Source organism: Chelonoidis abingdonii, chromosome 7, assembly GCF_003597395.2.
Source record: "Chelonoidis abingdonii isolate Lonesome George chromosome 7, CheloAbing_2.0, whole genome shotgun sequence".
In the NCBI taxonomy this organism is placed as follows: Eukaryota; Metazoa; Chordata; order Testudines; family Testudinidae; genus Chelonoidis; species Chelonoidis abingdonii.
This window is the reverse complement of record NC_133775.1, coordinates 72057963-72128149: the sequence shown is the minus strand read 5'-3', so window position 1 is coordinate 72128149 and position 70187 is coordinate 72057963. Positions and strand designations below refer to the sequence as shown.

The window sequence follows — 70187 nt, the reverse complement described above, 5'->3', positions numbered from 1 at the left end:
CATCCTGTGGTGCTCAGCATGGCCTCCTGGTGGTGACGTGGAAACATCAGCCAGTCCAGTCTTGGTCTCCCGCCCTAGTTCCTTGCAAATGACTGAAGTATTTTGGCTGCAGCTCCCGCCCCTCCCCCCCTCCCCGCCCAAAAAAAAGTTCAACCTGAGGCAGGCACCCTGCATGGACAATTTCAGCCCAAGTGGATAAGTTTGGTAAAGCTGTAGAGAACTGAAAACAGGACCCCGTAACAGGAAGCGCTGGGCAACCTTAATAACAAGTGGTGCTACCAGCCCGGTCCACCCTGTGAAAAGTCCACTGCTATTTTCCTGTGTACATTTCCCCTTAACTTCACCCCATTGCTCCTAGTCGGCCCCCCTTCTGCCTGCTCTGCCCTTGGTGTGCTCCCACTCAGATCCCTGGGGCTGGGGAGTGTGGCCTTGCTTAGCCATTGCTTCTTAGCCAAGCTAGGCTTTCTTCTTTCCTTACCAGGTAAGGCTGAGCTGCATTGCACATATCCTGGGGTAGGGGCAGAGGGCGTGCTGCTGTAACACGTCAAACTCTGACAGTGGGCTCTGTGGGCACAGGATTCTTGCTCAGTCCTGCTAGAACGAACACCTGCAATCAGAGCAGCAAGAGATTCAGGGTCTATCTGGAGCAGGGCTCAGATGGAATTGTCTCAAACACAGTTTAATGTGACGACTCAGTAACCTACTACCACGAGCCCCGTGGTTAAAGTGCTCTGTTCCCAGCGGTCAAGGCCTGGCCTATCACACAGAATACCAACAAACTGCTGTTAATTTTCTGTAACAGCGTCTGTCTGGTACTTTGAAGTGAACCACGCTTTGGTTAAACATTAGCTGCTCTCGAACGCTTTAAAGCATAAACTCCACACAGCCACCTGTAACGCACAGCAGAGTGCCAGGCTCCTCCTCAGAACAGGGCCCAGACTAACTGCCCCTGGACCACAGCAACCCCAGCCTCCCAGGTACGGTGCATCCCGACATCACAACGTCTGGGGAGCACAGGCTGTATGTGTCTGGCTGCGTGTTCTGGGAGGGTGGGGGGCCAGCAAGTTGAGACACTGTGAAAACCATAGTGAGTAGTGGAAGCTCACAGCACACCCGTGGTGCATCTGCCACTTTGCAGCGTGTCCGGGCTGCTGCTGCTGGCAGCATCCTTTGAGCTAAGAGATTTTCGACTGAGTCCTTGGGCTTCTCCCCACAGCTCTGGCAGCTCTCAGCAGGCTGGGCCCAGGGGAAGGGGCTGTCGGGGGCTTGGGTCCTTCCTTCTTTTTGAATATGATTTCTGACACCTAACCTGGAGCCTGGCCAGTCCAGCCCTGGGGATGGAGGCCATGCTGGGCCAGTCCATCTGACCCTGACCTGATGCCAGGAGTCCTTGGAGGAAGCCATGGTCCCACTGTTCTCTGCCTGTAACCGGCTCCTTGCTCCAGCAATGACAGGGGCTAGGTGATGGATTCTTTGGGCCCCAGTGTGCAGGGATCAGCTCACCAGGGTAGGAGGGCTCGGGAGGAGGGAGGGCATCAGGAGCTATCAGTGCCCCCTCCTGGTCACTGCTTGCACATTCACTCCAGAGCTTCAGTGACAGCCTCTGGGAGCCTGGGATTCAAAGGCAGGGCCATGTGCCTGCAGTGCCTGTACAGCAGGGCTCATGGCTGGGCCTGGAGAGCACTCAATGCCACTCATTCCTCCCCCGCCTGGGCCATGAGCAGGGGTGGGATGCTCTATGGTTCTGCCATGGCTGCCCTGCACAGTACCCCCTGCAGGAGGAAGTTATAACACAGACAGGGGAGACTGTGTCCTCCGGGGAGTGCTCCCAAGATGGAGCATTGCCTGGGTCTGCCCTCTGCACACCCCAGCCTGCTCGCAAATGGGGTCCCCCTCGCTCAGTCCACAGGATCCCTGCAGCGGCTCCCTTCTTCCTCTGCGCTTCCAGCACTCTGTGTGCTCCTGGCCTCACCAGCATGGCCAAGACTGGGGAGACCCCGCTGCGAGCTGCCGAGAGCAGGGGTTGAGCCCTGCCAGCATCTCCTCCCTCCTGGTCCCATGCCTTGGGGTTCTGTGCCATCCCTGCCCCCCATACACCATCTTCCCCTGCCTCCCTCCTCTAATACCCCAATCTTTCTCTGCCATCTCCTTGGGGGGTGCTGCTGTCCCATTTCATGCTGACCCCATCTCCCCCCACCTCTCTTTCGCCATGTGCTGTGCATGTTCTGGTGCTGCGTCCTCTTTCCTGGCCTCCATGCCTGCTCTTCTTGCTCCCCCGCAGCTGACTGCACCAGCTTCTGCGCCATGCAGGTCACACAGACACGGCCCTCTTTGCCACCTGCTTGGCTTCCTCAGCTCCCCCTGGCTGCCTGTCCCTGCTCCTATTCCAAGTCCACCTCAGTGCCTCCCTCTGGTTCCCCCACACCGAGTGCCCCTCCCCCAAATGCTTGTCCTGTCTTTGGAACGGTAGCGTAACACTGGCAGCGTCTCAGGGCAGGTGCCTAGCCTGGTAATGCAACCCTGCTCCTCAGCTGGAGCAAGAGCCATCCCCTACCCCCAACAAACATCTGCCCCCCCAAGAAGTTGCCCCTGCCCTCCCCATGGAGCTGCTGAGGGGGGAGCGGTGTGATTAGTATGGTGTATTACCGGTACTTGGTGTCTCTTTGGCCAGGGCTGGGTGATGGGTCTAGGGCGGCTCCCGCTGAGCTGCAGTGGGGTAATCCCAGGGGTGAAAGGGCTCCAGGCAGAGCCCAGCCTGGTATTCCAGTGCCAGGGAGCTCAGACCTGTCAGTGGGAGAGCCGAGCTCAGAGGCTAGACAGAGCTCTTCCTCAGCTGGCAAAGGACCTCAGGCCAGGGTAAGGCAACCCAGCTCCATCACTTGGGGTAAATCCCCCCCCCCCCCACCCTTGAGCCTCGTGTGAACCCAGCCTCCCTCCATGTGGACAGCACTCTGGGGACAGACTCCTTCCAGCGCCTGCCGGGGGGGAGGGGGGGAGATTAATGGCAGCGGGTACCTTTCCCAGCCCTGAAGGAGAGCCGGGTGTGGCTCAAAGATTATGTCTTTCCCCATCAGCTCTTCCCTCCCCAACCTTGTCTACTGGGATCCAGCGTTGTGCTAGAATGCTGCCCTCTGGTGGCTACTTACAGTCATGGACTGGCTGGTCTGTGGCTTACACACAGGGCTGGATCCAGGACTCCTGGGTTCTTATCCTGCCTCTGCCTCTGCATGGCCTTGTGAGCCTCTTGCCTTCTGTGGCCTTGGGTCCCCTTCTGCAGAATGGGGATACAAATGGGTCTGAGTTCCCCCTGCCTGCACAGTGCCCCAACCAGGGGCTGGGCAGAGCATTGGTGATCTGCAGACCTGGCATGGGGTGGCAGCAGGCTGTGCTCAGGCTCCTGGCCTGCAGACTGTAGGAGCACCCTAACCCTTCTCTCTTGGCCCTGCAGAACCCAGGCAAATCAAAGGCCGAGCCATGATCCGCCCCTCAGCCGGTGAGAAGGACAGCGGGAATGCCATGTTCTCCGGCTCCTCACTGGAGTCTTACCTCCGCAGCTCACTGACCAGGCTGATCCTCCCCACGCTCTACTCCATGGTGCTGCTGGTTGGATTGCCAGCCAATGCCCTGGCTTTCTGGGTGTTGGCCACCAAGACCAAGAAATGCAGCTCCACCCTCTTCCTGCTCAACCTGGCCGGTGCTGACCTGCTCTTCACACTCCTGCTGCCCTTCAAGATCTCCTACCATCTGCTGGGCAACAACTGGCTCCTTGGGGACTATGCATGCCGTGCCCTGGTCACCCTCTTCTATGGGAACATGTATGGCTCCATCCTCTTTCTCACCTGCATCAGCCTGGACCGCTACATCTCACTGGTGCACCCCTTCCTGTGGAGGGGCTCCCGGCACGTCTGGCCGGCGGCGGGAGTCTGTGTGGGTGTCTGGCTGGCCGTGGGGCTGGGTTTGAGCCCGTTGCTGCGCTACCACCATTCCCAGCACGTCCCAGAGCTGAACATCACAACCTGCCATGACATCCTGGAGCCAGATACGGAACGCGAGCTGGCCTACTACTTCCCTACGCTGGTGGTGTTGGGCTTCGCCATGCCCTTCATGCTCATCACCTTCTCCTATGGCAGGGTGCTGTGGCGGCTGTTCCGCAGGGGGCGGCACTATGGCCACGTGGTACGCCTCCTGGTCCTGGTGCTGCTCATCTTTGCCCTGTGCTTCACGCCCAGCAACGTGCTGCTCTTCTTCCACTACCTGCAGCCCCAACTCGAGTGGCACAACCGTACCTACACTTGGTATGTGCTGGCCCTGGCCGTCAGCGCCTTCAACAACTGCCTTGACCCCTTCATCTACTTCTATGTCTCTCAGGACTTCCGAGCCCGGCTCCGGGCCAGGCTCTGCTGCGGTAGGTCCAAGTCCTCCTCAGGCAGGGCCTCCGAGAAGCTAGTGCTGCCCCAGAGGTCCAGCGAGCAGAGCCAGCCCTAGGCCAGGGGAGCCCTCAGGCAGTGGGAGGGGACTAGGAAGCCGCTTTGTGTTTCCCCCACCACTGCTCATGGGGCAACCAAGCGTTTGGATATGGCTTGCTCCCCAGCTCTGCCCCCAGCGCTTCCTCTGTGGCACAGGGCCCGCATCTCATCCTGTCCCAGCTCCGGGCAAGCTGCACAGAGGGCACCTCCAGCCATGCCATGGGTGCCATCTCAGGAGACGGAGACAGGGACCAGGAGCAGCACTGTCACTGCCTCCCTCTGGGTCCTTGGCTGAGTTTCTTCCTCTTTAAGCGGTGCTGCCCTAACCCATGGGGCTCCATGCCTAATGCATGTCAGCCCCTCAGTATCCTCAGGCTCTGCATATTCCAGTGAGCTGGACTCACCAACTGCAGCAGGGTCCTCGTGGCCTCTGGGGGCACACACTGCAAATCGGCTGCATCCTGGACGTCCACACGTGGCCAGGGTCAGGGGTGCACATGGGGACATGGGCCCTGGTTACCGAGTCTGGAACTCAGTTCCCGCATTGGCTGCTGCCCCCTGTTGCATGTCAATGTGCTACCATGTTGTTGTATTGACAGTGTGGAGCTGTGCTAAGATGCGGCCAGGGGAACGTGGCCATTTTTCCAGAGGGGCTGCTGGTCACTGTTTGGATCAAGGGGATAAAATATTCACTGGTGCGATGCTCAGTAGTGGGGTCATGTTTCTGCTGTCATTAGGTTTCAGAATCCACCCCCATTCAGATGAGAGGGCAGTTCCTCCCAGTGGCTGGCTGCAGACTCAGGCAGCTTCCCTGCACTGGCAACGCTGGGGCCATGGTTTTGAGGTAAATGCTCCCTTGCAAACAGGAGGCTGAGATCCTGGAACAGGTGTCTGCAGCGTGGACACTGCTCCCAGCCGTGTCCATTAAACTAAAGGCAAAGTGATTTTACCCTCACCGTTTTCTGTGTCCTCGTGTGTCTCATGTACAGCCCCCAGCTGGCACCTTTCCTCCCCCAAGTGAGCCTGGGATAGTGAGTAGGGGAGCTGCTCCCTGGGAGCCCATCCCTCCCTCACCACAGGGTGCTCTCAGTTCAGCCCCAGTGTGACCCTGAGAATCCCGCAGGCCTGACCCACACCCACACCTTGACCTCAGCTCCATGCCAGTAACTCGGTGACCCACTGCAGCCCTGAGCACCCCCAGTGCTGGAGCACAAACCTTGCTGTGACCCTCCTCTTAGCTCTGGCCCTGGGCTCCTGATTGGACCCTCAACCCCCCAGATGTGCCCATGATCGCAGATGGGAGTGCATCCACTGATGCTCCTGCCATGACCACCATCTCTCTGCTGCGACCCTGAGGCCCCCGCTCTGCCCCTTTCCAACATCAGTGTCAGCCCCCAGCCCTTTCCCTCTGTAGAACTGATAAATGAAATTGTTTTTAATTGTTCACTTTATTAATGTAACTTCTGTTCACCATTCGCTACACTTGCCGACATTGTAACTTCTGTTCACTGTTTGCCATATTGTAATTCAAACCCCATTTTAAAACACTCACTCCACTTTGTAAAAGCTTCCTCCAACCTTCATTTTTGCAAACCCTGCTGTAATCTTATTAGTTAGTTTAGATGTGTGAATGAGGCATTTCACCTCACACACAGGCATTGAAATACCTAGACAACCAGTCCCTCCACACAAAGTAACGAAGAATTTCCACCCGAAAAAGAAAGGACAAAAGTAACAACAGACGGAAGATCAAAGCGCAGGTTCAAGGGGCTGAATCCAACGCTGCAGTCTGATGGGTTGATCAATCCAAACCCAGAGGGCAGTGGTGATACAGCAAGACCTAATAGACTTGGAAATCAAACTAAAGCCTAGTAAAAAAAGGAAGGGTGAGAACGAGAGACCTTTGGGATAACCATTCTGCGGCCACATGGACACAGCCACGACGACGATTTAACAAACCAGCAGAATGAAGCTAACCCTCCCATGAACTACATAGGGAAAAATTCCCTATAAAGCTGGACTCTGAAGACTGGAGACTTTGAGTCTAATAGGTTCTGCTGCCAGCCTCCAGGAGCAATCAGGTTATGACACCTGTACTCCGGATTCGGCTCCACTACTTGTGAGCAAGAGTACTTGGCCAGTATTCTGTCACAAGCAACTTTAGCGGTAACGTATAAGATAATCCTAACACACAGAACGTGTTGAAATGATTGTGTGATTATATATATAATCATAGGAATAAGTAACCAAACAACATTGTTTGCTGTTATCTTTTATTTTATTATGGTATTTACAATAAATGTGACAAATGTCTTGTCTCCTTTAAGATCTTGCTAGTTTTTATTGGTATAACACCTCCCCCAGGGCTCCCCGCAGATGAGCGCTGTCCCGTGATGCAGCTCCCAGCTCCCCCCCCCGCGACCTCTAGCAGGCAGCCAGAGGCTGCTTTCCTGCTGACAGCTGCATCATCTCAGCTGCTGCCACGGCAGCAGCACTCCCAGACATGGCTCCCCCCCACGCCCCAGCAGGATCTCTGTGTTCACATCCATCCTTCTATCCAGTGGACTCTGATCTGTCCAAAAGCAGCAGGTACCCCCCTCCCCCCTTCACTTCTTTCCTGGCAGGAATGTCCCATGCTCTGCCACGGGCAAAGAAAGGGCCTGAGCATGCGAGCCCCCCGAGCAATACAGAGGCTGGCTGGGCAGTGCAGAGACTCTGTGTCTAAGGACACTGCCTGGAGCCATTTCTGTGCTATGAGGAGACTGAGCTCCCACTGTGGGAGACAGGCCTGGAAGTTGGCCAGTCATTCAGAGTCCATGGCAAGAAGCATGACCTTCCCCAAAGGCCAAAACAGCACAGGTGTCTTGGGTCCTGCCTGTTTCAGCCCAGCCCTTCTGGTGCTATGGCTGCTCCCTGGCATGTGCTCAGGGGTGCAGGGACAGCCTACAGGCCCAACTCCAGCAGCACTCTGGGCACCCTGTGGTGCTAGGCTCCTGTGTCCATGTGCTGCAGCTACATCACTGCTGCCAGAACGGGCTGCAGACCGCTTCTCCTTCCTGCTCAGCCTGGGCCGGGCGTAACCCCTCAGGGCTCTGGCAGAAGGTATCACTGAAGGCAGAGGCTGGGGAGGCACCTAGGGAACTCCCACCACACACTGCAGCCCCTGTGCACCAGAGCAGCTCCTTCCTCTGCACCGTTGCCCCAGGAAGGGAGCTTGCCCAGCAGCCAAAGGCCTGCACTTGCCCTGCCTCCTGTCCTTCCAGCTGCGTGGCGTCACCCAGCACGTCACAGCCGGCTTCACACGTGGGGCCCAGTCAGGCTCCTAACCGCACAGACAGACATGCTGCTGAGTGCCCACAGCTCAGGCCTTGGCAGCAGGGCCACTGGGGAACACAATGATTGGGCAGCCCACAGCTCTGACCTCCCCCAGCGCAGTCTGGGGTGAGCACTGGTGCCAGGTGTGACAGAATAGGGAGTAAGGAGTATTAACCTGGTAATGTTGCATGGCAGTGTAAGCAGAGTCACGATGAGCTCTACCCTGACATCTGGTGGTGAATTATGGGGAGTGTGGAAAGGAATTTCAGGTATTTGCATTGGCACACCCACCCCACCTAGCATAGCCCACGGCAGCCTGGGATGGTTATTTTGACAGCTCTGGGATCCCCAATTTCTTTGTTATTTGGGCAGGAGGAATAAAGTGTTGTCACCGCTGATTATGTGAATGAGGAACTATGAGACTGCTTTATGACAGAGATGTCTCAATATCAATTAAGTAGCACTTGCTAGACAAGGGACATGGGTGCCAAAATCCATTGAAATGAGAGAGGTTGGGGACTGGTGTGTACACCTGATAGTCTGGAACACCAATTACACATCTTCCTCTCCACTGTTAAAGAGTGGAGCTAAAACTTTGATTCCATTGGAGTCCATCTAGAGGCTGCTGAGCTGAATTCACGTTGGGCCAATGGTGCACCCAGTGCTGAGGCTCCCTTACTATGAGCTGAAATCACTAAAGAGCTAAGCTTACTGAGTTGAAATCACTGAGTGCTGTGTTAACTAATGGGGGCCTGAAGATCTATCACTAAGTTGCTGGCAGAGCGGAGCAGTTTGCAGCATGTTGGAGCAGCCCATGGACAGTGAGCAGAGTGGAGTGGCAGTTTGTGGGATGGCTGGAGTGGATCATGGGTTGGCTGGAGGATGCACGAAGCCGGTGTAGTGGAGTTGGTCGTGGTGAAGACTGCAGCAGAACTCCACGGAGAGGCAGAGCAGTTGGCCCTGGCCCAAGGTGCCCATAACACCCTGTGTATGCCCCCGCCCATTTCCACCCAGGCTGGGGGGGCGGTAAAACATCTGCAGATAAACTTTTGAACTCTGGGGTGGCACTGACCAGAGACTTTCAGGTTGTTGGACTTTGAGGTGATTGGACTTAAGACCCTGAAGGGGGAAAGGACATTGCCAAACATACTTGGAGGTGGGTTTTTTGCTTATGGTTTGTGTTATAATCCTGTTTGTGGTGTTTCTCCAACATGATGTGCATTGTTTCCCTCCTTTATTAAAAGGATTTTGCTACACTCAGACTCTGTGCTTGCAAGTGGGGAAGTATTGCCTCCTAGAGGCACCCGGGGGGGGGCGGGTACGTAATTGTCCCAGGTCACTGGGTAGGGGCTCGAGCTGGTTTTGCATTGTGTTATTGAAACGGAACCCCTGGATACTGAACCCAGCCCTTGTTGCTGCCAACTCAGAGGGGCAGAAGGGTTACAGGAGTTTTACTAGTTTACTGTTTGCATTAATACTAGATGGTGATGGGAAATAAGGGTGTGACTTCATTGAGGGATGATACTTGACGGCCAGCACATAAACAATGGTGGCGGCTGCCCTTCGTAATCTGAGCCCTGGAGGGGGTTGGGGCCAGGTGACACCTTCTTCTGGAAACTGGACAAAGGCTGGAGGATTAGCTGGGGTGTGTGGCTGGGTGGGATTGCTGAAGGGAGTTTCAGGTGGGAGCTGGCTGGGGAGGGGCGAGGCCCAGAATCTGGGTCTGGGCTACCTACTCCCCAAGATGGACCTGACTGAGGGGGTCCCATTTTCTGTACCTACAAGCTCTGTTTTAAACTGTGTTCCTGTCATCTAATGAACCATTTTACTGGCTGGCTGAGAGTCTCAGTGAATTGCAGGAAGTAGGGGATACAGGGCCCTGACTCCCCCACACTCAGTGACACCAGGCAAACACCCCCAACCCTCCTCTGCTCAACACGTGTGGACCCCGATGCCTTTCTGGCTCCCGCACCCCCTGCTCCCTCCCAGCTCACCACACATCCTGACACCCATGCACCAGTCACAGCCTTCCAGCTGCCTGGACCTGTCACACTTCATGGCTTGGCCCAGGCCCCGTTGCACAGCTCAGCCCGTGTTGTGGCTCACATGCCCTGGTCACACCTGTGTGGCTCAGCTCCCATTAGTTGAACTCTCTGGCTGCAAAAAGAGTCTTTTATTTGCACTGCAGGTGGAGTGAATGGGTATAAATATCCAGGAACAGGGCCCTGTCCTGGGCAGCATGTACACAGTATATACAGACACTATAGACACACACAGAGTTGTTCTGGGCCATGGCATAGTGCAGGTCAGCAGGGAGGACTCTTCACTGCCTGGCTGCTTTCCGACCTTGGCTACACCCCCTAATTCATCCTCGAGCCCCTCTTCTCAGGAGAGGACCCAACACTGCTGGGCCCTTCCCATGGGCACTGCCTCCACCAGCCACCAGCAAGACGTGAGCTCTAGCCACACAGCAAGAATCAGGGTCTTCCTCCATCTCCCCTCCAGTTCTGAACCCCTCACTCATAGGAGGGCAACCCCTCATTGCAGGAAACTACATGACAAATAGACATCATGCACTTGGGAACCACAATCAGCCATCACATACACCTCCTGCACAGCTGGCACAGGCACTGTGCCATAGGAAACACACACAGCCATTGCACACTTCCTTCACAGCCAGCACAGGCATTGTGCACACTCGAACCACACACAACCATCACACACCTCCTGCACAGCCGGCACAGGCACTGTGCCATGGGAAACACACACAGCCATTGCACACTTCCTTCACAGCCAGCACAGGCATTGTGCACACTCGAACCACACACAACCATCACACACCTCCTGCACAGCCGGCACAGGCACTGTGCCATGGGAAACACACACAGCCATTGCACACTTCCTTCACAGCCAGCACAGGCATTGTGCACACTCGAACCACACACAACCATCACACACCTCCTGCACAGCCAGCACAGGCATTGTGCACACTCGAACCACACACAACCATCACATACACCTCCCACACAGGCACTGAGACACAGGAACCACACACAGCCACCGCATACACCTCCCACACAGACGTCATGCACACTGCAGCCACCCAGATAGACACAGACACACACCTCCCACGCAGACACCCAGGCACAATGCACGTCTGCAAAAATTTGCCTCCTTCCTGTAATTTAGTTTCTGCTTTTCCCTTCTCAGTGACTTCCTTTTGCTTTGCAGAGCTGGGCTCAAGAACAATCTCCTCCTCCTGCCTCAGTTGCCCTGCCCATGACCCAGGGCAGGTTCCAGTCCCATGCCCTCCTGTGGAGCTTTCGGAGCTGGCATGTCCCCTTGCTGTGGGTGCAGTGCTCTAGGGGCAGACACTGCTCTGGCTCAATGCCTTAAGGGGCAGAGCCGACTTCTGCATCCCACTAACAAGCGCCTGGAGATGTCCCCCTTGCTGCCTTTAGCTGACACCCCCTGGCCTAGGCAGGAGAGCTGGAGGAACCCTGGGAGGGCAGGGCTGGAGGCTTGAATGCTGTGTCCTGTCCTGGGGTGGCTTGCTGGGCTCCTCTGGGTGGGGAGAGGTGGGGACATGGCAGCCAGCCCTGGCAATGCCAGATGAGGAGTGAGGCAGGAGTGTCCAGAGAGGGCTCAGGCATCACAGGATGTTACCTGCAGCTGGCCCTGCCATGCAAGGTCACGTGACCTGCTGCCCAGGCCCGTCCGCCTGGCACTCGTTCTTCTTGAGGATGATGCTGCTGAGCTCCTGTATGAGTTTCTCATTGATGGGCGAGGGCAGCTGAGCACTTCTCTTCCTGGTGCCATCCTGTGGGGGTTCGGAGCTGGGAGACAGCTCCAGAGGAAGGGGCAGCAGCGCAGCGCATGGGGGGTTCCGGGTCCAGTTCTGCTCCCTACCCAGGGCAGGCAGCACGCGGGGCAGATCCACGTTTCTCTCCAGTGAGGCTGTTTGAGTGGCTCTGAGCCCAGTGGACCTGTCCCACTCCGGGGTCTTTTCGGGCTCCAGGGTCAGGCCCCTTTCAAGGGAAAGAGACTTGGTGAAGTGGGCGCCAGACGCTCTCTGCTCTGAGATGATGGGCCCTGCAGAGTGAAATGCTGGAGGTGCAGGCTGCTCTGGGAACAGGGCCGGCTTCTTGGATCTGTCCACAGCAGGCACCTGAGACGGCTCAGCCAGGAGGCCTCCATCCAGCCCCAGTGGGGCCAGCACTGGGAAGTCACCCACCTCCTCGTAGACAGGCTCTGTGTCCACTGCCTCCTCCTGCTGCTCCTCTACTGAGTCCTGGTGCATCTTCATGGGCTGGGTGAGGGCCAAGGGGAGAGAGGTGAGGACTGGGCATCATGCCCTGTGCCTCCTGAGCGAGTCCCCTGCAGCAAGGGCCCAGATCCAGAGAACACTGTGCAGGACTGATCCCTCCCTACACAGGCTGGGGGGCAGAGAGAGAGAGCAGGTACCTATGGGCCCTTGCTGTGCACCAAGCACAGGAGCTACAGGAGCAGCAGGTGGCTGCCAGGGAGTGGTAGCAGGGCCTTTCTGGGATGTCTGCCAGTGATGAGTGTGTGTGCAAGCCCCAGGCTGCTGCCCCTGCTTCAGGGGGAGCTGCTGGGTCCAAGTGGCTCCTTTGCCTGACTCACCTCAGGGAGTCTAGCCTCCCCCAGGCCTGGGCTGGCCCTAGGCAGGAGACGCTTCTCCTGCCCCACTGCCACTCTGGGGTCTTCTCAGCCACCAGCTCTGCACCTGCCCCAGACAAGGCTGGGAGCAGCCATTAGCTAGGACAAAGGGTGTGTCCCCTGACCAGCTCCATCCCAGACAGCCTACCCTCTGCCCAGCCTCACACCACCCTCAGTGCCTACCAAGCCAGACTTTGCCTGGGTGAAAGGGGCTCATATCCGGGCACCCACAGCAGAGCTGAGGGAGTGATCAGCTGGATGGATAGATGCTGGTCTCTGGTCCAGATGCTGTTCAGCACCAATCGGAGCCATTCTGAGTGCCAGGCCCTGCCTCTCCCAGCCCAGCTTGGCCACGTTGCCTTCACCCCCTGGCTCCTTCCCTGCTTGTAGGAGACTCTGGCAGGGGATCCAGACAGAGCACAAAGCCATGCAGAACCAGCCCTCCCCCCAGCTCTAGCCACCTGGCATGCTCCTTTCACATGCGCTCAGACCCCCACAGGCAGCCCTGGGGTGGCATGATGGGGCCCGCTGGCTCCAAACACATGGAAGGAAAGGGGGATGAAAACAGTCCTTTCCTGCTGACACCCCAGAAGTGCCCTTAGGGCGATCTGACCTGAGGAGTGACATCGCAGCACAGAGCACCTGGGTGGCTCTTCGCAACAGCAGGGAGCGTTAGAACGATGCTAACGCATGCCTGGCGCTTGCTGGATGGGGCTGCATCACCCATCTCTGGGCTGGGATATGGCAGCTGTTGGACAGCACATGGTAACAGCCATTTGGGGCAGCAAAGAAAGGGGACTCCCATGCCCAACTGAAGGAGCAGGGGAATCTAGGGAGGCCAAGTGGATTGACCCAGATTCGAATTTGGCCAGGACACCAAAGCTTGAGAGAAGGGGCATGGGATCTCTAAGGAGGGCACGTGGCTAGGGTCTCCACTTTCAAGTCCATGCTCCTCAGAGCTAGGTTCCCAGCACCGCACGGGCCATGCCTGGTCGGCACTCCCAGGAAAACAGATTGCCTGCAGGGTGTGAGCGGAGGCCCTGGAGTGCAGTGGAAGTGCTGTGTCTGCAGCTAATCCAGAGCTCCCCAGGCTACCCTGTGCATGGCATGGCACAGCAAGGCACACAGCAAGGCACCCTGCGGAAACATGCAGCCCACATGCAGATACTTACAAAGAACATAGACAAAGTTCTTCGCGTGTGCAGGCGGCGCTAGAAACAGAGGGAGACAGGGAGAGTAAGCGACTGCCAGTGGAGAGGGGTCAGGTTGCAGGAAAGGGGAAAGCAAACCCCTCACGTGGGGCCAGGCAGGACACACTGCTACGCACGGGGAGCATGGCTCACTGCGCAGCAGGGCTGAGACCTCTGCACAGACGCAGCCCTGCCCACAGGCACAGCCCCTCACCCCGCCAAGACACAGCCCGGGGGAAATCCCCCCCTCAGACATGGCCCCGCAGGCAGCCCTCACCCACAGGGGTGGCCCCCACTCACTCCATCCTCCCGTCCCTCTGTCACTTGCTCTCCCCACCCTCACTCACTTGCTGATTTTCACTGGGCAGGCTAAGGGGGTTGAAATACGAGAGGCGATGAGGGCTCTGGCTGGGGATGCAGGCTCTAGGGTGGGGCCAGAAATGAGGAGCTCTGAGTGCAGGAGGGGACTCCGGGCTGGGGGTGGAGCCAAGGGGTTCAGAGTGTGGGAGGGGGCTCTGAGTGAGACAGGCGGTTGGGGTGTGGGAGGAGGTACAGGCTCTGGACTGGGGGTGTGGGTTCTGGGGTGGGGCCAGAAATGAGGGGTTCAGGGTGTGGGAGGAATCTCTTGGTTGGGGCAGAGGGTTGGCGTGTGGGGAGCGGGTGAGGGCTCCGTCTGGGCTCTGTGGGCTCTGAGCAGGGCTGGGGATGAGGGGCTTGGAGGGCGAGAGGGGGATCAGGGCTGGGGCAGGGGGTTGGGACACAAGGCGGGAAGTGAGCGCTCTGGCTGGCGGTGCAGATACTGGGGCAGGGCTGGAGATGAGGGGTTTGGAGGGCAGGAGTGGGATAACGGCTGGGTCAGGAGGTTGGGCCCTGGGAGGGGGTCAGGGCAGGCTCTGGGCAGCGCTTACCTCAAGCAGCTCCCAGAAGCAGCAGCATGTCCCTCCTCCTGTTTCTATGTGGAGGTGCGGCCAGGTGGCTCTACGCACTGCCCCGCCTGCAGGCACCATCCCTACAACTCCCATTGGCCACAGTTCCTAGTGAACGGGAGCTGAGGGGGCAGCGCTTGGGGTTGGGGCAGCGTGCAGAGCCTCATGGCTGCCCCTATGCACAGTAGCCAGAGCGGGGATATGCCAGCTACTTCCCGGGAGCTGTGTGGCATGGAGGCTAGCAGGGAGCCTGCCAGCCCTGCTGTGCGGCGCCACCAACTGGACAGTCACTGGGATCCCTTTTCAACTGGGCGTTCTGGTTGAAAGCCAGACACCTGATCACCATAGCTGCTCTCCCCAGAGAGACACAGCCCCACCCGCCAACACAGCCCCACAGGCAGCCCCCTCCCAGAGACACAGTGCCACAGGTAGGCTCCCGCAGATGCAATCCTGCCCACAAACATGGCCCCACCCACACCGTGCCCAGCCCCACCCTCACTCACACTCAGAACACCCCCTGCCTAGCCTGGCCCAGCTCTCACACCCACGGCACAGAGAGGCAGCCCTGCACAACGAACACAGCCTGCAGCACCCCTGCATGGTTCACTGGTTCTCCTGACTCTGTCTGGAGCTGGGTGGGGGTGTTTGGAGGTGGCGCAGTGGGCTGGCAGCCTGTTGCTGCAAGACTCTGGGGGTGCTGGCACTGCCTTACCAGTGTCTGGTTGGCAGAGAGCATGGTGGCATCTGTATTGTCTCCCCGCAGAGGGATCAGGGGCATGGTGCCAAACTTCTGCTTGGTGAGGTCGGAGGAGGAGCGCCGTCTCATGATCACTGGGCGCAGGTCGTCATGCTGCATGAGAGTGCCAACATGTTACTGCTTGGCGTTCCCAGCCCCCACCCTGCTCCAGGCCCGCAGCATGCCTGGCACACTGACTCTCACCCACCTGAGCCTTCAGAATGCTGGTGGTCCAGTCCCACAGCTCGGCCTGCCCTGTACACGCCAGGTACCTGCAGAGCCAGAGGAGACACTGGCTGGATATTGGCGACCTGGCACCTGCTGCTACCCACAGCAGCCTGGCTCTCAGCTTCCCCAGGGGCTGGCTGAAGATGGGAAGTTCCCCAAACAGGGGCCAGGGGGCTGGGAGCCCAGCAGGGATCAGCTCACCCACAGCCCGGGGAGCTCACTCTAACTAGCGCCAATGCCAGCAGTGCCTCCGTGCAGTACTGAGAGCTTTGCGCAGTCACAATCCACCAATGTTCTGGCTCCCCCAGCTACACGGCATGGGCATGTGAGGGGAGAAAGCCAGCAGCCCAGCCCTGCTCCCCAGACTCCCTGGCTGTGGGGCAGTTACCATTCTCAGCCTTCATGCTGTACAACCACAGGGGTCACATGCCAGGCCAGAGGGACTGAAGGGGAAAGAAAAGGGAAGGGGCTTGGCTGGTGTCATGCAGCTGGCTTGTATCCTTAGCAGTCCTGCCAGCTACCAGCCCTGAGCTGGGCCTGGCCGCTGGGGCTGCTGGCTACTCAGCACTACTCCAGCAGAGCACAGGGGCAGCGACAGTGCTCTGGGGGCTGGCAGTGGTGGCGGGGGGTGCACAGCTGACCCAGGGATACTGTGTAGAGCAGTGTGAGATGCAATGAGCTCATGGGGGCAGTGGGAACCTGCCATCAGGACCACACACTGTCAGGCTCACTGGATGGGGAGTCAGACCATGAGGAAGGACATGGGGGTGTACAAGCATCTGGCTCATCACAGGGGATGGGCTGGGGCCAGCAGACTCTCTACTGGAACCGGGGGTGCAGGAGGCCACGTGCTAGGTGCTCTTAAAGGTGCTGCTCATGGTGGGTCCTGGAGCCCCAGAGCAAGTCTGGAAAGGTCATGTGGGGAGCAGTGAATTCAGGGGCAAAGGTGTGTGTATGCAACACGGGGAGCAGGGGCCAGTGGGGGAGAGTGGGGGAGGGGGTGATAGGGAACAGGCAGTGTCCATGCTGCTGATGCTCTGCAGTCTGTGCCACCAGGATGGGCAGCTGGTGGCTCTGGCAGAACCTGTCTGCTCTCAGGTTCCAATTCCTTGCAACAGGGTCCTGACCCCCTAGTTAGTGGGGCAGGGGGAAGGGGAATCCCAATGGCCTGACTGGAACTGGGGATCCTGAGCAGCAGGCCATGGCTATAGGGACCCCAGGATCATGCATCCTGGGGCAAGGGGACCCCACAAGGTACTCACAGCTGCTGCTTGTCCAGGATCAGAGTGAATCCCCACCTAGAGCAGAGGGACACAAGGCACAGTCAGTTCAGGGCAGGTGCTAGAGCCAGAGCTCTGGGTGCGGGGGGGTTGAACTGAGGGGTTGCAGTGTCAGAGCTGGGGCAGACTGGCAGGTCCCTATCAGGCTGGTTCTGGAGCTGGGGCATGAGTGACATGATTAGAGCTCACCTGGCACAAGGGGGGTCGAATCAGGGCTCCACCTGGCGAAGGTCACACCCGAGGCTGTAGGACAAGTCTGGGGTAGGGTTAGGGGTAGTGCCAGGCGAACGGGGCCAGGAAGTGAGGGTGCTGACAGATGCCAGGTATAGTGCTAGGGCCGGCTCTGGGCAGAGGGTGTGGGGAGGTTACCAACAGGGCAGGTGTTACCGCTTGGAAGAGTCCTGCACCCCAAGCCTGACTCTTACTGGGACGGCGGCTTCAGCTTCTTCCGAATCCCCATGTAAACCTTGGCCATGTTGAGGGGCCACTCCCGCTCCAGCCGGGCACTCTGGGAAGAGAGAGCAAGACACTCAGCCCTGCCCATGGATATTCCCCATTCCCTCAGCGCTGCCCTGTCCTCCCTGTCTGCACACCTCCCCTTCACTGGCCCTGGCCTGCTCTTCCCTTTCTGCCAGCTCCCTTCCCCTCCCCCAGCCCTGCACTCCGCTCTGCTCTCTGCCACATTAGCCCAGCCCTTCCAGCCTCACTGGCACCCTTCCTTCCTCTCCCTGAGGCCTCCTATCCCCACCTGCACCCCTCTCAACCAGCCTCAGGGATGGGACAGGGCCTCCCACTCTGCACAGGGGGAAAGGGTCCCAAGACTCGGGTGTGTGAGGGGCAGAGAGAGAATCCAGAACCTTCCCCTGGCACAAGCTGGCCGAACGGCCGCCCCTCAGAGCCAGCTCTGGCAGCTCCTCCCCCAGACCGCACTCCCCATTCCCACGGCTGGAGGCAGGGCAGGGTGTTGGCCTGGCTGCCCAATCTCTGGGAGAGCTTTCCTGATCCCAGGGCTGTGGCAGGCACGGGGAGGGCAGGGTGTTGGCCTGGCTGCCCAATCTCTGGGAGAGCTTTCCTGATCCCAGGGGCTGTGGCAGGCCCCCTCCTAGCCCAGTGCTGCCCATGTGTCTGGGCTGTCCTGGAGTGCCAGGTCTGGGTCCTGCTTTACCCTTTTGTCCTTCAGCAGCAGCAGCTTGTGATCCTGGATGACGAAGTATCGCTCCTGAAACTTGCAGCCCAGGAGTTTGGGGGGCTCCTCCCGACACTTCAGCACCCCACACTTAGGGCTGTCGCGCTTGGCACCTGCACGACAGAGGAGAACAAGGGGGTGAGGAATGTCCTGGGCACCCAGAGAGAGGGCCCGGGCAGGTCAGGAGCAGGCTGGGGATGGGGATTAGGAGCGGAAGGGGTCAGGGTGTGTCTGTCCGACAATGGTGAGGGGCAAATGGTAGGAGCAGGGGGAGTGTCAGACAATAGGAGCAGAGGAGGGATCAAGGTCCCCCTCGCCCTGGCTTTGTCCCCCTGGTTTTCCTGAGGGAGTCGCTGGTTCACAGCCCTGGCTGGCTCCGACCATCACTAACAGGACAAGTCTCTTTTCACCTCCAGGGTGTGAGGATTGGCCCAGCCTGGGGTTGTGGCATCACAGCTCACTCAGTGGCCTGTGCACTCCCAGCCTGCAGCCTGTGGCACACAACAGGCACTGACTACCTCTCTCCCCCCCCCCCCCCCCCGGCAGGCAAGGCGCCCAGGCACGGCACAGCCTGGGTGGGTCATGGGACCAGCCAGTGCTGCTGCTCTGGGTCCATGGCGGCTGGGCGAGCCAGGGCAAGGCAGGGCCTGACAGAGGCCATGGCAGGGGATCATTGCTGAGCTGGGCTGAGGCCATGGGCAGGGGGAGCTGGGGCGGGGCCAGACTGGGCCATGGTCAGGGGAAGCTGAGGCGGGGCTGGACGGAGCCATGGTAAGGGAGCTGGGTCTGGGACCATGGCAAGGGACTGGGGCCAGGCTGGGGCTGGATGAGGGGGGAGCTGGAGCCAGGGCTAGAGCAGCAGGACTGGCCTTGATGTGCTGCACCTTGCTCCTCAGGAAGGCCCTGGGCTCAAGCAGTCAAGGCGGGTGGTGCTTACCTGGAAGAGACAGCTGCCTCTCCAAGGGAACCTTCCTCACTAGCAAGTAGGCGGTACTGGGTTCGAGGTAGTTGCACCACTGCAGAGCCTGCTCCAGGACCTCTCCTTGGGGTGGGGCGCGGAGGAAGGAAGTCATTGCACCCTGGGCAGCAGAGGAACTGCCGTGGCCTGAGGCCAAGGAGGGTCCAGCTCCTCAGCAGGGCCAGATCTGCCACAGCCCAGACAGAGCCAGTGCATGCCAGGTCGGTGCTGTCGGAAGGCATGGCACTCACTCCCTCTGCCAGCATCTGGAGAGGGATCCAAGGTGGAACGTTGCATGGACGAAAGGTCCAACCTTCGTCCCCACGACAGCCTATGGGCCCGTCCCAGACCAACCCCCAACCAATGGTGAGCGCCGCTCCCAGGAGGAAGTGCTGCCCCTATTCACCCCGACTCCAACAAGTCACTCCCATCCCTCCCCCTGTTCTCCACTGCCATCACCCAGCACCCAGGGGTAGGTGCCCCCCCCCACTACTCCCTTGCCCCCCACCCAATAGAGACAACATCCCGTCACCCAACCAGCACCCCCCAATGGAGAAGCAACCCTGTACTCAATCAGCCCACCTCCAATGGAGAAGCACCCCTGTCGCAGCCCTGCCGCCCCCAGTGGAGAAACGCCCCCATCACTCACCCAGCTCCCATTCTCCAGCTCGAAGTCAGCCAGATCTCAGGCTCGCTGGCATGTTGCGCATTCTCCAGTACCTGAATGGTCACTCCTCCGCAGTCATGGTAGCGACACCTGGAAGTGGCAGAGATCATCATCCCCAATCCCACCCGGCTAAGGCTGAGCCCTCCCTGTGTGCCACTAGTCTGCTGGCGCAGGATGGGAATTAGCCAAGATGCTCACCCACCAGGTGTGGGAGTCTCCCCACCTGCAGGGCAGCTCCGACCCTGGAGCTCTGCCCAGCTGACAGCAAGGCTGGATACAGAGGGGGCCATGCACTGCTCTGGCCGAGCCATGGCTGCAGCTAAGACAGCTCACTCACCTAAGGTGGACACAGCAGTCTGGCAGCGTCTGCGCCCGGTACACCTCAATGATGAGATCTCCAGCCTTGAGAGCTGTGGGAAAGAGGGCAGAGGGGGCAAAGCCTGGGCGATGCTGGACTGGGAGACTGGCATGGGGGGGCTGAGCCAGCAGCTCTCAGTGTCTGCTGCAGGGAGCTGGGAAGGGATGCTTCCATCCAAGAGTGACCTGCAGCTGTGACCCGTGCCGGGGTGAGAAGGGGGGGGGGTTAGAGCAGGTTGGGGGCCCCCCACCAGGGAGAGGGGCCAGGAGCAAGGCCTGGGCAGGGTGAGGCGGGAGGCAGGCCTCTCCGTTCCTGGGAGGCCTTGTAAGAGAGTGCCTCATTGCGAGCAACACCCATCTGTGGCTAGGGAGCCCGTGCTGGAATGGGATCTAGGCAGGGACCAAAGGACTTTCAGCCATAGCTCTGTCTGGGTTAATCATTTTTGTTGTTCTTTTCTGGACTTTCTGCAATTTGTCCATATCTTTCCTGAAATGTGGCATCCAGAACTGAACACAATGCTCCAGCTGAGGCCTAATCAGCATGAAGTAGAGCAGAAGAATTGCTTCTCATGTCTTGCTTACAACATTCCTGCTGATACATCCCAGAGTGATATTCGTTTTTTGTGCAATAGTGGTAGACTGGTGACTCATATTTAGCTTGTGATCCACTATGACCCCCAGATCTCTTTCTTGTCCAGTCCCCTGTGCTCATGGCAGGACTAAGTAGTATCTAGACCACCCCTGACAGGCATTTGTCTACCTGCTCTTAAGATTCTCCAATGATGGAGAGCCCACAAATTTCCTAGGCAATTTATTCCAGTGCTTAACTACCCTGACAGGATTTTTTTTCCTAATATCCAACCTGAACTGCTCTTGCTGCAACTTAAGCCTATTGCTACTTGTCCGATCATTAGAGGTTAAGGAGAACAATTTAGCTCCCTCCTCCTTGTAACAACCTTTCATGTACTTTAGAACTGTTATGTCTCCAACCCCCCACTACTCCCCTTGCCCCCCATCCCAATATAGAGACAACACTCCCGTCACCCAACCAGCACCCCCCAATGGAGAAGCACCCTGTCACTCAATCAGCCCCACCTCCAATGGAGAAGCACCCCTGTCACTCAGCCAGCCCCTGCCCGCCCCCCAGTGGAGAAACGCCCCCATCACTCACCCAGCTCCCCATTCTCCAGGGCCTCGAAGGTCAGCCAGATGTCCAGGCTCGCTGGCATGTTGCGCATCTCCAGTACCTGATTGGTCAACTCCTCCGCAGTCATGGTAGGCGACACCTGTGGGAAGTGCAGAGATCAGCTCATCCCCAATCCCCACCCCGGCTAAGGCTTGAGCCCTCCCTGTGTGCCACTGAGTCTGCTGGCAGCAGGATGGGAATTAGCCAGAGAGTGGTGCCCTCACCCACCAGGTGCTGGGAGATCTCCCCACCCTGCAGGGCAGCTCCGGACCCCTGGAGACTCCTGCCCAGCTGACAGCAAGGCTGGAATACAGAGGGTGGGCCATGCAGCTGCTCTGGCCGAGCCATGGCTGCAGCTAAGACATGCTCACTCACCTTCAGGGTGACACAGCAGTCTGGCAGCTTCTGCTCCAGGTACACCTCAATGATGAGATCTCCAGCCTGTGAGAGCTGTGGGGAGAGAGGGCAGAGGGTGGGCAAAGCCTGGGCGAAGTGCTGGACTGGGAGACTGGCATGGGTGGGGCTGAGCCAGCAGCTCTCAGTGTCTGCCTGCAGGGAGCTGGGGAAGGGGATGCTTCCATCCAGAGTGACTGCATGCTGTGACCCGTGCCGGGGGTGAGAAGGGTGGGGGTTACAGAGCAGGTTGGGGGCCCCACCCACCAGGGAGAGGGGCCAGGAGGACAAAGGCCTGGGGCAGGGTGAGGCGGGGAGGCAGGGCCCTCTCCTGTTCCTGGGGAGGCCTTGTAAGAGATGGTCTCATTGCAGAGCAAACACAGGGCCCATTCTGTGGCTAGGGTAGCCCGTGCTGGAAGTGGGATCTATGCAGGGACAAAGGACTTTCAGCCATAGGCCTGTGCTGGGCTGCTCTCTAGCCATCTGCCTCCACCATGGAAGCTCACCCACGTCCATGGGCCCAAGCAGAGGCCAATGGACAAATCAGCAGGAGGATCCAAGACATGGGAGTGCATGGCGCCAGTACCTGCACATCCCTCCAGGTGGTGATGAGGCTGTTCTCTAGATCCATCTGTGACACTTGGTCCTCGTCAATCTAGTGGGCAAGAGAAGGGACGTGAGGTGTAGGAGGGAGAGGAGACAGTGCTGGGGGAGGTGGGGCAAGTGGAGGGCTTACGTTGAAAATGCGGACGTAGTTATCAATCAGGTCCTCCATCACCTTGACTTCATGCTCCCCTTTGCCATCTGTCTGGAAAAGGCTGGGAGCAAAGAGCAGTGACAGGTTCTTGGTGCTCATCTGATTGAAGTCAGCACATTTCTGCACGCTGCAAGTCGGGGCAGAGAGACAGAGAGAGTTCTCAGCATGTGCACAGCAGCCCTAGCATGGGACGAGGCTGGGCTGTTCAGAACCACTAAACTAGCTGCTGGAGTCAGGCAGAACTTCTTGTTCTAAACCTTTATCTACTTCCATGGGGAAAAAACAGTCACAAGGTTATGAAATTTTCCACTTTTTTCATCAAAATGTAAAATTAAAAACTTTAATTTCAACATTTTGAATGTTAAGTTTTTGGCCTTTTGTTCTTCCCCCTTTTGGCCACTGAATGCACTTGAACGTGCGATGGCCTCGGAGCGGGTTTCCCCCACTTCCTCCAATTTCCCTCTGTGTTCTTTGTAACATTTCCACCTTTAGAAAAGTCACATAGCAGCAAAGGGCAGAACTGACTGGCATCTGGCTGCTCCGTGACTCTTCCGGTGTCAGGAAAGTTCTGAAAAGTTACAAATAAAAGGAAGATGGAAAGAAGATGAAAGTGTGAAGCCCCAACTATGGGACATTTTCTGGCAAAATGGAACCAGAAGATAACAACTGAGGAGAAAGAGGAAAAAAAACTCATGAAGATTACAGAATGCTAACCCTGCAAGCTGGTCTGTGCCAACCTCTGAGAAATGCAGACAAGCCACCTTTGGTTGCATGATTGCTTGCCATTTTTTGCTGCCAGAGGGAAGGCCCAGCCCCAGACTAACTGCATGGTCCTCCCAGCCTGTCTGCACAGCTCAGAGACAGGGACATGTCCCAGGGCCATTTGTCAAACTCTATTCCTGGATCACCCACCACTGGCACTGGCCACTCCATATCCCCGGGGGACCCAGAGACCCTGAAGCTAGGTAGGAAGTGAAGGGGGCAGACAGTGGACACAGCATGTCAGCCGGTGACGCTCCCCCGATTTCCTAGACCATGCTGTTCCCTGAGGAAGGGACATAAGCACACTGCTCAAGGAGGGACATACTGACCGGTAGAGGTGACCAATCAGAGCAGCCAGTGTTCTGCGGTTGAGGCGGGGCAGGCGGTTGATCAGCTCCTTGTAGCGCTCCAGCCGCTGGGGCTTCAGGGCTATTGCTGGAGGAAGCAGATGGTCACAAACACAACACTGTGCAAAGGCACAACTAGCATCACCAGGTATGAGCTGCTGGCCCCAGACCATGCACGGACTGGCAGGGAGCTGTGCTCCAACTTACCCATACTCACACCAATCACCCAGCCCCTCATGGGGCCAGTGCTTCAGGTCAGACTGGGATGATTCCCACCCTCTGTGCATTGGTGCAAATGATGGAGCCAGGGGCAGGGGGAGAATGGGGCCCAGAGCACCCCCCAACAGCGGAGCTCAGCACTGGGCTGGCCTAGGTCTGTCCTTGCCACGCGGCCCTTGGTGGCAGGAGAATGATCGCCAGGGTGAGAGGGAGCCCAAGGCAGAGAACAGCTGCCGTGGCGAGGCTGGGGTGGAAAGAGTGTCAGGGAGATGGGTACCCGCAGCCTCCTTCCACTGGGGGTGTAGCTCTGAGGTGAAGATGGGGTCCTCAAGCTCTCGAAAGAATCTCTTCAGCACGTCAGTCACATCCTCAATGAAGTTGTCGCTGATGCGCAGTTTGACATTGCGGGCATCCCTGCGGAACTGCTCCATCAGCACCTTGATCCGGGATTTGGCCCCGTTCTTTCGGTAAATGCCTTCATGTCGCAGTCCTGTGGGAACAGCGCGCGAGAGACCATCTCGTGGGACTGTGTGCTAAAGGGGGAGCCCAGATCAGCGCCGCCAATGCAAGGGTGGGACAGGTAGTGCACTAATGAGGAGTGTGCCCTCCCAGCTCTAGATCCCTGTGCGTGTGCGCACGCGCGAGAGTTGGTGGTGGCATAAGCAGGTAGATCACAGTGCGCCCTCTGAGGCTCAGATTGGTGTGTCTCGGGGGGGGGGGGGGGGGATTAGCTCGGATCATGCCCTCCGAGGCCCAGGTTAGTGTGTGTGTGGGGGGAAGTAGCTCAGATCATGCCCTCTGAGGCCCAGATCAATGTGTGTCAGGGGGGCGGCAGTAGCTGGAGCATGCCCTTGCAGCCTGCTCCCAGTGGCTGCCCCATGCCATCTCAGGAGATGCCTGACGGACAAGTAGGCAGCTCTGCACTCCCCCTGAGACAGTGCCACCTGCCGCAGAGGAAAACGTGGCACAGAGTGTGATGTTGTTGACATAGTCTGTTACCATATAGATCACTGTTGCAACCACTGTTATATATTTGCAGCAAATATCGTACTAAGGTTGTCGTGTGAGGTGTCTATGTGAAGGTTATGATTTGCTGGTTATGACTTTGCTACATGTGTATCATTTCTGTTGTTGGAGTTATGAATATTGTCTCTACACTGTCTGTATTTCAAACTTATGCTGTGCTTCTGGATGACACCCCCACCATAAGCTGGTGTCAGCTTTGCCTAGCCTGCTTGATGGCCCATTAAGGACCATCAGCTACGCAACTGACCCATTGAGAGAATGCAGATACACCTTTCAGAATAGCAGCCTCATTAGTCTGTATCAGCAAAAAAAACAGGCGTACTTCTGGCACCTTAGAGACTAACAAATCTGTGACTCAGCAAGGTATGCAGAGACATGCCTATTGACAGAACTCGAAGGTTTTTTTCTTGTCATGTGCCTAAATGCTTGTCTTTGGAAAAAGGAAAGAAAGGCCACATGACAAGAGACTATAAAAGGCTGCTGCAGCTCCTCCATCTTGTCTTCAGTCCTGCTTCAGACCTCTGGAGGAACTTTGCTGCAAACTGAAGCTCTGAACAAAGGACTGAATGACCCACCCCAGCTGTGGATGTACTCCAGAGACTTGATTTGAGCCTGCAGTTTATTCCATCATTGTTGCAAGTCTGAACCAGAACTTTGCCATTACTGTATGGAATTGATTTCATTTAATTAATTCTAGCTCTCATCTATATGTTTTTCTTTTTATGAATAAACCTTTAGATTTTAGATTCTAAAGGATTGGCAACAGCGTGATTTGTGGGTAAGATCTGATTTGTATACATCCTCGTCGACGTGACGATCCCATTCGAGAACAGGACCCCAGCGTTCCGCGAAGCCCGAGCCCGTAAACTCGAAAATATGCCCCCTTGACTGACACCTTGCGGGCAAAGGGCTACGAGGTTTACACCGACGCCCTGAACGTTGTGGGCCAGCGCCTGGACCCCTGTAACGAACGTTGTACTTAGTGGCCTGTGGGTCGGCCGTCCACTAATCCACGCCTCATGAGACGTTATGCGTCTCGGACACTATCGCGGGTTCAGGGACCCACTAACAACCGAAACCAACCAAAATCACACAGGCCACCGCCAGTACTAGGTGAGCCGATGTGGCTCCACGCACCCAACGGGGGGGGAAAAACCCTTACAACCCTCCTACTAACTACATCCCCTGAGTCCTGAACACACCGATCGGATTCCACCTCGTGAGGGTCACCCTTCCCCATTACCGCCTGTTTGCTCTAATCATGACTTGTGTAACCCATTAGATGAGCGAAATGTACCTCACTGCTCCCTACTATACTTGACCCACCACCGACACCCCCGCAGGGACATGAGCGCTGTATTACTATAGTAGGCTAACCCCATAACCAAATACCAGCGTCCCCCCATACTCTGTATGTTGCCCCCGATGACTAATGACTGACATGCCAAACTCTGTGTATCATCCTTATTTAAATATTCTCTAATAAACATATTGACTTGGGTCTCGAGCTTGATCCTTTGGGATTGAGAGAACTTTTTTTTCTTTTACTGGGGTGTTGGTTTTCATAACCATTTGTCCCTATAACAAGTGGCACTGGTGGTGATACTGGGAAACTGGAGTGTCTAAGGGAATTGCTTGTGTGACTTGTGGTTAGGCACTGGGGTAAAACCAAAGTCCTCTCTGTCTGGCTGGTTTGGTTGCCTTAGAGGTGGAAAAACACCAGCCTTGGGCTGTAACTGCCCCTCTTTAAGCAATTTGTCCTGAAATGGCACTCTCAGTTGGGTCCCACCAAGGGCAGCATCATTACACAGGGCTCTCGGCAGCACTGCCAGAACCCAGCAGGAGGCGCCAGGCCAGCCCCAAGCAGAGGGGCTCACCGTATTGGGTGATGAAGGCAATGCAGCTGTCCACGAGGATGGGGATATCACTCCTACTGAGCTGCTGGTCACGCAGGGCGTTGCCCCGTCCCCCCGCCGAGGCCTGGATGTCCGCGCACCACGCTGCGAAGTCCATCCGCGTCACCCCCTGCAGGTAAAAGGTCCTGAGGACAGGGCAGAGAGCAGGCGGTGAAACCCAGCTGGGGACACAGTGCAGGGCCTGACTCCCACTGCACCTCCACCCCAGCTCCATTTTGACCCCTGGCACACCCCACTGGTGCAGACACAGGGGAGCTGGCTGGCTCCTCCCGCCAGACACAGGCCTGTCTACAGGCACTTCCCCCGCCCAAGCCCCAGGGGGTAGGGCAGACATGTAGGGGAGATGTGGGGGTGGGGGGGGGTATAGATTGGAGCGTGCCCTCCCAGGCCCAGATCAGCTTACCCCAGTGGGGCTCAGAGCAATGGGGGGAATTAGACAAAAGGAAAATCTAGGGTGAGCCTCAGGTTGCCCACCGTGGTGAGGGGCCCACTGCGAGACTGTTCAGCCTGCACTGGTCCAGCAAACACAGCTCTATTCCCGCCCCGGGGCAAGGATTAGATCCCCCCCCCCCCCCATGCAGGCTCAGGCAGGCTCCTCTCCCTCAGGTGTGCCCAGACTCCGCTTCCTGGGAGTCCACTGACCAGGCTGTCTGTGTGTTTATTCCCCCAGAGACTTAGTCTGCTCCAGACCCTGGGCCAGTAACGCCTCCTTGCAGGCAGGAGGCGCTGCCCATCTGCCCAGGGCATCCCGCGAGAGGGTGGCTGGGGTTCAGCCTTTGCCATGTCCCGGCAGAGCTCACCTCCCCATCTCCACCAGGATCAGCACTTCCTTCTTCTCAGGAGTCTCAGTGAGGGGGACCACGCCTGCACAGGAGCAAATGGAGACTTCAGACACAAATCCCACCTAGGGGCCAGGGAGAGACCTCGCGCAGTGCTGGGCTTCCACTGAGCCCCTCAGGGTCAGCTAGAAGGATCCCCGATGCTTTACATACTGTATACATGCAATCACTGACCCAGCACCAGAATGCAGCCCCTCAGGAGTGGGGCATGGCTGGTGGTGAACAGCACTCAGCCACACAGCACAGGGCTCACTCACCCAGCACCGCAATGCAGCCCCACTGGGGTGGGGCACAGCTGCTGTTTCCCACAGTTGCAACAGGCGTAGGCTGTACTCACTGAGCTCCTGCAGCCTCCGGAGGTTGATGCTGTCCTCGGCTGCGCCCTCCTCCCCTGGGCACAAGAACAGGTGAGCTTTCTGCAGGATGAAGAAGCCCTGCAGCCATTGCTCAGGACTCAGCATGGATCTGTAGCACAACCGGCCCACTCTCTGGAACTCGTAGCCCAGCAGGCAGTGACAGCTAAGCGGTGTGAACCACTGCATGGAATTGAGAGACTGGTCAGATCCAGGCTGAGTGCAGGGTGAGGGCATCGCAGAGGGCTGTGCTCCAGTTTGGGTGGCTGGGGGGTGGCAGGAACAAGCTGAAGGACTATGCCCTGCATTGGGGATGGAACCAGGGCAGAGCATGATACCCTGCGTGTGTGTGTGAAGGGGGGCAGTGCCACGGTGGGGGGCTATGCCCATGTGGCTGGTAGGAGGGATGCTGATTGGATCCTGGACGCCCCAGCCAGCAGCATGCCAGTGTGGGGGCGGATCTGTCATGCCAGGGAGACAAGGCAAGTTAGTGCTGGAGCTCTCAGCAGCAGTTTCTCAGCCCAACTCATGGCTGGTGCTGCTAGGCACGGTGCCGCACTGGGCCTGTGCCCTGGGTGACCATGTCACACACCTTGCCAATGGCGCTGGCCCAGGCCAGCAGGGTGTCCAGCCCGTCAGTTCCCAGCTGCTGCACTTTGTCACCACTCAGGAAAAGCTCCAAGGTGAAGCGGAACCTGTAGATGAACGCAAAGGCATTGGAGGGCAGGGCTCCCCTAGCAGCCCAGTGCCCTGCCCCCCACAGCCCTTGCACTCTGGTCCAGCAGTGAAAATGACCCTCCCCGAGGCCTGAGGCTGGGCCGTACTGAGCACTGCTGCATGGAGGCCAAGGCCCTGAGGACTGGCCCTGCTCATGGGGCTGGCTAGGCCCAGAGTGCAAGGCCAGCAGGTGGCTGGAGGGCAGCTGGCCCTTCCAAATGGTCCAGCTCTAGCTGCCTCCCCACACACAGGACCCAGAGTGCGACTCCCCCAGGCAGCAGGAGCAGGGGGCCCAGGGTCACTAGGTAACCTTCACTGGGACATCTGCAGCACCAAGCAGGAGACCCCAGTGGTGAAGATTTGGCCCCAGTGGGGCGAACTCAGAGGGCCTGGTTACGGATAGCCTCATGAGGCAGAGAGCTGGCAGTGGGGACTCAGCAGGCCCAGCCCCTGCAGCGTAAGGGCATAGTGCCCCTTCACTGCTAATCCCCCTGCCTCCCCAGTGCATGTCCCTGGAACTGCTCAGTCAGACCCCAAGGTGGCTGCCTGCCTCTCCCTGTAGGGCAGTGCCATGGTCAACCTCCTGCCCACACCCAGTGCCTGGGGGTCTCGCTGCCTCTGATACACTCACCACATGGGGGTCCTGGTGAGGGCCTGGGCCCTGGGGGATTTCAGGGAGTAACCTGCCTGTGCTCCGGCCAGGATGCCGATTGAGGTGGAAGAAGGTGGATGTGCCCCGGGGTGTGGACAGGGAAGGGGCATGTCCCCTCGGGGCAGGATACCTGTCCGGAGGCCCAGGACTGGCCAGTCCATCTGCTCTGCTCACGCCTAGCGAGACCATGTCAGCCAGCTCAACCTTCCCCACTGACTCAGCACACTTGTCAGTCTCGTAGAAGAGGAGAGACTTCTCCAGGGAGCACCAGACACGGTGCACTTCTGCAGGGAACACACTGTCAGCAAGGGCAGGTCCCTGCCACACCGAGCAGCCTCTCTCCATCCTAGCCACCATGGGGCCTGGCCCATACCTACCATCTCTGCTCTTCCTGGTGCTGGGGAGCTTGGAGAGGGCTGGTACCTTGTAGAGGTAGCCACTGTGCACCACAGGCTGGGTGATCTCATTGTAGACCCCTTCCAAACTCAGCTCCTGTGTGCTGGGGCTCCCTGCCAAACACAATAACCTAAGAACGGCCATACTGGATGTGACGTTATTGACACGAACTGTGACCATATAGATCACTGTTGCAACCAGGTTCCTATAGTGGCACTAGATCTTGTACAGAGGAGGTCAAGTGGGGGTGTCTATGGAAAGGATGTAGTTTGCTGGTTATGATTATGCTGTCTGTATGTGCGTATCATTTTTGTACTTGAAGTTATGAATATTAGCTATGTACTTGTATCTCAATGTGTTTGATTCTAAGTAGCCTCAAGTGAAGCATTTGTTCAGCTTCTTGAGAAGGGACTATTCTCAATAAATGCCCAATCAAGAAATACTTAACTGACAGTGAACTTTGAGAGATGCCAATCCACATCTGAACTTTCCTGGGAACATTCAAACTAACATGTAAACAATGGTGTAAACTGAATCATTCATGGACATGTGACTTGCCCAGGTGGCTACAAACTCCATCTTGTTGCTGTGATTTTGCACAGAAGAACAAAGGGGTTTCCACCCACAAGGAGAGAATATGAAAGGCCCTGGAAGCCTCTCCATTTTGTCTTCAGCTGGCTTAAGAGTTGGCCTCTCCACCCCGAAGAGATGCCTGAAAGAAACTGGAGCAAAGGACAGTAACTCTGAGGGTGTGAGTGATTGCTGGACCCAGACTAGGAAGGAGTCTAGTCTGTGAAAAAAGCTTACTGGAACATCTCTAAGGGTGAGATTTACCTGTATGCAGTTTCTTATGTATTAGGCTCAGACCTGCTTGTTTTGCTTCATTTTGCTTGGTAACTTACTTTGTTCTGTCTGTTATTACTTGGAACCACTTAAATTCTACTTTTTATACTTAATAAAATCACTTTTGCTGCTTATTATTGAACCGAGAGTTAGTGACTAATACCTGGGGGAGCAAACAGCTGTGCATATCTCTCTATCGGTGTTATAGAGGGTGGACAATTTATGAGTTTACCCTGTATAAGCTTTATACAGAGTAAAATGGATTCATTTGGAGTTTAGGCTCCCAGAAAGACTAAATACTGGGTGCTAGGAAAGTCTCTGTTAGCTAAGAAACCCCTGAACTGAGTGGATCTCAGTTTCAGTGAACCGCAGGGTGGCATGGCCCAACCTCTTGGTCTGTGCTGTAATTGAGTGGAGTGTCTTACTCAGCAACACAAGAGTGGACGGTAGCCTTCTCTGGCAGGGGAGTTTGTTCTCAGTGGTACTCCAGCACATCTAGTGACAGTCTTAAGGAGATTTCTGTGACTGAACCTGTCACACTGGGTCAGAGCAGTGGTTCATCTAGCCCAGTGTCCTGTCTTCTGACAGTGGTCAATGCTAGGTGCTTCAGAGGGAATGAACAGAACAGCGCAATTATCGAGTGATCCATTCCCTGTTGTCCTCTCCCAGCTTCTGTCAGTAAGAGGCTAGGGACATGCAGAGCTTGGGATTGCATCAGTGACCATCTTGGCTGATAGCCATTAATGGACCTATCCTCCAGGAATTTATATAGTTCTGTTTTGAACCCTGTTACATGTTGGCCTTCACAACATTCCCTGGCAATGAGTTCCACGGGTTGACTGTGAGTTGTTGAAGAAGCACATCCTTGTGTTTTTTTTTTTACCTGCTGCCTATTAATTTCATTAGGTACCCCTGGTTTTTATGTTATGTGAAGTGGACAATGGCACTTCCCTAGCCACTTTTTCCACACCATTCTTGATTTTATTGACCTTTATCATATCCTCCCTTAGTCATCTCTTTTCTGAGATGAACAATCCCAGTCTTTTTAATCTCTCCTATGAAGCTGTTCCATACCCCTAAAACATTTTTGTTGCCTTTTGAATTTTTTCCAGTTCTAATATATCTTTTTGACATGGGTGACCAGAATTGCATGCAGTATTCAAGGTGTGGGCATACCATGGGTTTTACTCCTGAGGGCATTCTGCACAAAAACATTAAAAATTATGCACACAATATTTTAAAATTCTGCAAATGTTATTTGTCAATAAATGTGGAGGCTCCAGCATGGCACTGGGGAGCACAGGCCACTGGCTGCACAGAGGTGGGAGATCACTGTGCAGCTCCCCCTCAGGACATGGACTCAGTGGTGAGGCTGCACCCAACCCTGACACAGCACAAAGACTGGGCCTGCCCCAGACACATTCCAGGGCCCTGCCCCTCGGTGCCAGGTGCACCAGATGTGGGCAGGCAGGCTCAGCAAAGCAGGATCCAAGTGTGGAGGGGCTTAGTGTGGGGGGATCCAGGTGTAGGTTGAGAGGGCTCTGTGTGGGGCAATCTGGGTGCAGGTGTCTCAGTGGGGATCTGGGTGTGGGGGGATCTGGATGCACAGGAGCTTATTGGGGGTGGTTCTGGATGCAACAGTAATGGGACTCCGCAGGGGGGTCTAGGTGAAGGTGGTTAAGGCTCAGCAAGGGGGGTCTGGGTGTGGGGGGCTCAGTGGGGGATTCCAGATACTGTGTGAGTGGGGCTTAGTGGGGTGGGGATCCATGTGCAGCAGGTTGGGGTTTGGTAGGCTGAGGATTTGGGTGCAGGTGGCTTGTCAGGGTGGTCCAGGTGCAGTGAGAATGGGCTCATCAGAGGGGGTTCTGTGTATGAGGGGGTCTAGATGCACAGGGATTGGGCAGATGGGGGAGCAGCTCCCAGTACAGCGATACCTCCCCCTGCAGCTCAGGAGTGATGGACACAGGAAGCACGCCGCAGGGGGAGGGGGAGTTTGCAGAGCTTCCCACAGCCAGGAGAGAAATCTGGGGGTGGGTCTGACACAGTCCCAAATGCCGTGCGGGGGAAGAGGAAGTGCCATCCTCTCCAGCCTAGCCAGGACAGGATAGGAGCCATCAGTTGGGTCTTCTTCAGTCCAGCCCACTGCCCCCCAGTGATTTACCTCTGCTGGCTCCCCTGGGCACCCGAAATGTACTGCTGGTGAGGGTCGTATGACCGCTCTTGTGACTTCCCTGTCAGAAAGTCATTTTTCTGCAGGGAAGCAAAGAAATACGTGGGGCACATAAACTTTGCACAGTGGAGCAGAATTCCCCCAGGAGTAGCATTTATATAGTGGTATTATGATATTTACTGCCGTATCTTCTATCCCTTTCCTAATGGTTCCTAACATTTTGTTAGCTTTTTGATTACTGCTGCACAATGAGCAGAAATTTTCAGTGAACTATCCACAATGATTCCAAGATCTCTTTCCTGATGGATAAAAGCTAATTTAGATCCCATCATTTTGATATGTATAGTTGGGATGATGTTTTTCAGTGTGCATTACTTTGCAGTTATCAACATTAAATTTCATTTGCCATTTTGTTGCCCAGTCACCCAGTTTTGTGACATCCCTTTGTAACTCTTTGCAGTCTGCTTTGGACTTAACTATCTTAAGCAGTTTTGCATTGTCTTCAAATTTTGCCACCTCACTGTTTGTCCCTTTTCCCAGAACATTTATACTGAGCAGCACTGGTCACAGTGTAGATCCCTGAGAAACACCATTATTTACCTCTCTACATTCTGAAAACTGACCTTTTATACCTACCCTTTGTTTCCTGTCTTTTAACCAGTTACTGATCCATGAGAGCACCTTCCCTCTTATCCCATGACTGCTTACTTTGCTTAAGAGCCTTTGGGGAGGGACCTTGTCAAAGGCTTCCTGAAAGTCCAAGTACACTATATACATTGGATCCCCTTTGTCCACATGCTTGCTCATGCCCTCAAAGAATTTCAGTAGATTGGTGAAGCATGATTTACCTTTACAAAAGATGTGTTGACCCTTCCCCAACACACTGCAGGGGGTAGCAGAGCAAAACCTGTGGGTGCTCTGACCCCATGGAAACATTGTCACCTCGTGGGAGTTGCGTGGTGACCCTGGGCAGGTCAATGGAACAGAGTGTGGGGAAAGGGGGGGGGTTCCAAAAGCGGTGGGTTGTATGTGAGGGTGGGAGATTCCATGTGGGGCAGTGGGATTCCGGGGGAGGTGGAGTTCTGTGTTGGCAGGGTGTTTCTGGGGATGGTGGGTTGCCTGCGGAGCAGAGAGTCCCCTCCTAGTGCAGGACACAGGGGGCTCACAGGCATCTCTCTCAGTCTGCCATGGCTCAAAGGTGGGCGCAATGTGGAATAATGACAAAGCTGGCCCCTGCGGAATCTGGAGAACTGTAGGATCGGCCCCTTGGGATGGCTGGCTCTAGGTGGAGCCTCAGCCTCATGGCTCTCTTCTGATGCCCCGATGTTCCACGGGAAAATGGGTGGCACAAATTTGCCAATGCAGAGGGCAGCAGGACCAGAATGGGCAAGGGCAGGGGTGGGGGCACTGACAGATAAGCCACCCCCCACCACCACTATGGGGCAGGGGGCTCTGGGATCTCCAGTTACCTGGATGGTTCCCATGCCAGCTGTTCTCAGGTGTCTGCCAGAGCTCGGTTCCCTGCGACCTGTCGCAGCCCCCTGTGTCAGCTGCCATCCCGGCTTCAGTGGCAGAGAAGAACTGCAAGATTGTCTTCAGCAGGCCGGGCCCTGCCACAGCAGCACAGAGCGCCTAGGGCAAGAGACACAATCAGGGGACCAGGGCTCCCTAGCCACTGCATGCCCCCTGCTCCATGGACACCTGGCTGCCGGCTGTGGGGAAGGAAGGGGAGCCATGCATGCATGTGTGCCCACACAAAAGGTCGGACCTATCCTGCCCATCCCCATGGCCTCTGAGCTCTTCCCACAAGTGCAGGAAGGGGTGTTAATCAGTGAAGGAGTTCACTGCGCTCTCCAGAGTGTGTGCCAAGCCCAGCCTGCCAGTTACCTGCAGCACGTCATCCTGGGAGGTGTAGTTGGGGTGCGGGCGGCGGTACCGCCCATCGCGGTATTTGCGAGTGATGAAGACCTGTCTCTGCTCTGCACTGGAGTCTGGGTAGAGGGCCTCAGAGGGTGGGAGGCGCGCGGCCCAGAATCGGTTTGCTCGCTCGTTCCCCAGCACGATGAACAGCTGAATGAAAGCGCAGAGTCACTGAGGGAGGGGGTGAGACAGCACGGGGGGGATCTTGTGGATCGTCGAGGGGGAACATCGCATGCCCCTGGAGGGGGCTGGGTGTCAGAGATGGACTGGGGATGCCCTGGGGGAATGCTGTGGGTCCTCTCCCCCGTGCCAGGGCATCCCCAGGAAGATCAGCACACACACACTCCTGCCAGACCCAGACCGTGACACACATTTCTGTAATGTCAGCTCCGCCTTGTGGGTGCTGGCCATGGCAGCGCATGCGTGGGAACAAGCTGGGCAGTCTCTGTACCTGGACAATCTCATTGCTCCAGACACTGGTGTCAAGTTTCAGGCTCTGCACCTTGGACACGCTGGAGCCCAGGCTCCGGTGCTGACCTGTCAGGAGCAGCAGAGAGACTGTGAGCAGCCTGGCTGCATAGCAACTGCACAATCGCTATGTCACCAACCCGGCCAGCCAATCCACCCACCTGCTCACACCTTCTGACCCCACCACACAGCCCCACACTGCCCCGCCTGCCCCATATACTGACTCGGCCGCCTACCTGCCATCCCACTGACCCACCTGGCCCATGTACTGACCCACCCACTCGCCATCCCACTGACCCACCTGGCCCATATTCTTACCCACCCACCCACCATCCCACCAACCCACCTGGCCCATATACTGACCCACCCACCCACCATCCTACCAACTCGCAGCGCCTGGCCCAATACACATCATTGGACTCCGGGGGTACTACTGATTTAAATGTACTTCCTTCTCAGGGCCCTGCCGAATCGCAGCCATCCCGAGCCACCCTTCCGAGCTGGTAGATGGTCTAAACACTAGCAAGGATCGGGATTGCAGTTGCCCTAACTCGATGAATGGTGGCCAATATTTTTCAGACTCTGGCCCGAACACACTAACAACTGGAAAAGGTCTTTTTTGCCGTAATCAGCAGGCAGGACTAACTGTTAAGCCAATGTCAAAATAGGCCAAACAGGAACTTACTGGAACACGAGGTGGTTCGACGGAAACCAATAATACCCTTAACAGTCAAAGGTGGAGCTTAACTCCAAAAGTGGCCTGCCCAAAGTCAAAGAACCAGTCCAATCGCTTCTTAGGATTGGCCGGGTACTACAGGCGATTTGTACCAACACTACAGCCAAAATCGCTGCAAACACTGACCGACCCTGACCAAGAAGCCCCAGTCCAACAAGTAAAGTGGACTGAGGATGTCAGGAAGCCTTATACACCAACTAAAGGCGACGCTCACGTCTGACCCTGTGCTAGGGCACGGGCTTTGACAATACCATCTAGTCCAATAGCAGCCGGCATGCATCTTAAGGTGGTATAGGAGCAGTTCTATGGCAGGAGAGGACCGATCACAACTTCCTCCTGTCTGTGTTTCTCAGCAAGAAACATCCTCGAGGGAGCCACTGGTGCCCAAGCTTCAGTGAGAAGGAAGCTAATGCATATTAGTGTACAGCCTTTGGAAAAGGCTACATCCATATTTTGGGTGAACGGCGGTTCCAGCTACAACTGACCATACCGGCGGCTAAATAGTGCTTCCACAGCCCAAAGGGAACAACAAGAAACTTCTCCCGTTGGAGTCTAGCTGCCTCTCCGTTTAAACAGCTTTAGAGAGGATCCATTTTGACCCACACCCCGACACCCACCGAGCCATGTGCCCATATACTGGGTATTAATGCCGAGCAATGCTCTGCCTATAATAATTGAAACCTGGAACCATACCTACGGAAAGGATAAATGGACACAATTAGATACAGGAATGGCAATATACAAAAACCGTAGGAGAACACTTCAACCTCCCTGGCCCACCACCGATAGCAGACCTTAAGAGGCCAGTCCTGCAGCAAAAAAAGCTTCAAGGACCAGACTTCAAGAGAACTGCTGACTTTCAGTTCATCTGCAAATTTGACACCAGTCAGCTCTGGACTAAACAAAGACTGTGAATGTTTGCCTGCCAACTACAAAACCAGTTTCTCCTCCCTTGGTTTTCAAACACCTCTACTGCTAGAAACAGGGCCTCATCCTCACACTGATTGAACAAATAACCTCATGTAATCTCTAGCCTGCTTCGCTAGCCATCATATAATACCTACTCCCTGGAAACTTTCCACTACCTGCGTCTGACGAAGTAGGGATTCACCCACGAAAGCTTACGCTCCAAAACGTTGTTAAAGTCTATAAGTGCCACAAGATTCTCTGCTGCTATCCATATCATCCCATCGCCTTCCATAAACTTTCAAGCCTTAGTCTTAAGCCAATATGTTTTTGCCCACTCACTCACCTAATTGACAGGCTTTTCCAGAAGTCACTCCTCTAATGTTAGAAACCTTCGTGCTAGATTTCATGTCTAAACTTCCTAATGTCCAGTTTGTATCCATTTGTTCTTGTGTTACATAGTACTAAGCTAAATATTCACCTCTCCCCCTAATTTAATCCCCGTGATATATTTATAAAGACAGCATAACTCCCTCATCCTTCTTTGGTTTAGTCTAACAAGCAAGCTCTTTGAGTCTCTTTTTCCATAAGGTGCATGACGTTTTCCCATTCTCGATCATCCTAGTAGCCCATCTTCTGAACCTGTGTCCAGTTTGAAATTCCATCATTCTTAAACATGGGAGACTAGAACTGCACAAGTATTCCAGAGTGAGGTCTGCACCAGTGCTTTATTAGGTACTAACACCTGCCTTTATTTTGTGCTGGAATACCTCGCCTGATCATCCCTAAACTGCATTTGCTATTTTTTAACGGCCATATCGCATTGCCGGTCATAGTCATCCTGTATCAACCAAACTTCCACAGATACCTTCTCTCCCCTGTAGCTAACACCTCACCACTGCATATCACAACAATTGGTACCAGAATATATTACTAAATCTTAATTAATTAATCCCTAAGTGACATGACTTCGCACTCTTTACATATCTCAAATTTACACATGCACTATTCTCTATTACTACCCATTAACAAGTCATCCAACCAAACTTCCGTACCAGATATTCGGTCCTTATTCCACGTTGAGGCAATACACACTAGCTTGGAGTTAACTTCTCACTTTATTAGCACATTCGCCGCTCTTTGTGCCAGAAACGGGTTTTTCAGTCGTCATAAAAAGGGTTAAATAAAATTGGCCAAAACTGATCCTTGAGGACTCCACTAAGTAACCTCCTTCCAAGCCTGAACAGTTCACCCCTACAATACGACCCGTTGGAGTTCCCTTTAACCAGTTCTTACCACCTTATAATTTTCATATTCATCCCATACTTTTCAAATTTAACTAAGAATTCCCATGTGGAACCGTCAATGCCTACTGAAATGAGTAAATTAGATCTACTGCATTCTTTGTTAATATCTGTCACCTTCTCGAAGAAGAGATCAGGTTGTTTGGGCAACGATCTATGCCTTTAGTAAAAACTGTGTAGATTTGTCCCAATAACTGCCTCAATTCCTAACATACTTACTCCTTCAAAATTTTCCAACCTACATACTACAAGAAGTCCAACTAACAGCCTATAGTTACTCGGATCACCTTTTTTTTTTTCCTTCTGAAGATTGGAACATGTTGCAATTTCCATCGTACGGTACAATCCTGAGTTACCGATTCATCTAAAAAATTCTTGCCTAGATGGGCTATGCAATTTCATGCACCAGTTCTTTAATATTCTTGGATGAAGCTTGTCTGGCTCGTTTTTGTCCATTAACGGTCAATTTGGCTTACTACCTCAGATGTGGTGATACTACCTCCATATCCTCTATTCCGTTTTTGTCATTCTTCCATCATCCTAAGCTCCTCATAGTGTTGTTAAAGACTGAGGCAAAGTACTTAATTTAGATATTGGGCCATAGCTAGGTTATCCTTAACCTCCATTCCATCCTTCAGTGTTTTAGCAATCCAATCTTCTTCTTTCTTGTTTCTTCTATTTTTATGGCACTATAGAACCTTTACTATGGTTTAATTCCCTTTGCAAGGTCCAACTCTACGTGGCTTTTAGCCTCCACTTTATCACCTACGTATTCAGATCTCTACTTAAGGTAGCTCGCCTTAGCTAAATCCACCTTTCTGTTCTTCCACATCCCTGTAGGCTTTCTGCTTTTTCTCTAATCACATCTGCTAAGATCTCTCTGCTCATCCAGCTTGAAACAACTCCCTGCCGTAATGGTTTTGCCCCTTTCTTGGATGTAGGCTTCTGATAGTTTCTGCACCTGCGACTAAAGTAATTCCAGCTCTCCGCAATTAGATCCACAACTCATCCAGTACCATCACTCCCCCTAACTATTTCCTTAATTTCATTAAGTTAGCACTTGAAATCTAAGACAATCATAGTCCGACCAAAACCTATTTTTTGTTTTATCCTTCATCTTATATTGAAACTGCGCATATACTTCATCGATCACTCGAACCACCAAGCGTTGTCCCTCACACTCGAGTTTTCTGAGGTCCTCAAACTGCTCCACGCAAAACAAATTAAAATGGCAATCCTTCTTGATTTCGTCATTCTTTCAACTAACTTGGTGAAGAAAACCATTTGCTGCCTACACTAACATCCACAGATAAATACTCGAACCCCTACTACATGCTTGCTAGCGACCTGTCCTAACAGACAGTCTATATCTGGATAAGATGTCCATGTCAACACATTTCCCATAGTGTTGCCCTCAGATCTGTTTCATCACTGCTGGCTTGACTCCTGCTGGCTGAAAGTTCATTGTTTTCTCCCTGCCGTCTTGCTAAAGCGGAGTTGGGCTTTGACTGGTTTTTCTTGTGCACCGGTCGAATTACAAAATCTAAGAATTTGCCGTCATTCTAATAAGGTCATTTTTAATACCTGAAACTTCTCACAATCCGACCAGGCAATTTTCACATTTTATGGCTGTTGGAAGAGCACTATATTATTACCCACTTTTCCCTGCTGAAGTCTTTCGCGATGAAGCCGGTATTTTCTGCCTCTACTTAACTGGGTTGACAAAGTCTTCCGCTGATTGTTCCTCATTGGTCAAAGCTGGAAGTCTTCTGCTGTTCAGACCTGAATCTGGTCTGTGATTGTTTTTTTTTGGGAGAAAAAAGGGTCACCTCGACATCTGAATCCCAGGTGGACTCCCTCAGCTGGCTGCTTATATTTGCAGGAGGTTTTGACTGAATTGTTCTATGGAGGGAAGCCTGTTGTTTGCTGCAATAGCTGTGCATCCCTTCTGTGCATAGAACTCATGATATAAACCGGAATATGCGCTCTGAAAGAACGTTTGAGAGATGAAAGTGTTCCTTTTGCAGCATGACATGGAACGAAAGCAGCTCTAGTATATATGTGTCAAGGTAGAGCATTATGCTGCCTCTAATCTCACCCCTGATACAAGGCTGGAGGATGCTTGTCCTAGGGTCTCTAATGACCACAGGCTTGGAGGATGTTATACAATGTCAGTACTCACTAAAGTTCACTGCATGCATCGTTACACCAATCATTTTCACACCAATTATACATGAGAATGATACCAGACAGTCGCTCCCCTTTTGTTGTTCTTCAGACACAAGCTTTATTCAAGAGATAGTTTTGTCACTGCAAGGGGTGTGAATACAGCCCCCGACAGCCTTACGCCACCCTCAGCTCAGGGTGGACAGCACTGTGTCTTCTCCCACCAACATAGTACCAACCACTCCACGGCTGTGTCATTAAATCTACAGGAAGCTCTTAATCCATTAGCTCTGATAAGCAGGGGTCTGCAACTACAGTAGTGATAGAGCAGGTGCACGCTGAGCACTATAGATGAACATGTAGCTAGGATAGACTCCATGTCAAGTGAGTTATCATAGAGACACAGCGTTCACCTTTTCCCTACTCCGTTGATTCTTTTTTTTTGTTTTTTTTGCAGCATTTCAACATTTGTGCACCCGGTTTCATGCCAGAGTGAGGATACATGTAGTGAATGTCTATGCGGTAACTACTTAGTCCTATGACAACTGTGTAAATATGCGGATTAAAGCAAAGCACCCGATATGAAATCAGCCGTAAAGAATGGCGTTACAGGTGATGATGGCTAAGGCTGAACTGGGGACAAAAGCTGATGAGCTTGGAGTACTCACACTTTTTAGAAATACCTGATGCTATCACCACACACGTGCAAACTTTCAGATTGACTGGATGTTAACTCATATTTTGAGTGAAACTTAGTGTGACGAATACTTTAACACGGTTTAATGTTCCATCTTAAGCAATGTGTTCTTCGATTTTATGTTTTGTGTATATATTGTAATTTTATAACTTTTAAGAAAATACTTATGATCATGAACTCTCGTGGAACATAAAGTGTTTTCTTGTCCTCTCTCCGTTTAACCCCACCCCTCTCCCGCCCCACCCAACTAGAACCAATCATAGAGCTGCTGTAACCAATCAATGTGCTTACCGAGGCCTGACCCAGTAGAATGCCTCATACATGCTGACCCAGATTGGGCCTATACATGACTTAGGTAGCTTAATCGAACTACATGTCCGTTTGTGAATTGCTCTGGGTCTTAGGAGGGAGATGGCACCCGACCCACAGAGAGGCAGCCTTGTGTATGTCCAGAATCAGAAGACTAGGTGCCTAGGGACTTCATGGAAGAAATTTAGGCACGTGTGAGTTAGGCAACCTGAGGGTTAGTGATGAGCAGGAAAGGTTGTGCATTGCAAGTGGTACCAAAACAGGACTAGGCACCAAAGTTTCTTATTGAGGTGCCTAATCCTTTTGCGGCATTCAGGTTTAAGTGCTATGATTTCTACACTTAAAAACATTATAGCATACCACTGCGCTATCTGTAGTGCTCCGGCAGAGACACTACCCTACATTGATGGAAGAATTCTCCATTGCGTAGGTAAACCCGCCTCCCGAGAGATGGACTTGGCTGATGGAGTGAATTCTTTATCGACCACCCACCATCCCACCAACCCGCCTGCCCATATACTGAATCACTCACCTGCCATCTCACTGACCAGCCTGGCCCATAAATGGACTCACCCACCTGTCATCCCCCTGACCTGCCTGGCCCATATACTGACCCACCCCCCGACATCCCACCGAGCCATGTGGCCCATATACTGACCCACCCGCCCACCATCCCACCAACTCACCTGCCTCATATACTGACCCAACCACCCGACAAACCATCCATCTGCCTGGCCCATATACTGACCCACCCACCCACCATCCCACTGACCCACCTGGCCCATATACTGACCCAGCAACCCACCATCCCACCAACCCACCTGGCCCATATACTGACCCACCCACCCACCATCCTACCAACTCGCCTGGCCCATATACTGACAATCCCCCGCCATCTCACTGACCCGCCTGGTCCATATACTGACCACCCCTCGCCATCCCACCCACCCACCTGCCCATATAGTGAACCACTCACCTGCCATCCCACTGACCTTCCTGGCCCATGAACAGACCCACCCACTCACTGGGTTCACATACTGACCCACCGATCCACCACTATACCACTGACCCGCCTGACCCATATACTGACCCACCTGCCCACCATCCCAGTGGCCTGCCTGGCCAATATACTGACCTGCTGAGCCACCATTCCTCTGATTCACCTGGCCCATGTGCTGACTCATCCACCTGCCATCCTACATGTTTGCCTGGCTCATATACTGACCCACCTACTCACCATCCCACTGACCCGTCTGACCCATATACTGACCCACCCTCCCGCCATCCCACCCCAATTGGCCAATATACCTGCCCACCCAACCACTGACTCATCCACCTGCCATCCCACCTGGTTGATATACTCACCCATTGACCTACGCAACTGATATATGTGCCTGCCTAAACACAAACTCACCCGGCTGATATATTCCCTCACCCACCTGACAACCCGCCTGGCTGATATACCAAACACCTGCCTCATATACCCACCCACCAGCCCGATACACCCAACCACCAACCTGCGCAGCCGATATACCAATCTGCCTCTACATTGACACACCCAAGCAGATATACTGCCCTGCCCAGCCAGTATACCCACTCACCAACCCGCCCGGCCAATATACCCACCCTCCCAAACTATCTACTGCCTCACCCAGCCCCCACTCCCATGGATCCGTCAAGCACTCTTACCCACCCCTCCCCTGCCAGCAGGGAAGAGAGGGAGGAAATGCACTGGCCTGCACACTGCTTGCAGATCACCACGCACAGGTTGATGGATGCCCAGTCGGGGCTCAGGGCTCTGCAGTCAGCACAAAACTTGTTGGCTTTGTTGGACCAGATTTTCTCAGCCACCTCGTAGTCATACAGCATCTCTGCAATGGCATCCTGCAGCGCCTTCATCCACTCCCGCTTTTCCCGCTCCGACTCGGCCACAAAGCTGGGCAAAGGCACAGCCAGGAAACTCAGAGTGTCCTGGGCTCATCCTTGGGCACCCGAGTTACACAAAGTCCCGCTGCAGCACCCAGGTATGCTGGGGCACCCAAAATGCTACCCAGCCTCCAGCCAAACCCCGACTGGCGTCCCCCAGAGCAGTTACCTGAAGATCTTGAGCGGGCTGATGAGCTCGAAGCTGCGGTTCTTGGCCTCCCGGATGGTGGCGCCGTGGAGCTCAATCAGGCAGATGGCAATGCCCATTTTAAAGAACTACGAATGGAGACGGATGCAGTGAGAGGCTGCAGCCTTAGTTCTGCAGTGCCATGGCCCAAGCCCAGGGGGCACAGCACCTCCAACCCTGCAGGACAGCTGCACACACTCCAGGCACCCCCACAGACAGCAATGTCTGCATGGGACATTCTCCCCCTTGGCATGCCAGTGGGCCCGCTTTGCCAGCATGCACTAAGACTCCACACAAGCACATACCCTGTGGGGTGAGGGCACACACCCCTTCACATGCTACCCATGCCAGGAATAATCTGGCTCTGGTGAGGTGGGGACTAAGACTCTGCTCTTACAGCCCAGGCCTGTCTGCTACACTGTCCTCTCTGTCCTGTCCCCAGTCCCTGGCTCCTCACACACGCTGCTGGAGGTGGGCCAGGCCAGGGAGAATGGCCACCCCGTTACGGAGGGGGAGCAACTGGCCCTGAAGCCAGGGGCCAGCATCTCCCCATCCCAGCCCGTGCCCTCTCCTCCACCAGGTCCCACAGGGGAAGAGGCTGGTCCCCAGTCAGAGCAGCCTGGCCCGCGCTGGCATTAGGCACACGTAAAGCCACGGGGACTGCAGGAAACGCCCCCAGACTGTATCTGACCGGGCATCCCCAGCTCCTTGTCCTGTCCACAGGTGTAGGCACACAGGCTCCAGGCGATTGTCTCTGCTCCTGGCCACAGGGGCCTCAGCACCATGTGGGCGCCCCCTTGGGAGTCCCAAACTGGGGCCATTGAGTGCTGGGCCCAGGCTCGCGGGGATGGCCTCAGACTCAGCCTGGTTTCATGCTCCTGGGGGACTCTGGGGCTCCCCATCTGCAGCACGGCCAGGCCCCGCCTTGCTCACCTGCTCGTTCTTGTACAGCCACATGTTGGACAGGCTGAGGGCGGCGAACAGCTTGGACTTGTGGCCCTTGACCTCCAGGGTGCCACACTTCTGGCAGTGAGTGCTGCTGGCCCAGCGGGGCTGGGGGCTGACCAACCGCTGCTCTGCCACCTTCCTCTGCAAGGTGGAGCACCACTCATTCCTCTGAGCTGCAGGACACAGCAGGGGCAGGGTGGAGGTAGGCAATGAGTGTTCACACACAGTCAGGCACCACCGGCTCTGGGCATAGCCAGGACACCACGGACAGAGCCCAGCCAGGAGCTGGCCCTGGACACCCCTCCTACCCTCTAGGCTCAGGAAGCAGAGCAGAGATGAGCAACTGGCCCAGCAGCAGCAGAGGGGCACTTGCTGTGGCAGATCTGGAGAAGCTCTCTGTGGTGGCAGGCTGGGTTGGGGGAGCAGCAAGCGCTGTCACTGGGAAGTAGAAACTCCACGAGGAAGCAGTGACTGAGGGAGGCTGTGAGTGGGGGTGCAGGGAGAGGAATCGTCCGTACAGGGGGCACAGAAATTGGGCTGGAGGAAGCAGCTGTGGCGGGGGGAAGAGTTGTGGATGCAGACACCTAAGGGAGTTTGGGCTGAAGGATCTGCAGTGGGGGAGAGGGTCTGGCTGGGTGAGGGGAAAGTTCTAGCCAGGGGCTGTGGATTAGGGGCTGTCTCTGGCTGGGGGCTGTGGATTGGGGGTGGTTTCTGGAGGGGGGTGTCTCTGGCCGGGGGTCTCTCTCACCTTCATTCTCAGCTCTGAAGAGAAAGATCCTGTGGCTCGTGACGACCTGGAACTTGTTCTCCTTGGTGACACGTGCCATCTCGATGACAGAGAGCGGGATCACACCCTTGGGATACGGCTCCTGGAATGACCCCCTGAGGGTTACACCCCACACTCTGACAGGACCCCATTGCCCCCACTGGCAGTGCACCCCCTTCAAGCAGGGTCCAGGGAGTTTGCTTTGAGCTAACAGTGTTTACATGGCCCTTTTGTTACCTAGAAGCTCTGTGTTCTTGGGGAACCAGGGTGCAGTACCCAGCCTGTCTGACTCACGAAAGACCTTCCCCACCCCCCAGCCTCTGCTTGAACCAAAACCGATCAGAAGACAGACTTACAAAATGCAATGAAAAGGCAGTGGGAGACACACCTGACCCCCTGAGATAAGGGCGACAGGATTAAGGAAACTCCCCTAGCTTCATCTGCATCAAAGATGGGACAAGGAGGCATCTCCATTAGCATACAGAATGGAGAACAGAGATTCCAAGGCAAGAACCGCACAGAACTCTGGGACCAGAAAAGCTGGGAAGCACTGCATCATGGGGGATCTCTGCTCCAGATGCTAATGAATCCACACCTGCACACACCCAGCTCAGTAGTTATCAGACCAATTCTAGTAATAAATCCTTTATTGGTCTCCAAAATAGTGAAGCTGCCTAATTGCATTGTGAGCTCCCTCGAAGGAACAATGCTCACAGCCAGGAATGATCAGCTTCCATTATCTAGCCTGAACAAAACAACTTTGGAATATTCCCTTGAGCCATCAGTGTATACATAAACAAATCTAGTGTTCTCCATTGAACCATTTATGTTTCTCTACAAAAAACCTTACCCATGCTCAAGTAAGTGCTCTGATGCCTGGATACAAAATCTGCTTCAGTTCCACTGGGACTTCATCTTCTCATGACTGATCATGCTGGGGGCTCTGCCCTCAGCTACCACCACCACCACCACCTGGGACCCCCGATCGATTCAAGCTTCAGAGAGTGGTGAGAATCCAGCTCTCTCTGTCTCTAGGTACAGCCTTCTGATCCTGACGTGTGATTAGTTATAGTTTTCTAAACCTGACTTTTATAATCAAGTTTAAGTTAGATTTAATATTATAACTGTTTTATTTGTTTGGCTCCCCTATGGTTATTACCTGGCAATACATAACTTTCATGGTTAAGCTGGTGGCTTCTCTCTCTTTCTTTCTCTCTCTCTCTCTCTTTCCCCCTTTGTGGGTGATTTTTGGCTTCTTCATTTGCTCTGCAGCAACGCTCCTTGTACCTAAACTAAAAGATCCCTGCAGCACCCAAAAATCCTGTGGGGTTTGCGCATCAAGTGGGTTACTACCAGAACAATTGTAACATGAAAGTGGGGATAGGGACGTGCTGAACTTGGGACATATGAGGGTGGCAGCTTGGAAGTGCTGCTCGACCCAGCCTACTGAGTTGAGGGACATAGAAGGGGTCAGCTTGGGAGTGCTGATTAACTTGGTCCTCTTTTGTGTGTGTCCATCTAATTCTGGGGCTGGAAGAACCCAGCCCTGGGGAACCTAGGTCCTGCAGGCTAGCTCCATTGGAGGAACTTGCAGCAGGGCTCCATATGTGAACACAAGTGATACCAGCTATACATTGACAGAAGTACAGAACTCCCCCTCTCCCCCCGAAGAGTAACCGTAATAAATGAGTATACCCCAAAGTAACAGGCAAAGCTGGTGGTACTTTCCTAGCCCAGCCCCCTCCCAGCCCTAATAAGGCAGGGCAGTGGGGTAACTGCATGCCCAGAGAGAGGAGGGCTCTTCTTGAAGATGAGGCCGCGCAAGGCCAGGATCAGAGCCGAATTGCTGGCTTGCAGTCCAGTGCTCAGACCAAGCTGTGTCCCAGTACAGCTCAGTGACTCCTGGCCCAAGTACAGGCCAGAAGCGGCAGAGTTGCCACCCAAGTGTTAAAGAAGGAGAAAGGTCGCGTGGTACAGTGCTCACACCAGGTCTGTTCAGCAGTGCCCGGCGCCGTGTGGAACTGGGCTAAGTGAGCTCTGCTCTAGGAGCAGTTTTACCATCGCTCTGTACTAGAATGACTGATGACATGAGGTGCAGGACACTGGGGAACAGGGCCCACCATGCTACCCAGCTGGGTTCTGCACAGTGGCTCTACTGCCATCCACCTCCTTACCCAAGTTGGGGCCTGGCTTCCACACCAGCGTGGCTAGGGGGAGGTTCTGCATTCTGCTCCAACAGCATCAGGTGAGAGTTCCCAGCACTCCCAGCAGACGAGCCCTGGCAAGCTGCTGGCCAAGTGTGTGTAAGCAGGATCGGAATGAATGCTTCCCTGACAGCTAGGTGGGAGGGGGAAAGAGACCCTTGGTGTGTTTATGTAAATACAGTTTGCTTCCACTTTGCTTAGATTTGGTAGCTATCAGCTGATGGGGCAGTGTTTTGCTCATTGTAATCAACTTGGCTGATGTTGGGTCACAAATTATGTTAGTACTGAATGTGGAGGTAGTGAAATATGGTTACCAACGTTTGTAATTATTGTGGGAATACAGAAAAGAAGGACTGTGCTTAACCTGTCCCAAAGGAGGAAGTCACTTTCAGTGTAAAGAACCTTGATAAAACAATGGCTCAAATGTTTGAGTGATGTAAAAGTTAAAGGATAGACTAGATTTTTCCAGTCAGGAAGCTGTATGTTTTCAACTAGAATCCTCTGTAAGACTGGTTCAGTAGGTTTCTCCTCACTGTTGAAAGAATAAAGCTAAATGGACTGTACTCGGAGCTGATTCTGGTATGTTAAATAGCACACTGAGCGCTGAAACCAGTTGTGGTGAAACTGTTTCTGCCTAGACCTAAAATCACTCATGGCAGGACTATATTTCTGCACAGAGCCAAAATCACTAAGAGACTACCCAGCAGGAACAGCAAGCAGGCTGGCAGTAGAGAGGTGTGATGAGTGAATAAGATGCCTCTTACCTCTCAACCAGGGAACTCTGGGTCTGCACTGACCAATGGCAGCAACAGTGAGTGGGGTGCAGAGAAGAGTCAGGCATGTGAAGGGAACTTTTGGGTTGCTGGACTTAAGACCCTGAGGGGGAAAGGGGCATTGCCAGCAGATCAAGGGAAGTGATTATTCCCCTCTGTTCAGCACTGGTGAGGCCATGTCTGGAGTACTGCGTCCACTTTTGGGCCCCCCACTGGAGAAAGGAAGTGGAAAAATTGGAGAGAGTCCAGCAGAAGGCAACAAAAATGAACAGGGGGCTGGGGCACATGACTTATGAGGCAAGGCTGAGGGAACTGGGCTTTCTCAGTTTGCAGAAGAGAATAGTGAGGGGGGATTTGATATCAGCTTCCAACTACCTGAAGGGGGGTTCCAAAGAGGATGGAGTTTGGCTGTTCTCAGTGGTGGCAGATGACTGAACAAGGAACAGTGGTCTCAAGTTGCAGCAGGGGAGGTCTAGGTTGGATATTAGGAAACAGTATTTCATTAGGAGGGTGGTGAAGCACTGGAATGGGTTGCCGAGGGAGGTGGTAGAATCTCTATCCTTAGAGGTTTTTAAGGTCAGGCTTTTCAAAGCCCTGGCTGGATGATTTAGCTGGGGTTGGTCCTACTTTGAGTAGGGGATTGGACTAAATGACCTCCTGTGGTCTCTTCCAACTCTAATCTTCTATGATTCTATGACAAGGACACTGCCCAACCTACTTGGGGTGAGTCTTTTACTCATAGTTTATGTTTATGAACTCTCTTTGTGTTTTTTCCCCCCATTAATGCCAAGTTACTTCCCTCCTTTTATTAAAAGTTTCTTTTCTACACTCAGACTTTGTGCCTGTGAGCGGAGAGGAAGTATTGCCTCTCAGAGGTGTCCAGGTGTGATATGTAAATTTCCCAGGTTATTGATGTGCCAAAGTGGGGCTGTTCTTAATGTTTCCTCTGAATACTGTGTGGGTGCCTCAATTCCTGGCCAACACTCTGTCTCCGTGGCAACTAATGGCTCGGGATCTTCTCCCCTGCAAGGGAATGTAAAGGTGTAGGAGAATAAAGAGATCAGGTGACCTCCTGGGGGAAAGAGACAAAGACCAGAAAGGAGGGGCTGGAGGGGGCTTTTCAGTTTGGAGGTGGCTGGGGACGGGAAGTGAGGGCAGACGGGGTTGTCTGCCTCGCTGGGCCCCAGAATGGACCCAGCTAAGGGGTCCCGTTCGCTGTACCTACAAGCTCTGTTTTAGACCGTGTTCCTGTCATCGAATAAACCTCTGTTTTACTGGCTGGCTAAGAGTCACGTCTGACTGCGAAGCAAAGTGGGGGTGCGTGCAGAACCCCGCCTAGGCGGACTTGCTGTGAGAAGCACATGGAGGGACATATGCTGAATGCTCCAACGAGAGACCCAGGAGGTGAAGCCATGTGAGCTTCTTGACCTGAAGACAAACTGCTCCAAGGGAGAGGAGGCTCCCGAAAGTCCGGACTAGCTTTGTGGGGAGCAGTTCCAGAACATTGCCCAGTGATTCTGTGACAATTGGATGGGGGCTCAAACCAGTTCTGTGTTGGATTGATGGAAAAGAACCCCTAGATATTGAACCCAGCCCTGGTTCCTGCTGGCTCTACCTGGCAGAAGGATTACACATGCATAGATGCTGCCCTGTAATGCCTCTGGGATGGCAGGGGGTGTGAATGGACAGGACTTTGCCCAGCTTGACTCAGAGCCCAAACCAAGTCCCTGGTGCTGACAAAGTGAGCAAACAGCTCAGCCCTTGGGCCCAGGTGCATGCACTGCATGTGCTTTGAGAGGCCATGAACAATGAGCCCTCCAGCATTACACACCCACATCTCAGAGCCAAGCACATATGACTCCCTGGCTCTGGCATGTTCCTCTAGGTGCCTGTTCCTGGGATACTCCTCATCCACAGTACTGGGGTGGGCACATATACAGCCCTCCCTAAGAATGTCTCCCTGGTCAGGTAAGAGGCTCTTGGGCCCCCTCCTGGGCTGTTCCTGGGATCAGGCCACATACACACTGGGAGCTGCACAGCTCTTGGCTACTAGCTGCACCATTCCAGTGCACCTGGGAGCAGTAGACTCCTGAGTGCCCAAGAGAGCAGCCTGGCTCAGCTTCTTGGCACCCTGCTGGGGTGCTGCATGTCACTGGTGCGCAGGGCCTTATTTCAGCCTGAGCTCCCCTCTCCCCGAGCACGAGCCCAGACCCTGCCCTGCACCCAGGGCAACACAAACACCCCCAGCTCAGGCCAATCCACCCTGCTGGCCTGGGAAGGCTCCCTGGGCATCTGGCTAAGGGGACTCTCTCCCAAAGCTGGGGGACATGGGGCTGTTCAAGGGCGAAATACACCATTCCCCTGCCCCACCTTCCCTCCGATTCACAGAGCAGAACCAGTTTCCCTCATCCCCCAGCCTGGTCACAGCCTGAAGGGGGAGGGGCAGGGGGCACTGCAGCAGGGAATACAGGGGCAGAAAGAAAATGGAAACTGCTATGCACCAGGGCTCAAGGGGGTGCCCCAGCTCCTGTTAAACAAACTGGGACTGGGACACCCCACTCCCAACCTTAGCCCTTCCCCTTTCCCCATTAACCTCACCCCATCCCTACCCCAGCCCTTCCCCCTCCTCCTTAACTTCATCCCCTAATCCCAGCCCATCCCCCAACCCAAGCCCTCCCCCCTCCTCATCAAATTCATCCCCATCCCTCACTCTTCCCCCTCTCCTTCAACCTCGGACCCTAATCCCAACCCATCCTCTAACTCTTTCCTCTCCCCCATCAACCTCATCCCCTAAATCCATCCCATCCCTTAACCAGGGCCTAATTTATAATGAAAGAGGTGCTGGAGCTCAGGCCCTGCACAAATTAAGCACCGGCTGTGAGGCCAGAGAGTGGTGGCTGCTGACTGGGCGCCCAGCTCAGGACAGAATTAAGGGTGGCATGGTATGGAGGTGTTAGAGCTATTAACTGCCAAGTCTAGATGTGCTGGGGCTCAGACCCCACACAAATTAAGCACTGCCCCTAACCCTGCCCCCCTCCCCTTCTCCTAACCCTCCCTACCACCCTAGCCTCACCCCTCTCTGTCCTGCCAGCCCATCCCGACTGGGCCCTGGTGGCACACTGCCCGCTGTGCAGCCGGGCTGAGGTCCATGCAGACTTACCTTCTCGCTGTGGAAGTACATGAGGTTTTTCCCATCAAATCTGACGAAGCGTCTCTGGAAAACGTAATTCCTGGTGGGAGGGCAGAGGAGGGGAGGCTGCTGGGGTCAGACCCTGGCAGAGCCCTGGCCCCAGAGACACCCTCAGACCAGCTAGAGCCCACTGCAGAAACAAGGGGAGGGCACCCCTGCAGGAGGTGAGAGCAGGGCTCCATGGATCAGACTCCCCTACCCAGAAGTCCTGCTGCACCATCCCAGTGACCCGACTGACCCAGAAGATCTAGGCAGGCATGACATACATGGCAAGGCTCCCAGCAGTTGCAGGCCTAGTTGCAGCTGGCAGCCTCACCCAGCATGGCAGCACCCAGTGTATTCATATGCCAAGAGGCACCAGTGCCCGCCATGGAGCAAACCAGCCTCCCGAGGGCAGACAGTGACTCCAGGAGTGGAGCCTTGGAAGAGCCAGTGTGGGTCCCAAACCCATTTCCAACCAGAGCTGCACATGGCCTTATCCAGGCACAGGGTGGGGACCTGCTCATCACTCACCAAGGCCCCCCGACAGGCACTCACAAAACCTCCCTGGTGCTGGGCACTTACCCCTGCGGGGAGAGCTTGTCCAGCCAGCCGCTGAGCATGGTGGGTGGACGCTCAGACAGCAAGGTGTAGCTGGCGTACGGGGAGATTGTCAAGTCATCCAGGACCTCATCTGGGTAGAGGTGAGATGGGAGGCTGAACTGGGAGCCCTCAGCCTGGGGAGCCTCCACCATGGCATAGTCCTTTGTGTCATTCTGGAGGATCCAGTCGATCCGCTGGGCCCGGCTCTCATGCTCCTCGGCTGTTCCCTCGCTGCTGCACTCGCTGCTGGTCCTGCGGGTGGAATACGGCTTGCTGCTTTCTGGATGAGGGGCAGCTGTGGTCCAGCAGCCCCCAAGCAGCACAGACAAGGCCTCAGACCTAGCCCTGCCCTACTCCTCCCCACAGAGCCAGTGCTCAGCCCCATCCCATGCTCCACAGGGCACCAGCTGAGATGTTTACGTTGCACCTGTGGGGTGCGGGAGTGATGATGTGATGTTGCGTGTCACTGCCACACAGAGTACCCCACAGCCCCCAGCTGGCTCCCACAAACCTTAAATGACAAGGAGCCATGTGGGACCCCAGCATGGGTGCAGAGCACTCCCTAAACATATGCTCTGGAATTGCTCACAGAAAACAGCATCCTTGGGCTGCCAGCAGGGTGTAAGCACCCTTCTTCCCCTCAAACCCTGGCACCGATCCCCCCCTTCTGCCACGCAAACCCCAGCACCAACCCACCCATGCCCCACAAACCCCAGCACCGACCCCCCACCCTCAGCTCCTCAAACTCCAGCACTCCCCACTCCGCCCCTCAAACCCCGGCACCGACCCCTCCCCTCCCACCCCACAAACCCTGGCACTGACCTTCCCTCCACTCCTCAAACTCCAACATCACCCCCCCCTTCTGTCCCTTAAACCCTGGCATCACCCCCTCCCGTCCCACAAATCCCAACTGTGTGGGAGAGGGGACTGTAGCATGGCACACAGGATAACAACTAGGGCCAGGAGATGTTGCTGCTCTGATCTTGTCTCTGTTTGTTTTTCTTTCTCTAGTTTTGGCACCCGCCCTTCCTCCGTGGGGCACCCTCCTTTCTTGGCCTGTCATTTTTAATCCTCTTACTTCAGCTCCCTCCATTTCTTCTAGAAGGCCTGTAAATCCTCTGTAATAGAACACGAAACTGCAGTCAACCCATATGTGGTACAGAAGAACATGACATGGTGTCAGGAGTAAACTAAAAACAGAAACCGAAGGAAAACAGCAACAAAGGTTGCAGATGAAAGGAGCAGCAACAAAGGTTGCAGGGTCTCATCAACATGCCCCAGAGAACTTCAGCTTTCATAAACCTTCAGATTGGACAGACCAGGACAGGAGCAATATTTTGCATGATTTCACTTTGCTCCCAATCTGCACAACGGAATTGGAGATATACAGGTATCTTCTTTAATTTATGCTATGGGAAGGCAAGCAGAATGAATCTTTCAATCCTCTGACTTTACTGAAGACAGTCACAAAGAAGAATATGAAAGGGTTCTGGCTATGTTTGATGCATACTTAAGACTGCAGAGAAAAACAACTTATGAAAGAGCATGTATTCACCAGAGAATTCAAGAACCAGGGGGAAATGTTGAATGTTTTATAAGAACTCCGAATTAATTGGCTGAAAACTGATTTTGGGAATGCAAAACATGAAAATATCAGAGAGAGGCTCGTCTTGGGTTAACAGATAAAAACCTTTCACAGCAGCTACGAGCGAAGAAAGATTTAACCCTAGCCACCGCTATACAGATAGCAAAACAGTCTGAAACGATGAAAAAGCAAAACCTAGAGAAACTTGAAAAACCTGTGTAAAGCTGAGCCAGTGAAGGATTAACAATCAGCAAGCTAGGGGACCTATAAGCAAATCCTTAAGGGCATATCAAAAGGGTCTTGCAATGGTAAACAGGGCATTCCTTGTAGATAGTTAGCAAAGCCACATTTAGTAGACTAGAATCTTTAATGTGTTTGCCTGTATTGTTAGTGAATCAAAGGGTAGATGCTAAGTGTATTTGTCTGTGTTTAGCTGTCTTTGTAGGGGAGGGATAGCTAGGGTGACCAGATAGCTAGTGTGAAAAATTGGGACAGGGGGTGGGGGATAATAGGACCCTATTTAAGAAAAAGACCCCAAAATCGGGACTGTCCCTATAAAATTGGGACATTGGGTTACCCTAGGGCAGGGATCGGCAACCTTTCAGAAGTGGTGTGCTGAGTCTTCATTTATTCACTCTAATTTAAGGTTTCGCGTGCCAGTAATACATTTTAATGTTTTTAGAAAGTCTCTTTCTTTAAGTCTATAATATATAACTAAACTATTGTTGTATGTAAAGGAAATAAGGTTTTTAAAATGTTTAAGAAGCTTCATTTAAAATTAAATTAAAATGCAGAGCCCCCCGGACCAGTGGCCAGGATCTGGGCATGGGAGTGCCACTGAAAATCAGCTCGCGTACCGCCTTTGGCACATGTGCCATAGGTTGCCTACTCCTGCCCTAGGGATAGCTCAGTGGTTTGTGCATTGGCCTGCTAAACCCAGAATTGTAAACTCAATCCTTATGGGGGCCATTTACGGATCTGGGGCAAAACTCTGCCTGGGGATTGGTCCTGCTTTAAATTGAGGGCTGGACTAGATGACCTCCTGAGGTCCCTTCCAAGCCTGATAGTCAGTGATATCTTGTTAGAAGTTTAACCATGTAACCAGATTAGCTTGTAGATGCTAATTCCTTTTCATGTCTTAATTGCCTTCTATTATGCATAAGGCTGGTTCAGTTAATCATAAGATCAAAGATGTAAGATACTGTAGGAAACTAATAATATTATTTACATTGTCTTGAACTCACTGCGCTCTAATGAAATATTATCTAATTGCCTGATGTGAATGAATGCAACTAGTTTATCTGTGTCTGCAGAGGAAATAGAAGATTAGCTTCAAAGCAATGCTCCACAGACAATCTGCACTGCCTCTTCCTCAGGGCAGGTCCTGCTGTGACAAGAGGCTTGCCAGCTTACTAGAGGGCTTTAAAGGAACACCCCCTGGCCTTATCCTCCCAGCTCTAGTCTGCTTAAACTTTGAATAGGAAAATATAAGTCATAAGATGGAGATCTTCCACATAATAATTTGGAATAACCTGGAAAATACTTGGAAAGACTTGAACAGACTCTACACCTATTGGACTATACCCCTTAAATTGATTCTGGAAAGACTTTTACAAATCAGCAGCCTCACCTCACCATCTCTGCTGTGAAACTGGCCTATGGACTTTAACCATTGTAACTCTCCTCTTTCTTTCCCCTTTCTATTCTTAAATAGAGTGTGAGTATGCGAGTGTGTGTGTGACCCCCCCTCCCACCTCTTTTGAGATTAGCTATCTGTGTAATAACTGTGCTGCTTTCTACCAAACTCTGGTGGGTCATTAGTCCTCCCAAACCTTACTAGCTGGCCCAGTTTTGGGTAACATTACTGGATATGGTCTGGCACAACTCCTGATGGGAAGACAACTCAGATTCTTTTCCAAAGTTGGAACAGCAGTTCTATCCCTGAATGGCCAGATATGAAGAGAATAGCCAAATCAGACGAAAAGGCTAAAAGAGCTTAGGAGCACTATTACAACAGATGTTGTTCACTTAGCAAACTGCCAAGTCTAGAACCTGGTGACCATGATCATGTCAAACTGGATGAAGAAAATGAATGGACAATTCCTGCTGTCGTGAAGGAAAAGAATTCAGCACCAGACCAATAGTGGAGAATTCAGCAGAAACCATTGAAATCTACAATTTGTTTCTTCAAAAAGAACAATCAACAGAGCAAACTCTATAAATGACAAATGCAGAACAAGAAGGCATCTCAAGGATTCCAAACTGAGCATAGCTAGCCGTTGCAACTAATGGACAGCCAGCTGACCAAGTTGTTACATGTTCGGGTATTGTAATTAGAAAATCAGCACAATTCAGAGACACTTAACAGACAAATCCTTACCGAACTTCAAAGACAGCATAAATATTGTAAATGGTGCAATATAGAATTTAAAGGGGGAGATGTGATGGAATGCTAAACTGTATTATACTGATCAGCCTGTAGCTGGCAGTGTGTAAAATACCATATTTAAACTAACCTCCCTCAGATCTGGGAAAGTATTACAGTATCTTATGACAAACACACATGGTGTGCACAAGTAAGCTCTGTAGCCAATCCAGATTTGGTAGAGAAGAACATGACACCCTCCATCAACCTCAAGTGAAGTGTGTGGGGTGCAGGGGGGGGGAGGGGGGGAGGGGAGATCATCTGCTAAATCTGACCATTCTATCACCCAGCTTCATGTGACATCCTGTCCCACAGCTCTCTAGAGTGTTATCAGTTAGACTGTAAGCCCTCCCGATGCCTTATTTGTCTTTAAAGGGCCTCATGCACAGTTGGTACTGCACAACTGTGGTAATCAGTTAATATACAGCACAGGAACACTGAACTAAGCGGAGGTTGTCTGGATGTAGCTGAGTCCAGCTGATTTGCTTGAGAAGTGTTGTAAATGTCTGTGGGTGCATTTGTGTGAGAAGGCAGGGTGTTTGCGTATGTGTGTCTGTGGGTCCATATGCATGCCTTTACATTGCATTGCTTTGGGTTTGTGAGAAGGTTTGAATTTTGCATTATTGTTCCTTAGCAGCATTAACTGGCTTCAATGAGTTTGTATGTCTAAATAATAAATTAAGGGAAAACCTAGGCTGAATGTCAAGAAGCTTTTTCCCAGACACACAAGCTCCATGAGGACGTGGGACTTTTATTACAAAGCACAGACGATACCACACTAGGTAACCACAAAATGTTGAGCACAGTCTTGGTGACATAAAGCAGTCTAGGAGCTGGCAGCTCTGCCCCTAAAAGTTACCCCAGTTCAGAGAAATCACTGGGGCTGCAGACTTTCACTAGTGGCTCCTGGATCACCCTCACCCCTGAACCCTCGGGCAGGAACAATGTCTTGGAGAGTCCCAATGTCCCTGCGATTCCAAGTTCCTGAGTGGCCCGCAGGGGCCATAGGCAACTGGACTTGAGTTACATCAGTCTGGAAGTGCTAACCTCATTCTGACCAAAGCCAGGTACAGGCTGGGCAGAGTACAATGTACAGTCAACCTGTGGAACTCATTGCCAAGGGATGTTGTGAAGGCCAAAACTATAATAGGGTTAAAAAATAATTAGATAAGTTCATGGAGGACAGGTCCATCAATGGCTATTAGCCAAGATGGTCAGGGACACAACCTCATTCTCTGGGTGTCCCTAAGCCAGGGGATGGATCACTAACTGATTGCCTGTTCTGTTCATTCCCTCTGGGGTACCTGGCATTGGCCACTGTCAGAAGACAGGACACTGGGCTAGATGGACAATTGGTTTAACACTCCATGGCCATTCTTATGTTCTTAGATGTCGTCCTGATTTTCCTGTATAGCTGTGCATTGACTCTCTCAAAGGAAACTTCAGCCATCTGACAGAGCCCAGCTCCCTCATCCACGGCTCTTGGGAGCCATCCTACAATCTCACTTCCAAAGGAGTGAGTCTTCCTAGTCTTTTCTGAAGCATTTAAAGCATTTCTTAGCTGCAAAAATTCTATTCCAGCAAGCACATGAGCAAGGCGCCTCCAGGGGAAATGAAAATGCTAATCTGCTAGTGAGACCCTAGTGCCCACTGATCAGCTAAACCATGCTCATGCAGCAGTAACTCCCTAGGACTCAGGGATTCTCACTGTTACACACTGTGTGCATCTCGCACTAAATGAGGGCAGCAGATCTTCAACTTAGATCCTTCCATTCCAAAGGCACAGGACCTTAATTCTTGAGCTGTAGGAGAGCCTTCATTAGTTAATGGCTTGCTACAGGGAGCTGAGGACATGCAGCATTTGATGCCATCCAGTACTAGCTAGTCCATTATCACACACATTCACCTCTACCTCGATATAACGCTGTCCTTGGGAGCCAAAAAATCTTACCGTGTTATAGGTGAAACCATGTTATATTGAACTTGCTTTGATCCACTGGAGTAAGCAGCCCTGCTCCCCCTCCCCCCCCCCCCCGGAGCACTGCTTTACCGCGTTATATTCAAATTCGTGTTATATCGGGTGGTGTTATATCGAGGTAGCGGTGTATTTGTGACCGTGTATGTAGTCATCTCCTCCATGTAAAGAACATAAGACAAGACCACTCTGATGACTGGAGGCCATGACAAATCATCTCAGCTTTGCTCTTCTTATTATTGTTTATGTCACCAAGGCTCTTTGATACCACATGTACCAAGCACATTCCTCTCTCTTTCTATTTTAAAGTATAATCACTCAGCTTCAAGGACATGGACAGAGTCAATACTAGGCACTAAGTCTCCCCATGCCACTCAGCATCAAGGAGTATTGAAATAACTCTGCTCCAAATACTGAGCCTATTCATGGTGGCTTCCCTCACAGCACTAGCACAGATAGGAGAAATTCACCCCTGTGCAGAGACCAGCACAAAGAGGACGTAAATAAAACCGAAATGGGGCACAGATGTTGGGCTGGCCTGGGGCACAAACTGGGAAGCTGGAAATGGACATTCACAAAGTTCTAGGTGTCTGGGTCCTGGGTCTCTTGCTGCAGAGATTTAGGCTAGGTCTACACTAGGGGGCAGGAGAGTGTCAAACTAAGATACACAACTTCAAGCTACACGAACAGCATAGCTGAAGTAAGCATATCTCAGGTCGATTTACCTGGCCACTCCCCCATCGACTCCGCTTCTGCCTCTCGCCACGGTGGAGTTCCAGAGTCGACGGCAGAGCGATCGTGTCTACACTAAATATACCTGCAATGACTTGGCTTCAGCTCTGTTAGCAAGGCAGGACAACGAACTGGTGTTTGCTAGACTAATCAATGGGAAAAGACATTTTCTTTTGCCATGCTAAGGGGATACCAGAAGTAATAGAAAATCAATTTAAAAATAAGTATTGGATACTGTCTCTTTAAATTCTGCTCGGATTTACCTGGTGAGGGAGGGGACTAATTTAAGCTCCTGAGACTTTCTGATGGGCCAAGGGAAAGAGGTGTGTTTCTGAATGGAAAGATGCAGTTGGCTAAGTAAATTCTACAGAAATCAGCTTTGCCTTGATCTTGTTAACAAGCGAAAGTGTGATCCTCGGACAGAAGAGCTAAAGGGAAATAAGAGCTGGTAGCAAGCAACAGTGATACCCATGAGGGGGAAAAATGAAAAAAATCTAATGTCTGTAAGAATCATTTTAATCTAATCTGGGTCCCAAAGACTGAAATGTTTTAATCATAATGGTATGGATTTTGCATGGTGTTACAGGGCAGTTACGGTTTCTGCTGAAAGAGAAACTTTCTGTTATGAAGAACAATGAGGGAAAATAAGCATTAAACTTACCAAAAAAAATAAAAATAAATAAAAAGCATTCCAGCATAGCTGATATCCAAGGTTGCAGTGAGTATTAACTACAAGATTGTTTGCAGAGTTAGTGTTATTCCTAAACTAATTAACAGATTTATGTGCTGTGACCAAGTGAGGATTTTTTATGAGTCCTGTTTGTGCCTCAGTTTCCTCTGTTACCAAATGAGTGGAAGGGGACTGTTTGCTCTCAGGGCAGGCTGGCACATACATGTGTGGGTGTCTCCGACTGTCTGAGCTTTAGTCTCCATATGAAGGGAGCAGCTGAGAAGGCAGTGGCAAATCCAATCACGAGGACATTGGTTGGCACCTAGCAACCCGATGGGAGATTTCCATGCCTCTCCTTAGGGAATATGCACAATACTCCAAGTTGGGATCAAAAGACTGGAGAGATGGGGAATAAGAGCAGGCTGCTGGAAGGAATCAGGGCTCTCAACTGGCATCTGAGAAAGGAGATCAGACAAAGGGACAGACCAAGCTTTAACCAAGGGGTTCCCTACAGCTTGGCTGGGCTCTGGGCTGACCAGAATAGACTCTGCTTTAACCTTCAGTTCTCTGTGCTACCCTATGGCCTTTCTGTGCTGTGTGTCAGTTAATGAAAAAACCCGACTGTGTCCACAGCGCTGGGTGAGTGTCGCTGCCAATGCTGGGTGAGGTGCACTGATCTCTGCAGAGAGGACTGGTTTCCACTGGGATCATCTCAGTGGGACTCTCAGAGGTCCAGTGTGAGGAGGCGGTGAAGCCACGTGGCTGACCCTGGAGGAAGAGTGAGACCCCCTGGCGGTCTGGTACACAAAGAGGTTCCTCCTAGACACTGTTGCACAGCTGGGGGTGTAGCCCCGACCCTGTGGATCTGTGACATGCCCATGCTGTGCCCAGGAAGAGAGTTATGTCATTTTGAGAAGATGAAATCTTCTGCATTTTATACATAAGAGCCTGAATCAGGACTTCAAGTGCAAATTTCAGCCCTACTCTGGGGTTGCGATTGATGCCTCTGCCTCTATATTCGGCCCCAGCCCCTTGCAGCTAGCGTCACCCTGGAACAGGCCATCTGCAAGCCAGCATGAAGCTGGGGAGGAGGGCGCTGAAGACAGCAACCCCTGGAGCATCTGGCCAGTCAGGGAACAGCTTCCCTGCAGAACATCTGTGAGCATGTGGTGATGCTAACCTCTGTGCCATGCCTCACCAAGAGCACTGATCTGCCCCCTACATGCCAGGGGCTGCTGGTCCATGGCATGGCATGGCATGACTGCCTCACCCCAGCTAAAGGTGAGAGAAGGCGCGCCTCCAGCTGCAAGGTACATACAACAAGCACCGAAGTGCCAGCCTCGCCCACCCTGGCATCCCCATCTGCTCCTTCATGGGCTTGCAGCCAGGTTCTCACCACATATGGAAGGAGCAGCTCCCTCAGTCAAACCAGACTGACCCTGGCTTTCCTTGCCCTCTATTGCCCCAGCAGCAGACACCTCTCTCCAAAGCCTGGAAACTATCATCCAACCTGCTTTTCCTGCTCCATGAGAGCAGAGAGGCTCCCAGGTTTGGGGCCAGGGGCTATGGTCAGAGGTGCTTACCTGAGCCTCTCTCTCTCCAGCTCTGGGAAGTGCTCTGGCACTGCTTCACAGCCTGGCACAGCAGGGATCCCAGTGCTCTGCAAGGAGACCCTGGTGAGAGCTCTGCTCCATGGCTCTATCTGCTCAGGCCACCCACCCCTCAACCTCAGGCCTCCTTGGACTGCCTTCCCCTGCACCAGCCAGTGCCCAGGAGCCAGGGCCTAGCACCACCTGCTCGCCTGGCTCTGCCAGGGCCTGCACTCCACCGAGCAGCCAAGGCCCGTGGTCCAGCACACACTGCTGCAAGGTGTGGCCAGAGGGAGCAGAAGCCGAGGCATGGCTTTGCTCTTATTTCATCAAGACTCAAGGCAGGAGCAGGGCCCAAACATCCCCGCCCTCCAGCCTGCACACCGGGCCCTCACCTTCTGCTCCTGGGCAGGGAGCCCACGTCCAAACATGGCCTCACAGTAGGGACTGATGGGCTCCTCGGCAGGCTCTGTGGGCACAGACACAGCAGGAAAGGCAGTGAGCTGCCAGCCAGCACTCTGCTGGAGCTGGAGGGTTGGGGGCCTAAAGGGGATGTGGTGGGTAACTCTATCCCTTAGCATAAGAGCACTGTTGTGAGAGGGAGGAGGGCCTGGTGTGGGACGCAGGGCGCGCCGTTCACCCCCAGGGACGTCCCTGACGCCAGCAGCTCCCACTGGAAGAGGTGCCCCTACTTAGCCAGGAGCACGGTCCAGCACTGAGGGGCAGTCCAGGAATGTGTCTGGGGACAAGCTCCTTGCTAGGCAGAGAACCCAGGAGTCACCCTCCAGAGGGGATAGCGGCCGCCATGGGGGCAGACATCACTGGGTGGGTTCTGGGGGCCTGGCAGCTTCCAAAGCCATAGAAAGACATAGATGCCCCAACCTCCCCTTGATCTAGCAGTGCCCTCACTCCCATCCCTGTATGGGCACCAAACCCCCACTCTAGCAATGCCCCACCCCCAACCTAATATGGGCCTCAACTCCTCCCATTGTAGCCATGCCCTCCCATGGGTCCCAATGCCCACCTGCCCCTAGCAGTGCCCCAGCCCCTGTATGAGTTCCAAACCCCTGCTCTAGCAATGCAGTTCCATTCCTGTATGGTCTCAGCCCCTCCCTACCCCATTCCCCTATTGCCCACCCCCACTCCAGCAATGCCCCACCCCGCCATCCCTGTATGGGCCTCAATCCCCTCCTACTCTACTAATGCCCCCCCCAAGGGCCCATCCCCCTGCTCTATTCACGCCCCTGCACCACCCGCATCCCTGGAAAGAAGCGACACAGGGGCTTTCATGGGGACAGGCTGTGCACGTAGAGTGCTGCAGTCCCCAGCTCTCACCTGGACAGCTGGCAAGTCTCTGTGGGATGGGGGGCAGGTCCAGGCTGGGCCATCTGGGAGAGCTAGGAGAGCAGAGGAAACATGTCAGAGCCTCAGGCAGCAGGGTCACCACCTGGCACCCTCCTGAGTGGGGCCTGCGCTCTGGGCAACCCTGCCTGGGGTGCGCTGCCCACACAGTGGGCAGCAAGCAGCATGGGGCAGAGGAAGGCCCAGTACTAGGCGGGGGGGAGGGAGCTGCCGAGCCTGGTGCAGAGTCCCAGTCAGTGTCTACAAGGAAATCTCCCAGGGTGTGGGGAGGGCTCCGACCTCACAGCCAGGCAAGGCCCTTGGAAGAAGGGCTGGCACTTGCACCCCCTGTCTTCCTTCAGCCTCTGATTGCACAGGCCAGGCTTGTCGGGGAGGGGCTACCTGCCATGGGAGCAGGGCTGCTCCCCTCCCCAGTGCCACCACTGGGGAGCCTGTGACTGGAGGGGGTGCTCCCCTTCCCAGTGCTGCCATGAGGGAACCTGTGACTGGGGGACGGGGAGCTGCTCCCCTCCCCAGTGCCACCACTGGGGAGCCTGTGACAAGGGCGAGGGTTTGAAGGCTTCTTACCCCCGGATTTCCCATCAATCCTGGAGTGCAACGAGGAGTGTCTAGAGGGCAGGGCCTCAGCCTGTCCAGACACCCCCCTCCCACCCCCAGCTTTACTTTCCTAGGTCTCCAGTAGGTTTAGGCCATTACTGCTGTCCACGTCCCAGGCCTGGCACTGACACTTCAGATTCCCTCCCCAGCCGGGTCTGCCCTGGCCACCTGGCTATTGGCTACCAGCTCTAAATCATCAGCCAGGCCTTCTAAAGCAGCAGCCTGGTGCTGCCTGCCCCACCCTGCCCAGCCCAGCACTGCCCACTCTCCATGGCACAGTGAGGCATGGGCAGGCTCCCTGCAGATGAGCCCTGGGCTTCCTCTCAGCCCCAGGCAGTGTGCCTACTGCCAGGGGTACTGTTGGCTCCCCTACCTGTCACCACTCAGCTGTGTGGGACCTGCTTCTGCCAGGTCAGTGCCAGAGCCTAGGGCAGGAACCAGCAAGCAGAATGAACCAGGGAGCGGCCCACCCCTGGCCGGATGGCATGTGCATGCTGCGTCAGGACAGTAGGCGAAGGCATCCCCCAGCTAGCTGCGATCTAGCTAGACAATAGTCATGTGGCCATGGCAGCATGGGCATCAGCATGGGTGAGCCAGCAGAGTATGCACCTAGGGTCCTGGGCGGGACTGGACCCAGGCAGCTGGCCCACTATTCCACTGCAGCTACACTGCTATTCCCAGGGAGCAAGCTCCATCTCAGTTACAGCAGGAAGCAGAGCCTGCGTTCCCAAGTAAGTGAGGAGGGGACCGGGCAGGGAGCAAGGACTGAGGGAGATGACTAGAGCCTTACCAAATTCATGATCCATTTTGGTAAAATTCACAATCATAGGATTTAAAAAATGGTTAATTTCATAATTTCAGCTATTTAAATCCGAAATATCACAGTGCTGTAATTGTAGGGCTCTTGGCCCAAAGAGGAGCTGGGGGTGGGGGGGTTGGCAAGGTTATTGTAGAGGGGCTGGTACTGCTACCCTCACTTCTGCACTATGCCTGGCAACAGCACAGCCTTCAGAGTTGTGCAGCTGGAGAGCAGTGGCTGATGGCAAGGAGCTCAGCCCTGAAGGCAGAGCCACTGCCAGCAGCAGTAGATTGTAGAATATCAGGGTTGGAAGGGACCTCAGGATGTCATCTAGTCTAACCCCCTGCTCAAGGCAGAATAAATCCCTGGACAGTTTTTTTTTTTAAACCCCAGTTCCCTAAACGGCCCCCTCAAGGGCTGAGCTCACAATCCTGGGTTTAGCAGGCCAATGCTCAAACCACTGAGCTATCCCTCCCCCCTGAAGGGCCTGGTATGGTATTGTCACCTTTACTTCTGTGCTGCTGCGTGCAGTAGTGAGCTCTCAGTCAGCAGCCACAACTCTCCAGCCAACCAGCTCTGAAGGCAGCAGTACAGAAGTAAGGGTGGCAATACCGCAACCCCCATAAAATAACCATGCGACCCCCCTGCAACTTCCTTTTGGATCAGGACCCCCAGTTTGAGAAACGCTGGTCTCCTCCATGAAAACTGTATAGTATAGGGTAAAAGCACATACAAGACCAAATTTCATGGGCTGTGATGCGTTTTTCATGGCCGTGAATTTGGTAGGGCCCTAGAGATGACCCATCCCGCCACAGCCCCTGCACTGTGACCTGGTCCCATGCCCTGAGCCTTCCCCGGCCTCCTGCGCTGTGACCTGGCCACGGGGCCCTGATCCCTCCCCAGCCTCCTGCACTGTGACCTGACCATGGGACCCTGAGCCCTCCCAAGCCCGGCCCCCTGTGCTGTGACCCAGCCACTGGGCCCTGATTCCTCCCAGCCAGGCCCCCTGCACTGTGACCTGACCGTGGGACCCTGAGCCCTCCCCAGCCTGGCTCAGCCCCCTGTGCTGAACCCAGCCAGGGCCCTGAGCCCACCACAGGAGGCTCCCTGTGCTGTGACCTGCAGGCACAGTTCCTTCTTCTTTTAAACTGTAGTAACTGTATCCTGGAACAACAGCAATGCTGCCTACTAGCCACAAGCACCTCCACGGTTCCTGAGCCAGCCCCAGAGTGACCTCAGCAAGACCCCTTCTGCCTAGAGGACCGCAAGGCCCAGCAAATCCCTTCCTCAGGGCGTAACCCATGCTCAGGGCCCAGCACTGGCCTGTGCCCCCAGCCCTGAGAGATCCTGGCCTGGCCCATCCATGCTGTGCGCCTTGCTGCAGGACTCTCCTCATTTCTGACCTCAGCACAGAGGAGTGCTGTGAAAGGGGCTTTGTTAGGGTCCATGCATGCCCTCCCCATCCCCTCCAGAGGCCTGAAATGGGGCCTGGGGCTGTCATTTAGGCCAGATGGCTGCACTGCTGGACCTCAGAGGAGACCTAAGCAATGTCTCCAGGAGATATGAGGGGCACAGCAGGGGTTTGGCCTGCCCTGCCCTGCCTGAGCTCTGCCCTTCCTCCTGCTCCCAAGCAGGAGGCAGACTGTGGTGCTAGGAGCAGGCTCACACTTACTCAGGCTTCTCTGCTGGTGTGGTCCCTTGCTGTGTGGCTGAGTCCAATGACCCTGGGGTAGGTCGGTTCCTTGCAGGCTCCTTATCCCCTGAACACCCAGCTGGTTGTGAAGGGGGCTCAAGTCCCTCATAAATGATATTGGAAACCATCTCCATCCTACCCCATGCAGAGGCTGGCTGGGAGGGGGCATTCGGGGCTGGTGAGGGCTCTCTCTGCGCACTGGCAGCAGGGCTGGTTGGAGCAGACAGTGGGAAGCTACACGGCGAGTGGCTCACCCCTAGGCTCGCGGGGCTGCAATCAGCTGGCTGGATCCCATGGCTGAGGCATGGAGAGATGCCGGGGGTGGAAGGAGAGGATTTTCCACACCCAGCCTGGAACTTCATATCATCCAAACCCACTTCAGCCAACCCAGCCCGGGGTGCTGGCGTAGGCTCCAGAACACTCTCCTTCCCCGCAGGCTGGAGTGTCTGGGGGCCCGCTGAGCCTCCCTCTCCTGAGCTGGCCTGCTGCTCCAGGGTGAACTCTGAGCGCCCAAGATCCATGGAACTTTCCCCTGGCACAAACCCCTCGTGTACAATGAAAGCAGCAGAAGGCCCCTCACAGCCAGGTTTGCGTGTTGGCACTGATGTCCGTGCCAGCGGCGTGGGCACCAGGCCCTGCTCTGGCCTTGCTGCTGGGCTAGGGCGTTGGAAGAACGTCCTGGGCTTGGGTACTGGCTTGGCAATGGGTGGAGCAGGCTCCATCTCCAGAGGTGGGTTTTGGCTGGGGCTAGTTGAGCACTGGTGGTTCCCAAGCCCATCAATGGCTGCTACTGGAGCTCCATTAGCAGTACTTGTCCCATTGTTCTCCTTGCCTGCTTGGCACACTTTGGGCACATCCAGGGGCCCTGTACATGTGGCAGGCTTGGCACAGGCATCTCCTGCCATGGGCCTGCCTTTGTCTTGCACCAACAGCTGCGTCTGCTGCACCAGATTCAGGATCCTTTTGCGGTGCCCTGTGGCAGTGATGCCGATCCGCTGCAGGTCTTCGTTGCCTAGGGAGGCTGCATCTCTGGCCACTTGGTACCCATGCTGCTTAAAGGTTTCCTGGTATCTCTCCAGATGGATGGTGGCCAGCCAAGCAGCGATGTCAGAGTCGGCGTCGCACAGGGAGAACATAGCCTGTGGACTCCCACCAGGGGACTGTCAGGCCATCATCTGAAGAAAGAGAAGAGGTTGCAGTGTCATTGAGGAGACAGGAAGAGATGGCAGTGCCGCAGAATAGCCAGCAGGCCCAGTGCTTGGGAGAGCCTGTAGGATCCATGCCCACTCCAGCGCTTTGCTAGGACTCCCCTCTGAGCTCTGACTGCTCTGCTCCCAGCTCTGTTAGATCCTGCCATGGGCAGTCAGTGGGTTCATGCACTGCCAGAGGGTGTGAGCGCTCTGAGCAAGAGCCAGAGCATCAATTGCCCAAACCCTGCCCCAAGCCTTCAAACCCTGACCCCCTTTCATCTGAGAGGTCATGACCCCAGCCTGTGAGGGTCTCACGCACACACAGGCCTCTGGATCCCGAGACAGAGCTGACTCAGTCAGACACGGATTGTCCTTGGCCAGACAAAAGCAAGCCCTGTCCATGGGCATCACTGACTCCATGCCTGCCAGCCCCTCCTCAGGCAAGTTGGGCAGAGAAGCCAGCACATAGCTCTGTCTGGGATTTGTGCTTTGTTGGCAGGGAGGATATTGGGCCATTTGCTGTGTCCAGAATCTCAGCCCATCCCTGGTGGAAGGGTGCTGGGGAACACAGATACCTGTAGTGCAGCTGGCCCTCTCCCTAGGGAGGATTCTCTGATGCTGGCCGGCTCAGGGAGGGCTCTGCTCTGCTACTGGAAGAACAGCATCAGAATCTCCAGGACTGTAAGGAGGGCATGGGAGAGGTCAGCATGACTCACAGACAAGTCCAGAGAGGCAGCATCTGGGACACAGCTCCCAGCCACATGCATTCCAGGATAGACAGGCTCCCAGCTGTGCTCCCCACACTGCCTGGGGAGATTGCCCACGCAGCTTGGAGGGGCAGCCCCTGTCCCTTCGAATAAGGCCTCTCTCAGATACCTTGGGACTCTGCAAGGCAGGGGTTGTCTCTCCCTGTGTGTCTGTGCAGCACTCAGCATGACAGGGCCTTGATCCTGCTGGAGGCTTCCGTAACTCAAACCATAATAACACCAGCTCTCCTCTGCTCCCAGCTCAGGGCTGCCAGCAGAGCTGCCTCTATCCCAAGTCCCAGGACAGAACTCAGGAGCCCTGTCTGCAGCACGATGCGGCTGCTGTGAGGTCATTTTCCCATGAATCACACTGCTCTGCACCAAGCCAGCTGTGCTGACTCCACGGCCACCAGCAGGGTTTCCAGTTCCTCCATTTCCCCCTATTGTTCAGGGCAGACTTCCTTCCTTCCTGCCGCTCACATTCTCCCACGCAGCCCCCTCCCGCCTCCCTGAAGGAGCCCTGTCGGCCCTGCACAGGGAATGTGCGGCACTGGGAACGGGTAGGTGCGCATCTGTGCACAAGTGTGTGCTGGTGTGTCTGCGAGTGTGTGATGGGTGAGGCTGTGAGAGTCTGTTGGCGTCTGAAGCAATGTGTAGCCATGCACGCGTGCCTGCGTGGCACTGTTTCAGTGTGGGCGCTGTTGTGTTTGTGCATGTGCAGATGTGGTGAGAACAGAGGATACATTAATTTTTCCAGAACCAATTAGCTAAAAAGCCTGGTATGCCAATTAACCTGGAGAGCTCGCCCCGTCACAGCAGGAAGCACAGCTGTTTATGTGTAGGACCTACACTAAATGCCATGAATGTTTTTAATGCCATTCAGTTTTGGAAAGGTGCCCAGGCTAGAGCAGGCCTCTACATCAGTGGGAACATTTGCCAGGACCCAGGCTGTGCCGGCATTCAACCATCCAGACCTTCTCTGGCAGGCCCATTTCTATAGTATGGAAAGGGAAACCTAGTCTGCTGAGATGGGGCAATAGCAAAGCAGGGTCCCAAGCCTGCCTATGGCTGTGCTTTTATCATCGCACTTTCCTACCAAAACAGGCCCTCTCTCCTTTGTCAGCACAGGAGGGCCCCAAACAACTAGGCAGAGACTGTGCAGGGCAATGGTGAACCAGCCAAGCAGCCATGGAGGCCAGGAAAGAAACATTTACCTGTAGGAAGCCCCCTCCCCACCATATCAGGTGCCAGGGAGTATTGGCTGGCAGGTTGGGGGCATTCTCAGCCCCCAGTACCGGGGGCATTGGCTGGTGGGGGGGATTCTCAGCCCCCTGTACCAGGCAGCAGGGGGCTTTGACTGGCGGGAGGGGGTTCTCAGGCCCCCTGGTGCCAGGGGGCATTGGCTGGTGGGAGGGGGTTCTCATCTCCCCGATACCAGGTGTTAGGAGGCATTGATTGGTGGGAGAGGGTTCTCAGGCCCTACCAGTACCAGGCAACAGAGGGCATTGGCTGGCAGGAGAGTGGAGGTTTCTCAGCTCCCCACAACCAGGGGGCATTGGCTGGCGTGGAGATTTCTCAGCTCCCTGGTACGAGATGCCAGGAGGCATTGACTGTTGAAGGGGAGGGGTTTTGCAGCTCCCCAGTACCAAGCCCAGGATGCATAGACTGGGGGCGGGGGCGGGATTTCTCACCCCTGGACCAGGTGCCAGGGGGCATTGGCTGGTGGGTTCTCAGATCCCTGGTACCAGGCGCCAGGGGGCATTAGCTGGCGGGTTCTCAGATCCCTGGTACCAGGCACCAGGGGGCATTGGCTGGGGGAGGAAGCTGACTGCCCCTGCCAACTGTCCAACAGAAAGAGAATCTTTCCTGCAGACCGGGAGAACAGAACCCTCCGCCCCTGGCCCGGCTGCCCGAGCCCACAGAAGCCCAGACGGGGAGCGAACCGCGCCAGTCACCGCTCCCGGCCGTTAACTCTGGAGCGGAGCAATGTCGAGTCCGAGGATGGCCGCCCCCTCCGCGCTGTCACAGCCGAGCCCCAAGGAGGAGCCGGCCCGACCCAACCCCGCCGACCCCTCCGCGCGGCCAGTCCTGCCTGGCAGAGCCGCTGCCGCGGCCGGTGCCCTGCGCCCCCTCCAGTCCCGGAGCCCCTCACCTCTCGCCCTGCAGCGCCGTCCGCTGAACCCAGCGCGGCCGCCAGTCCGGGCCGCTCCTCGGGCACGGGGCTCTGCGCCGCTCGCCGGGCTCAGAAGAACTGCGGCTGGGGCTCGACAGCAGGACTGGACCCAGCGCCCTCCCCCGGCCGTCCGGCCCCTCCCCTCGCAGGCACTTCCTCGCCATCCACCGGCCGCTGTACTCTTGTCCCCGCCCCGCACTGCCCCTGCCCCATCCCACGGCACTGCCCCCTGCCTCCGCCCTTCTCTGGTCCCCTGCCCCCCCGCCCCCCAGTTCCTCCTGGACACTACCCTTGCCCTCCCCTTGCTATTTTGTCCCTACCCCTCCCCTCTCCGGGGCAACTGCCTTGTGCCCCCCCTCCCTGTGAACCACTACCCCGATTGCCCCCCTGCATTTGCTCCTACCCCGCTCCCTCCCTGGGCATGCCCTTGTCCCCCCCCCTGACCACTACCCCGTGCCCCCCCCCGCATTGCTCCTACCCCCTTCCCCTGCACTGGGCCCTCTGCCCTGTCCCCCTCGACCACTACCCTCCCCCCTGATTGCTCCTACCCCCCCTCCTGGGCACTGCCCCCCCCCCCCCCCCCGCATTGCCCCTGACCTTCTCTCCCCGCAGCACTGCCTCCTCCCTCCCTGGCACTACCCCCTGCCTCTGTCCTTCCTCTCCCATTTACCAGTCCCTGCCCTTGCCCCTACCCTTCCCACATTGTTCCTGCCCTTCCACTCCCCTCCCCTCCTGAGCACTGCTCCTTTCCTTCCTTCCTCTGGCACTGTGCCTGTGCCTGCCCCCTCCCTCCCTGTCCCTGCGCTTCCATTCCACTCTCTTTGCTGCACCATCCCCTGCCCTTCCTCTCCCATCCACCAGCCCATCTCCATCTCTGCCCTCCTCACATTGCCCCTGCCTCCTCCTTCCCTGGGCACTGCCCCCTGCCACTGCACTTTGACACCACCCCCCTAGGCACTGCCCCTACTCTTCCCCTCCCACCCATCATCCCCTGTCATTGTTCC

At 54.6% G+C, this 70187-nt stretch overlaps 2 protein-coding genes across 2 annotated transcripts in view; one reads left to right on the top strand and one right to left on the bottom strand.

The window, feature by feature from the left end:
• Nucleotides 1-4530, top strand: part of LOC116820888 (proteinase-activated receptor 4-like) — a 12880-nt gene extending 8350 nt beyond the window's left edge. Inside the window, exon 2 of the mRNA XM_032773644.2 lies at nt 3449-4530. Within this exon, the coding sequence (XP_032629535.1) occupies nt 3449-4485 (1037 nt within the window). The 3' untranslated portion in view covers nt 4486-4530. The remainder of the gene's footprint in view (nt 1-3448) is intronic.
• Nucleotides 4531-9949: 5419 nt separating this feature from the next.
• Nucleotides 9950-69250, bottom strand: ARAP3 (ArfGAP with RhoGAP domain, ankyrin repeat and PH domain 3). Its single transcript, XM_075068304.1, has 36 exons — nt 69163-69250; nt 65054-66249; nt 61959-62020; nt 61019-61092; nt 60618-60694; nt 51630-51899; nt 51036-51105; nt 44881-45001; nt 44118-44305; nt 43167-43273; nt 42808-43007; nt 34937-35022; nt 34453-34635; nt 34035-34197; nt 29534-29665; nt 29287-29440; nt 28380-28482; nt 27772-27970; nt 27396-27459; nt 26557-26720; nt 23931-24143; nt 23417-23522; nt 22305-22452; nt 22155-22223; nt 21551-21625; nt 21161-21275; nt 19970-20042; nt 19686-19722; nt 18945-19086; nt 17987-18120; nt 17247-17329; nt 16804-16839; nt 15522-15585; nt 15290-15427; nt 13634-13672; nt 9950-12090 (listed from the first exon to the last, which is right to left on the bottom strand). The coding sequence occupies exons 2-36, from the start codon at nt 66208-66210 to the stop codon at nt 11473-11475; spliced, it is 5664 nt and encodes a 1887-aa protein (XP_074924405.1). The 5' UTR covers nt 66211-66249; nt 69163-69250; the 3' UTR covers nt 9950-11472.
• Nucleotides 69251-70187: the final 937 nt, after the last annotated feature.

Bases quoted from the DNA above. Each gene is read 5' to 3' on its own strand.
- ARAP3 (XM_075068304.1), bottom strand. From the start codon at position 66,210: ATGTTCTCCCTGTGCGACGCCGACTCTGACATCGCTGCTTGGCTGGCC. The intron at 44,306-44,880 runs GTGAGAGAGACC...TGTGTCCTGCAG, and splicing joins CTTCAGAGCTGAGAATGAAG to CTCAGAGGAATGAGTGGTGC. The intron at 15,586-16,803 runs GTGAGTACCTTG...CTGGCTCTGCAG, and splicing joins ATCCTGGACAAGCAGCAGCT to GTACCTGGCGTGTACAGGGC.